The sequence below is a fragment of the Amblyraja radiata genome, chromosome 40, assembly GCF_010909765.2.
Source record: "Amblyraja radiata isolate CabotCenter1 chromosome 40, sAmbRad1.1.pri, whole genome shotgun sequence".
In the NCBI taxonomy this organism is placed as follows: Eukaryota; Metazoa; Chordata; class Chondrichthyes; order Rajiformes; family Rajidae; genus Amblyraja; species Amblyraja radiata.
In genome coordinates this window covers 5012797-5084885 of record NC_045995.1, presented here as the reverse complement: position 1 = coordinate 5084885, position 72089 = coordinate 5012797, and the positions used below count along the sequence as shown (strand labels likewise).

General features: G+C 45.0%; 1 protein-coding gene across 1 annotated transcript; it reads left to right on the top strand.

The window, feature by feature from the left end:
- The first annotated feature begins 36989 nt into the window (after positions 1-36989).
- Positions 36990-67420, top strand: LOC116967536. Its single transcript, XM_033014167.1, has 7 exons — positions 36990-37290; positions 37368-37413; positions 37734-37935; positions 40481-40612; positions 55217-55376; positions 55461-55558; positions 67057-67420. Exons 1-7 carry the CDS (start codon positions 37281-37283, stop codon positions 67219-67221), a joined length of 813 nt encoding a protein of 270 aa, XP_032870058.1. The 5' UTR covers positions 36990-37280; the 3' UTR covers positions 67222-67420.
- The last annotated feature ends 4669 nt before the right edge of the window (positions 67421-72089 follow it).

Genomic DNA, 72089 nt, shown 5'->3' with positions numbered 1-72089 from the left:
TGTGGAGACTGTCACAGTGGACAAGCAAATAAAGATGTCCCCAAACCGGAAACCCTGGATGAACAAGGAGGTTCAAAATCTGCAAAGGGCATGAATCAATGCCTTTAAATCCAGTGACACTTCTGCATACAGTGCTGCCAGGTCAAACCTGAACAAAGGTATAATAAAGGCCAAAGACATCCACAGGCAAAGGGTGGAAGACCACTTCAATACCCCGGACACCAGAAGCATGTGGCAGGCTGTCAGGGACATCACTGACTACAAGAGCAGCCCCGCCTGCCCCCACGGTGATATCACACTGGCCAACGAACTAAACACCTTCTTTGCCCGCTTCGAAACTGGCAACACCGGGACAGGCCTTATCACTGAGCACTCAGGAGGTTCAGTGCTCTCTGCGTAGGATCAATCCACGCAAGGCTGCAGGCCCGGATGGAGTCCAGGGAAGGGTACTAAAGGACTGTGCTGTACAGCTGGCGGAGGTATTCACGAAAATCTTTAATCTGTCTCTATCTCTGGCAACGGTCCCCAAGTGCCTGAAGTCAGCTACCATAGTGCCGGTGCCGAAAAAGTCTAAAGTCACCAACCTGAACGACTACTGCCCGGTTGCCCTAACTCCAATCCCAATGAAGTGCTTCAAAAGGCTGGTCCTCTCCCACATCAAATCCAGCATCCCTGCCTCACTGGACTCTCATCAATTTGCATACAGGGCAAATAGATCCACAGAGGATGCCATCTCTCTGGCTCTTCACACTGTCCTGACTCACCTGGACAGACAGGGCACGTACGTGAGGATGCTCTTCATTGACTATAGCTCTGCATTCAATACGGTCATCACCAAACTCCACCAGCTAGGCCTCAGCTCGCCGATATGCGATTGGATCCTGAACTTTCTGATGGAGCAACTGCAGGCAGTGAGACTGGGCCCGCACCTGTCCTCCACTATCACCCTGAGCACCGGCACACCACAGGGCTGTGTACTGAGCCCCATGCTCTACTCCCTCTTCACTCACAACTGTGTTCCTGCATTCGACACCAACACCATCGTCAAGTTTGCAGACGACACAACAGTGATTGGGCTGATCACCAACGGTGATTAAACAAAATACAGAGCGGAGGTGCAGAACCTGGCGGGCTGGTGCACACGTAACAACTTGTCACTAAACACCTCCAAGACCAAGGAGCCGATTATCGACTTCAGGAGGTCCCATAATGGAGAATACGCCCCAATCTCAATTTAAGGGGGAAGTGTGGAGAGAGTGTCCAGCTTTAGGTTTCTGGGCACTCACATTTCAGAGGACGTCACATGGTCCACCAACACCGCTGCGCTGGTCATGAAGGCACAGCAACGACTGTTCTTCCTGAGGACATTAAAAACAACTGGTCTTCCCCAACAGCTGCTGACAACCTTCTACCACTGCACCACAGAGATCATATTAACGTATGGCATCTCTGTGTGGTATCACAGCTGCACGGAGGCGGAGAGGAGAGCTCTTCAGCGCGTCGTCCACAGAGCGCAGATTATTACTGGGACACAGCTACCAGCCTTGGAGTGCATGTACCACACACGGTGCCTCAGGAAGGCAGTCAGCATCCATAAAGACTCCTCACACCCTTGTAATGGACTGTTCGAACTTCTTCCCTCTGGCAGATGTTACAAGGCCTTCTACGCCCGAACCTCCAGACTCAGAAACAGCTTCATTCCCAGAGCTATAGCGGCTCTGAACCGGCCCTGCTGAGTGCTCCCCACCCACCCCCCTGGACAGTCTCCCTCAGATGGTCACGGCGCACAGTTTATTTATTTATTTTATTTTTTTGACATCGGTTGGAAGCTGCATACTAAATCTCGTTGCACTGATGTGCAATGACAATAAAATATATTATTATTATTATTGTTATTATTATTATTATTATTAAACTGGTAAGTTCTCGTTTAATCTTACTATTTTACTTCGGAGTCACGTGAGTGGCCACGTGAAGATTTCAAAGCTCTGTAATTTCATGCCGTGGATTCAAATCCAGGCGTCTCACTGCATTGATTAACTGAATGAGTGAAACAATCAACAATATATAACCATAACATTGAAGCAATCAGTTAATGGTTTATTTATCATAACAAAATTTTACCCCTCTATCCCAGAGGGGAACTTAACACTGAATCCAAAACAGCACCACCAAATACCCCAGGTTCTGCAACCTCCTTGTGAATACTTGTGAAACATCCGTTCACTTGCCCATTATGCGGCCGCGAGGATATGGTCCATTGGGACGTCCAAATCCCTGGCAGCCGATGTTGATGCCGCCCTGGTGGAATGAGATTTAAATTTGTCAGTATCAATTCCTTCACCTCCCATTTTCTTATGTAAGAAATGTACTGCTTTTGGGTACTATTCCTCCAGGCAGCTGCAATAACATCCACAGTACGATCTGATCGTCCTCTTCCAAGATATGGCCTCCTTAGACCCTGCAAATCAACAAACTAATACGATCATGTAAAGGATGCGAATCACCAGTTACTGGGTGCACAAGTAGGTTGTCTTATTTAGAAAAAATCATAAGAGGCTTTGTGATAATTTTTAACACCAGTGGGTACCATGGTTGTGTAGGCCAGTCTGGTGCCACCAACACTACTGAAGCGGAATCCTGTTTGATCTTTTGTAGACACCCATTAATGAGACACAATGGAGGAAATGCATACAAAAACATTCCACCCCAATGTAGCAAGAATGCATCCACTGCTATAAACTCCTGATCTGGTTCCCTTGAAAAATATTTAGGTAATTGGTGGTTAAGTCTAGATGCAAACAAGTCCATTTCTGGTACCCCGAATTGTGCAACAATTTTATTAAAGTTGTCACGATTTAACATCCATTCTGTATTCTCATTGAATTTACATGACCTGGTGTCTGCTATTATGTTGAATCTACCTGGTAGGTAGAATGCCGAAAGCCAAATGTTTCTGTTAATACACCAGTTCCAGATAACGTTTGCCAATCTATCACAAGATTCTGACGATTCCACCCATGTAGTTAACATACAGCCATAGTGTTGTCAATCTGAACCTGCACATGCAAGTTTTGCACATTAGAGCAATAAGCTTTAAGCCCATAAAATGTACCTAACAGCTCTAGGTAATTGATCCCATGTGCTTGGAGCAAAGGTACTTCTTCCACATTCCATCTACCTCCACAGCTGGAAATAGTATCAGTGGCACCCCAACCTAGAGCACTTACATCAGTCTGCAGAATAATAGCAGGTGTTTCAACCAGAATTTCCCTGGAAGCATTTGAGACACTCCTGATCCACCATTGTATTTCAGTAATAGGTGTTACTGTTAATTGCATAGGCTTGTCAAAATACTGATAATGCAGTGGACCAAACTGCACAGCTGGAAATGAAGCGATTAGTTTGCCAAGCAAGGTTGCCACTTGCCTAATTGATGGTTGATGCTGTGTACAACCTTCAATTAACGACAGCCTTTTATCCTTGGGCAAAGTCACTATCATGTGTTCTGAATTAATAGTGAACACCAAGTAATCAATTACTGTGCTTGGTGACAATTTGGATTTATCTGGCTGTATCACAAATCCCAGCCTCTCAAATGTGAGCTTGACTATTGACACTGATGCTTCTGTTGTAGCCCGAGTGTCCCCCACAATTAAGATATCATCCAAATACGCCATTAATAAATGTCCCTGAGCATTAGCAATGCTAAGATTGTTTTTAACAGTTTTGTAAATAGTCTAGGGGCTGAGGTTAAGCCAATAGGCAATGCTTGAAACTGCCATTATTGGCTCATCCAGTTTAAGTATCTCCGATCATTACCATGCACATCCACAGAGTAATATGCATCTTGCAGATCCATGCTGGCCATATAGCATTTTCTTGAAATTAGCTGTATAGCATTGGGAAATGTCTCCATTTTTAAATGTTTATACTGTATAAAAGGGTTAAGACTTGTCAGATCGAGAATAATTCTACAGCCACCATCCTTTTTTGCCTCAGGAAAAATGCTTGACACAAATTGGTGGTGTTGGTGAACTGATTTCTCAATTACCCCTTTCCCACACAATATTTCAAGTTCTGCCTGAATGCCCATATTCTCTTCTTTTGAGAAAATACGTGTCCGACTTGAAATGTTGAGTAGAGTGATCCAAATATGGGTAGAATTGAATTCTGAACCCCATAATACTGCACAGTATAAATGCATCAGATGCTATTTTTTGCCATTCTTTTAGGAAGAATTGTAACCTTCCCCCAATTTGCAAATGTGAAACACTTAATAAATCTCTTCCAGGACCAGACCCACCTACCTCAGGGTTTGCTGGTGACAAATGTTGTCCCCTGCTCTTAGTGGGAACACTGTAACCTCCACATGCCCCAGGAGCAGTGCGCCAATAACGCGTATATGAGAATGACCGACTTGTTCCTTCACCGGCCCCAGTCACCATCCTTCAGTAGGGAAATTGCCTTCTCATTGATCTGCCAAGCACCGGTGGTTTTATCATCCCCACGGTCTTTGCTTCTTCATTCAGCTCTTTCACCCTTTTGGCTAGATTTTCTCCAAAAAGCAGATTAGGCAATTGTATAACAGATGGTTTACAGAGCCCCACATTGTTAGGATGTATGTTAGGCCTTATAGCACTTTTACGAATGCAGTTTATTTCAAAGTGCCCATTACACATGAGTGCTAAGGCATCCTGTTGTGACACAGACACGTGCTCCTCATCCTGGTCTCTGGCAAAAGCGGTAATACTTGACCCCAGCAACTTCAACACCCGCTGTAATTTCATTTCTTGTGCGCGTACTGCCATGCCCAAATAGCCCCATATTACATTATTTACTGCTGGGACTGCTAGCAGTGCGCAATTCTGCGGGGTTTTATATTTTTTGACAGTCTCGTCCATAGTCAGTTCCTGGAGCTGATGGGAGAGCAAGTAATTTATTGTCATTGCTATTTCTTCTCCCAAAGGTTCCCCTTTCAGTCTGGGAACGGAAAACATTTGGGCGAGACCTGGTATTCTGGGCTCTGTTATTGGGCTTTGATCCTCATATGATTCGTTATCTGAATCTTGTTGCCCCGGAATATATTCCTCCTCATAGTGGGGCTGATCTGGTATCCCTGCTTCAGGTGTTTCCAGCGCTAGCTCTCCCGTAGGCCTACGCATAACCATATAACCATATAACAATTACAGCACGGAAACAGGCCATCTCGACCCTTCTAGTCCGTGCCGAACACGTATTCTCCCCTAGTCCCATATACCTGCGCTCAGACCATAACCCTCCATTCCTTTCCCATCCATATAACTATCCAATTTATTTTTAAATGATAAAATCAAACCTGCCTCCACCACCTTCACTGGACGCTCATTCCACACAGTTACCACTCTCTGAGTAAAGAAGTTCCCCCTCATGTTACCCCTAAACTTCTGTCCCTTAATTCTCAAGTCATAGTAAACCCTTTTGCAGGTGCTCCCCTCACGGGCTCTCCCGTAGGCCCACGCACTGGCAGCCCATTTTTAGGTGCTGCTAGCGCTGGCTCTACTGTAGGCCAACGCATAAATTGTCTTTCCTCGGACACTGCTGGTGCTGGTTCTCCTGTTGGCCAACCCATAAATTGTCTTTCTTGAGACATGGTTGGCGCTGGCTCTCCTGTAGGCCGACGCTGAGCCGGACATTTTCCAGGCACTCCCTGCGCTGGCTCTCCTGTAGCAGGGGTTCCCCATGAGGAATTCCAGGTTAGCGACCCGAGTAGACATAATGTCTTCCTGAGGCGGGGTAACCTCCGGGTCTGACTCCTCATAGTCTACTGGCCAAACTGATGTTTTCTTGGCCTTGCACCCTAAAGGCGCTGCAATGGTACTTTGAGTTACCGTTTCTGCAGTCGCTGGCTTTACTACCACCGACTCCTGAATCAGGCATTCGCTACTCGCAGACCCGCGGTCCTCTTCAGGTTTACCTGCGGTACGCCTCCCCTTGCCTTTTCGCATTTTCTCTATTCTAAACTTGACTGGCACACAGCACAAGTCTCCTGGAAGAAAGCAACCTGAAAGCGAAAGTGAAACCACTTACCTTCAGGCTTTTTGCACTCACCGCTTGGAGGGGCTCTGCTCCTCCCAACACGATCGCTACCGCTATGCGTCTGACGATATGACGCGTGTGCGGCTGGACGGGGTCTTCTTCACGTAGTCACTCACGTGACTCCAAAGTAAAATTGATGAAGACCAGACTGATTTTATAATAGGCAGACAAACACAGGACAGTATTAGTACTCTACACATAATACACAAGATTCAAAAGGAAAGTACGCACACTGTCTTGATTAGCCTAGATGTGGAAAAGGCTTTTGAATGGGTTAATTGGGAATTGTTATATCAAACACTAGAAAGATTGGGCTTTACCGAAAATTCAATTCAAGTCATTAAAGCAATTTACCAGCAATCTACTGCAAGAGTAAAGGTGAATGGGTCCTTAACTGAGAGATTTGTGTTGGGAAGAGGAACGAGACAGGCATGTTGTCTTAGCCCTACCCTGTTTGCTATATATATTCAACCATTGGCTCAAGCGATTCATCAATAGGGAACTGAGGGGAGTAACTATAAGAGACAGAGAACATAAAACTGGCCTTTTTGCAGATAGTGTAATGAACATCTCATGGAAGTAAACACCTCATTCCCAAGGATGATGGGGTTCATAGAGAAATTTAATTTTTATGCAGGATATAAAGTGAATATTTCAAAAACTCAAACCCTCCTATTTAATTGTCCTCCACCAGAAGAAATCAAACAAAAGTATAATATTAAATGGGATTCAAAATCTTTCAAATACCTAGGGATACATATAACAAAAAATATATCAATGTTGTATGGGGCCAATTTTACTTCGGAGTCACGTGAGTGACTACGTGAAGACCCCGCCAGCACGCATGCGCGACATAGCGTCTCACGCAGTGCAACAGCGATGGGGTGGAGCGCTACCGCGGCAAAATCGAAAAACGGACCTAGAAGGTAAGGAAAAGTTATTCTAAAGTCGTATTTCTTCCCCTTGCTGTACTTTGTGTTTCAGCACTTTAGACAAGGGGAAGAAAAAACGGGTCGCATTTCAAAGGCTGCGGGTAACTGTGAAAGTTCTGACAGCCTGACAGCCGGGGGCGACCAGCGGTACCAGGACCGCAGGCTGTGGTCCAGAAGACACGTTAACTCAGCACAGCTGAGCCCAGCACCGCGAGCTGTATACCCGGATACAGCACAGCGGGCTGGAAGGGAGTCGGTCCGGCCGATAGACTCGGGGAGTCCGGCCAGGAGGACGCGCTGCCCAAGGGCAGTGGAAATGACCATTTGGAGCGGTTGCTGAGGTCCACTTACCGACTCCAACACTGCTAAGCTGAATCCAGCGCCCGGTGCTGTACAGCTCAAATCAGCGCACCAGGCTGGAGGCAAAGCCCAGCAGGCGTCAGCCCGGCCGATCATACTCATCTGAGTCCGGTCGGGAGGACGCGCTGCCCGAGAGCAGCAGAGGTCCCACCTCTCCCGCGTAAAGTGGCGTGACTTGCTCCAGGAGATGGAGCAAGCTCACTATGGGAGACTTCGCACTCCCACAACAGCACCTTATCGAGGGCTGTAAAACAATACATCTTCCTCGATAGAGGGGAGCATTGTGGACCAGGGCTGGGCTGGTCCTGTAGAAAGGGACATGGCTGAAGAAAACTGCAGGGTGCTGGGGGTGCAGGATCCTAAGGAGCTACTGGGAGTGGTCAACAAATTTGCGGATCACCAAAATCAGGAGTACCATTGCAGACCAAGCTGGTGGCCAGCATCGACTACCTGTACTTCCATCCTCTGCAGGAACAGGTGGTTAACGAAACTACGGAGAAGTATCTGCCTCCTGTGAGCTTTACTTCATCAATAGAGCCTGCAGCAAACAATGCGATCTGCGGGTACAGTGGGACAAGCATAAAAACCCAGGAGGTCAAACTACAGAAGATTCTAAAACTTCTGACAGCGGGCATATCATTGGTTGCTAAGTAATTGGTGTGAGGACAGCTATATAGCTCGGTGGAAAGAGATTGAGACATATATCCCTTACTTCCACATCCAAACACTCTTGGGAGAAAAAGCGCTTCCTGGGCACATCAGGAGTATAATCGGTCCAATAACGATATTTACTTTAGAAACCTGGTTCACTCTTACCAGACAACTTAAACTGAATAAAGGACAAAAAGTTTTAAGGTGGATAGCTGTGGATAATGAATTTAAATGTATGACTCAACATTTAAAGAGTGCGCAACATTCTTCAATGCGGCGGTGTGGAATCACAGAAAACACAGTAATTGAAATAAACATAGTAAAGATAAGGAGAACTAGGATACCAATTGACCTTTATAATTGAGGGTGGGAGCGGAGGGCACGTAATCCCTCATCGTAACTCCTCATAAAATAAAGATCAAACTTCAAACTGGTAAGTTCTCGTTTAATCTTACTATTTTACTTCGGAGTCACGTGAGTGACGACGTGAAGATTTTAAAGCTCTGTGATTTCAAACCGTATAACAGTCCATGCATCACTCACTGCCGAAGTCATCCAAGGGATGAAGTATGTTATCGTAATCAAACATGGTTCAGTTTTTTAAAAAACAATAACAATATTTATTTTAAACAAAGAAAAATAACGCTCCCTCGGGCTTAAATTTTATATTTGCAGAATTTAAAATCCTCTCTGCAAATAATACAGGTTTAACAATCGGCTTTTTATAGAACATTTGGAAAAATTTCCGTGGACCACCTCGCTATTGCCAGGATATGGTCCAATGGCACGTCCATATTCTTAGCCGCCGATGTAGCTGCTGCCCTGGTGGAGTGAGATGTAAAGATGTCAGTATCCACCCCAGCAGCTCCCAATACCTGTCTGAGCCATCTAGAGATGGTTTGTACCGACACCAGACCATGTGGCTTTTTGTAGCTGACCCATAGTGCCTTTTCTCTCCCTCGGGGTTCTTTGGTTGTGTTGAGATATTGCAGCAGATGTGTCATGACATATAAATGGGGGTCAGGTGGGTACGCCCGGAATTCCATAATTAGTCCTGAAGTTCCCGGTCAGCTCTGTTTTACCAGCTCCCAGATAGTAAATGTAACTTGGTCAGCTGATATGACCATGTTGTCCAGTCTGAAAGTAGGGACACTTTAGGCTGAGACTAAAGCCATTAGCATTACCGTTTTCAAAGTGAGCTGTTCCAGAGTGAGGGATCTGGCTGGTGACCATCCCCTTAGAGATGACAGGACAACACTGACGTCCCAGATCTGGGTGTACCTTGGTCTAGGGGGATTGGTATTAAAGATGCCTTTCATTAATTTGGCCACCAGCCGATGTGACCCTATGGACTGTTGTCCTGGTGCCTGCCACAGATAGGCTGACAGAGCACTCCTAGCACAATTAATTGTACTGTAACTCAGACCTTCATCGTAGGGAAGGCTGGACAGGAACTCCAGTACGTTCGTTATGGTTGCTGTTCTATATGTTGTCCCTGTTCTTGAACAGTACACTTCCCACTTCCTGATGCTGAAGAGGTACTGTTTCTTGATGGATTGTCGGTGAGATGCTGTCATCATGTCCATGGTCCTGTTTGACAGTCCCAGGTCCAATAATGGTCTTTTTAAATTCTGCAACCCAACAGATTTATTCTGTCATGGCACGGATGACCTTCGCCTGAAACAGGGTGGACCAACAGATCTGGTCTCCTGGGAATGGTCATGGGTGGTTCAGTGACCATGTCAAGGACCACAGGGAACCATGGCTGTGTAGGCCAGTCGGGTACTACCAAAATACCTGAAGCAGAGTCCATCTGTATTATGCGTAGTACCCGACTAATGAGGCAGAAGGGGGGAAAGGCATAGAAAAACAATTTCCCCCAGTTTAGCGAGAATGCGTCCATCGCTGCTGCCTCAGGGTCTGGTTCCCAAGCGACATATGTTGATACCTGGTGATTCAGTCGGGATGCAAAGAGGTCGATATCTGCTGTTCCATATTGCTTTGTAATTTCAGCAAATACTTTGGGGTTTAACATCCATTCGGTGTTATCATTGAATTTTCGTGACCTGGTGTCTGCCACTGTATTAAGCTTACCTGGTTGGTAAATTGCTGATAGCCAAATATGTCTGTCGACACACCATTGCCAGATTGTGTTGAGCAGATTATCACATGAAATCGATTTTATCCCGCCCATATGATTAATATAAGCCACCACTGTGGTATTGTCAATTTGTAGGCGGACATGCAAATGGTGCATAGTTGAACAGTAAGCTTTTAGCCCATAAAACGCACCTAACATTTCCAAATAGTTTATACCCAGTGTTTGTAGTAGTGATGATTCTTGTATGTTCCATCTACCACCCGTACTAGATATAGTGTTAGTTGCTCACCAGCCCTGAGCACTAGCATCCGTTTGTATCGTGAGTGTTGGGTTATTGATAACGATGGGGCTGAAACTATGCCAAATGTTTACTTTCCACCATTGTAATTCTGATATTGCTTTAGCTGGTAATTTCATGGTTCGGTCAAAATGACCTGCATGTCGTTTTAGCGCTTGCACCTTTGCTCTTTGTAAGTTTTGGTAATGCAAAGGTCCAAGCTGGGTAGCTGGAAATGCTGCTACTAATTTCCCAAATACTCTTGCCACGTCGAATAATTGGTTGATTAGTAATCATTAATTTGTTGCAGGCTTGTGCCAATTCTGCTGCTTTTTCTTTTGGCAACATTACAGACATGTGGACTGCGTTATTTGTGAATCCCAGATAGTCCATAGTTGTGGATGGCGTCAACTTAGATTTATCTGGATGTATGACAAATTCCAGAGTTTTAAATAAATGTTTGGTAGCTAATACTGCTGATTTAGCTAATTCCAGGGTTTTGCCCACTATCAAAATATCATCAAAATATGCCATGACAAAATGTTTTTGTTTTCTTAGTATTGCCAGGGCTGGTTTTACTATCTTGGTAAATAGTCTTGGGGCTGATGTTAGACCATTAGGCAACGCATTATACTACCATCGTTGCCCCATCCAGTTAAACTTTAGGTATCTACGATGATCCTTATGAATGGGTACTAAATAGTATGCATCTTTTAAATCGATGCATGCCATGAAGTATCCTCGGGAAATCAATTGTTTGGCAGTAACAAATGTTTCCATTTTGAAATGTATATACTTGACAAAAGTATTCATTTCGTTAAATCAATGATGATGCGACATCCATCATCTTTTTTAGTTTTAGTAAAGATATTTGATACAAATTCCAAAGGGTCATGTTCCGATTTCTCTATGATTCGCTTTGTATGTAGTCTCACCAGTTCTGCCTGTCCCTCGCATTTTTCTTTTTGTGAGAGGGTAAACTCCCTGTGGGGTGCATGCTGAACTGGCAGCATACTTTTTTGAACAAATTCAATTTTGTACCCCTGTATACTTTGTAGTATATAATTGTCGAGAGTGATAGCCCTCTATGCTTCCAAAAACAGGTGTAACCTCCCCCCTGTTAGTAAAGGCCCTGCACCTTTTATGTTCTGGAAGGAACCTCCATTGTTACCGGTAGAATATTCATTTCTTGGGTCTCCGGTTCTTCATCTGTCGAGGTGTTGATGTGTGCGGTTGGCGCATCTTCCATGGGGTCCGCTCTTGGCATTGTCCTAAAAAAGACTTCCGGGAATGGTATGCGGGCCCCATGTTTTCACCAGTACCATGTTGTAGACGCCTACTAGTGGATGCGTAAGGGTGCTGCCATCTGGGTTGCGTGGTCTTGCTCATTCCGGGGCCTGCCCTCATGAGTCCAAGTGCTTTAGACTCCTCTTCCAGATCTTTTACCTGCTTTGGCAGGTCTTTACCATATAGCAGGATTTGTGGTTGTGAGGTCAGCGTTTTGCACAACCCAGCAAATTTGGGGCAGGTCTTATGGCTTCTTTCCGTAGGTTGTTGATTTCGTACCGTGTATTACACAGCAGAGCCAGGGTGTCTTGATGGTTATTGGTCATTTCGACACCATCCACGGAACGAGCTTATGAAGTTATGGCTGACGTCAGGAGTTTCAGTTCTTGGGTTTGAATGCCCAGCCCAATGTACCCCCAGATTTGGCTATTGACGGCCGGTACATTGATCGATATACAATTCTCCGGTGGCGTGTATAATTCCAACGCCTCACTGACTACCTGTTCTTGGAGTGGGTTGAAGGACAGGTAGTCAATGCTAGCCACCAGTTTAGGCTGTAACGGCCGTCCCGTGCGTGGTGATACGGCGTAGCGGTTTATCACTCCCAGCAGCTCTTCCTGTTCCTGCACCCCCAGCACACTGCTGTTGTCTTCAGCCAACGACCCCTCTTCTTGACCAGCCCAGCCCTGGTCACAAATGCTGCCCTCTGCTGAGGGAGATGCGATAGCCAGTGCTGTAGGGGGCGCTGTCCTGTGCACAGCTGCCCAGCCAGCAGCTGTCTGTCTTTTCATCTTTTTATTTTTTATTTTAGTTAGTTAAGTGTTTTGTTTGGAGGTCTAGACTTTTTTATGTGGGGGGTGGGGGGTGGGGGGGGAGGGGGAAACTACCTTTCAGGGTCCCTACCTGGTCGGAGAGGCAGCTTTACTCCGGGCTGCAGCTTCGACCCGTCCTCGCGGCCTACCAGCGGGCCTGGAGCGGCGTTTCCTGTCCGGGACCGCCCAGTACCTCGGCTTCGGCGGCGGCACAGCGCTGGAGCGCTATCGCGGAGCGGGCGATGCCTTGCCCGGGTCACCGCGCTGGAGCTCCGGTGAGCTGAAGATCGTTGAGGAAAACATCGCGGAGCTGCGGGATTTGGAGCGGGCAGCTGTGGGCGGCGGCGCTGAACTTTACACCGGGAGCCTGGGATCTCTAGATGAGATCGCCAGTGGTGGAGCTCCAACCGGCGCGGCCTTGTTGGCTTTGGAAGCCACGGCCTCCAGTACGGAAGCGGCCGTTCCAGGGTTCCCAAGCCGCTGAGAGGACTCTGCCGACGCCGGAGCAACATCATCCGGCGAGAACGGCCAGGAACATCGGGCCTCCGTAGAGGCCTCAATAAGCCCGACTATGGGTGAACTGGGGTTGGGGACTGGACTTTGTGCTTTCCCTCATAATGGGAACCATTGTGGGGGGATGTTCTTTATGTTTAAAACTCTTATTAATGTTATGTATTCCTTCTTTATGTGCTGCAAAATGGCAAGAAGCATTTCACTTCACTACACCTAGGTGTATGTGAATGTGACCAATAAAATACCTATGATACCTTTGATACCTTTGAATATTGCACTGTGGCGGGTGTGCTTGCACTCCCTTGGCGGGCTTGCCCCATCTCCCGGAGCAAATCCCGCTGGAGCATTTGCTCCATTAGCCGCTCCATGCGGTCCAAACGGTCACCTTTGCCGCTCTCGGGCGGTGTGTCTTCCGTGCCGGACTCATCGGAGTAAACCGGCCGGACGACTTCTGTTTCGCCTTGCCTCCAACCCGCTGCGGTTGTTCGAGCTGAGCAGCTTGCGGCGTTGGGCTCGGCTCTACAGAAATTTTGTTGATGACTATGGACCGCAGCGAGTGCAGTCAAGGTGCCGCCGGTCACCCCCCACTGCTGGAACCCTCCTGGGCCATCACAGTCGGACGGGGTGTGACCTTCTTCGTTTGTTTGCCCTTGTTCATGTTCTCTATGAAGACAAATCACAACAAGGGTTTTTTCAAATACGACCTCAGAATAAGTTTTACCTACCTGGAGGACCCGTTTTGAACTTGTTGCGGGAGAGCTCGTTCTCCCGCCCATCGCTGTTGCACTGTGTGAGACGCTATGACGCGCATGCGTGCTGGCGGGGTCTTCACGTAGTCACTCACGTGACTCCGAAGTAAAATCAGCTCCTTGGTCTTAGAAGTGTTTAGGGACAGGTGGTTATCTGAGCACCAGTCCGCCAGGTTCTGCACCTCCGCTCTGTAGTGTGTTTCATCACTGTTGGTGATCAGCCCGATCACCGTTGTGTCGTCTGCAAAGTTGACGATGGTGTTGGTGTCGAATGCAGGAACACAGTCGTGTGTGAAGAGGGAGTAGAGCATGGGGCTCAGTACACGTTCTGATTGGTGACTTTAGACTTTTTCGGCACCAGCACTATGGTAGCTGTCTTCAGGCACTTGGGGACCATTGCCAGAGATAGAGACAGGTTAAAGATCCTGGCGAATACCTCCGCCAGCTGTAGAGCACAGTCCTTTAGTACCCTTCCTTGGACTCTGCGTGGATTGACCCTTCGCAGAGCGCACTGTACCTGCTGAGTGCTCAATGTTAAGACCTATCCCTCCGCCATGGCCAGGCTTATTCCACTCCTGGTGGTGTTGACAGTTTCAAAGCCGCCAAAGAATGTGTTTAGCTCATTGGCCAGTGTGATATAACCGTGGGGCAGGCGGGGTTGCTCTTATAGTCAGTGATGTCCCTGACACCCTGCCACATGCTTCTGGTGTCCGTGGTATTGAACTGGTCTTCCACCCTTTGCCTGTGGATGCCTTTGGGCTTTTTTATGCCTTTGTTCAGGTTTGACCTGGCAGCACTGTATGCTGAAGTGTCACTGGATTTAAAGGCATTGTTGCGTGCCCTTAGAAGATTCTGTACCTCCTTGTTCATCCACGGTTTCCGGTTTGGGGACATCTTTATTTTTCTTGTCCACTGTGACAGTCTCCACACAGCAGATGATGTAGGAGAGCACAGTGGATGTGTACTCCTCCAAGTCTACTTCTGTACCACTGGTTGCCTGTTGTGCAAACAGGTCCCAGTCAGTGCGATCAAAGCAGCAAAGCATCAAAATGAGCAGAGAAGTGGCAGATGGAATATAAGGCAGCAAAATGGAGTCGTGCATTTTGCTAGTAGGTATTAAACATAGACTATTTTTTAAATGGGGAGAGAATCCAGAAATCGGAGGAACAATGGATGAGGGAGTGTTGATGCAGCATTCTCTAAAAGTTAATCTGCAAGTTGAGCCGGTAGTAAAGAAAGCAAACTCATTGCCAGCATTTATTTCAAGGGGGCTTGGAAACAAAAACAGGGATGTATTATTGAGGCTCTCTATGGCACTGATAAGGCCGTATTTGGAATATTGTGAGCAATGTTGGCACCAGACGTGAGGAAGGATGTGGTGGCTCTGGGGAGGGTGAACAGGATGTTTGCTAGAATGATCGCAGCAATGAGTACGTTATAACCATATATAACCATATAACAATTACAGCACGGAAACAGGCCATCTCGGCCCTACAAGTCCGTGCCGAACACTTATTTTCCCCTAATCCCATCTACCTGCACTCAGACCATAGCCCTCCATTCCTTTCCCAACCTATGATGAGTATTTGTCGGCACTGGGGCCTGGAGACCTCATTGAAACATACAGAATAATGAAAGGCTTGGATAGAGTGGATGTGGAGAGGATGTTTCCATTAGTGCGAGGGCCTAGAACTATTGGTCATGGCCGAAGAATCAAAGGACTGTTTTAGGAAGGAGATGAGGAGACATTTATTTACTCAGAGGGTGGTGAATCTGTGGAATTATTTTCCACTGAAAGCTGTGGAGGCCAAGTCAGTGGATATTTTTAACACAGAAATAGATAGATTTTCAATTAGTACAGATGTCAGAGGTTATGGGGAGACGGCAGGAGTATGGGGTTAGGAGGGAGAGATAGATCAGCCATGATTGAATGGCAGAGTATTCTCGATAGGTCGAATGGCCTATTCAACTCCTATTACTTTTGACCTAACGGCAAAGAGGGGGAGAGGGGGAGGTATGTGGGGAGAGGGAAGGGGAGTGGTGTAGGAATGGGAGGAGAGGTAGAAAGAGGGTGGTGGAGTATGGGGAGAGATAAGGGGAGTGTGGGGAGAGTGAGTGGTAGGTGTGTGGGTAGAGAGGGGGGTGTGTGTGGGGAAGGAGAATGGAAGGAGTGTGGGGAGAGAGAATGGGGGGAGTGTGGGGAGGGAGAATGGGTGGAGAGGTGAGTGTGTGGGGAGAAAGAAGGAGTGTGGGGAAGGAGAGTGGGGGGAGAGTGGGGAGAGAGAGGTTGCGGCGAGAGAGGGGAGGTGTGTGGGGAGAGATTGGAAGAGTGCGGTAAGACAGAGGGGAGCGTGGGGAGAGAGTGGGGAGGAATGTGGAGAGAGGAGAGGTGCCGGGTAGTTAGAGGGTCGGAGAAGTGGGGGGAGAGAGAGGGAGTAGTACGGGGGGTTAGAATGGGGGGAGGGGGAGAGAGAGTGAGGAGAGTTTGTATTGATACATTATGTGTTATTCTTTCAATCTAATGCCGCGGGTTATTTACTCATTTTAATCACTGCCTAATAAAATGAAAATAACAAATAATTATATCTGCGCCCGCCAACGTTGGTAGAATAGCAAGATGCAGTGAGAGCTCTTCCAGATGAGATTAATTACTGATAATGTCACTGCTTATCCAGACCTATCTCTGTCTATACTGACGTCACACACGGGTAATTTCTTTGAATCATCCATTCCCAGGACATCCCACATAACAACCAGTTACCCAGTTCCGTTGCACACTGCTCAGATATATTTCACCAGTGACACCATTGACAACATTTCCCTCGTGCTGAGCCACTGTAGATGATTGGACATGTTTGCAGATTATCTATCCATGGGTAACCATTGGACAGATCTGCTGAACTCATCACGTTACACAGTGTGATTAAGCTGATTTGTCTTGATGTGAATCTGTTCACCGCTCCCAGCACAAAGATCCATGGAGAAGTGAGGAAAATATTACCACGCTAATTGTGCACTCAACTTCCAGTTATAGAGTCATAGAATCTTACAAGGTGGGAAATGTTACCGCTCAGTCACATACGGATAAAGTGCTATCCAGCTGAATCTCTTCCTCTAGATCACGACCTCCAGTCCTGGCAACATCCTCATAAATCTTCTTTATGCCCCTTCCATTTTCCAAAGTGCCCAAAACTGAACACAATACTCTAAATGCAGCCTCACCAACATCTGATATGACTGCCACATGACCTCACAACTTCTTTGCTCAATGCTCTGACCCGATGAAGGGCGACGCCAAATGCCTTTTTGACCTCCCTATCTAATAATAATAATAATAAATTTTATTTATGGGCGCCTTTCAAGAGTCTCAAGGACACCTAAGGACAATTTAGCAGGTAGAGGAAAAACATGTAAGGGGAATGAAATAAATAGTAGAGACATGACTAGTACACAAAGTAAAGACAGAATTCAATACAAATCACAGTATGAGGCAATTAATGCACAGATGAAAAGGGAGGGGGACGTGGGGCTAAGGATAGGCAGAGGTGAAGAGATGGGTCTTGAGGCGGGACTGGAAGATGGTGAGGGACACGGAATTGCGGATCAGTTGGGGGAGGGAGTTCCAGAGGCTGGGAGTTGCCCTGGAGAAGGCTCTGTCCCCAAAACTGCGGAGGTTGGACTTGTGGATGGAGAGACCAGCTGATGTGGATCTGAGGGACCGTGAGGTTTGGTAGGGGGAGAGGAGGTCAGTGAGATATGGGGGGGCCAGATGGTGGAGGGCTTTGTAGGTGAGGATCAGGATTTTGTAGGTGATCCGGTGGGAGATGGGAAGCCAGTGAAGTTGTTTGAGGACTGGAGTGATGTGATGCCAGGACTTGGTGTGGGTGATGAGTCGAGCGGCTGCGTTCTGGACCAGTTGGAGTCGGTTGATGTAGGTGGAGCTGATGCCAAGGAGAAGTGTGTTGCAATGGTCCAGTCGGGAGGAGATGAAGGCATGGATGAGTCTTTCAGCAGCGGGCGGTGTGAGAGAGGGTCTGAGTTTGGCGATGTTGCGGAGATGAAAGAAGGAGGTTTTAATGACATGGCGGATGTGAGGCTCAAGGGAGAGGGTGGAATCAAAGATCATGCCAAGGTTGCGGGCCTGGGGAGATGGGGAGACAGTGGTGCCGTCGATGGTGAGAGTGGGGTTATTGATTTTGCTGAGTGTGGCTTTGGAGCCTATGAGGAGGAATTCTGTCTTATCGCTGTTGAGTTTGAGGAAATTATGTTGCATCCAGGTTTTTACAGCTGACAAACAGGAGTTGATATGGGAGAGGGGGGAGTTGTGGGGGGATTTGGTGCTGAGGTAGATCTGGGTGTCATCAGCGTAACAGTGGAAGTCCAGGTTGAAGTGGCGGAGTATCTGACCAAGGGGGAGGATGTAGATGATGAAGAGGAGGGGGCCGAGTACGGAGCCTTGGGGAACGCCTTGAGTGACTGTGGCTATAGCAGAGGTGTGGTTGTGGAGAGAGATGAAGTGGGATCTGTTGGAAAGGTAGGAACGGAGCCAGCTGAGTGCAGAGCCTTCAATGCCGAGGTCTTTGAGTCTGGTGAGCAGGATGTTATGGTTCACTGTATCGAAGGCTGCGCTCAGGTCGAGGAGGTTGAGGATGTTGAGGGAACCAGTGTCAGCAGAGGTGAGGAGGTCGTTGAGGACTTTGAGGAGAGCAGTTTCTGTGCTATGGAGGGGGCGAAAGCCAGATTGGCGGGGTTCAAGTAGGTTATACGCAAGGAGGTGGGAATGAAGTTGCGACGTAACGATATGCTCCAGGGTTTTTGAAAGAAAGGGGAGGTTTGAGATTGGGCGGTAGTTAATGAGAGAGGAGGGATCAAGACCAGGTTTCTTTAAGATTGGTGTGACAGCAGCAGTTTTGAAAGCGGAGGGGGCAATTCGTTGGGACAATGAGGAGTTGAAGAGATTAGTGAGGTAGGGGCAGAGAATGGGGAGGCAGGACTTCAACAGGGGAATGGGGAGAGGGTCGAGGGAGCAGGTAGTGGGTTTGGAAGAGCTGATGAATTTGGAGATTTCAATAAGGGTGACCAGGTCAAACTGGGAGAGGAAGCAGTGTGGAGGAGGGGTAAGGAGGTCAGTGGAGATGTTGAAAGGAGGGGCCTTGTTAGGTGGTGGAGTAGATGCTGGGGAGTCGGGTACAGGGGATAAAGATTGATAGATGGTGCTGATTTTATCAGCGAAAAAGTGGAGGAATGAGTTGCAGAGAACCGGAGTAGAGGTAGGGAGAGTGTTGGCTCGAGGCTTGAGGAGGTTGCCCACTGTGGGGAAGAGGGTTCTGTGGTTTAGGCAGGGATCGGTGAATATGGAGGAGAGGTAGGCAGATTTTGCAGCAATGAGAGCATCTTTGTAGTCAGTGAGGTGGAGTTTGTAAGCTTCAAGGTGGACTGTGAGAGATGATTTATTTGTAAGTCGTTCAAGTCGGCGACCAGTCTGTTTCAGTTTACGAAGTGCAGGTGTGTACCAGGGTGAAGATGTGTTGAAAGTTACGGTTCTTGTTTTGAGGGGGGCCAGAGTGTTGAGGGAGGTAGACAAGGTGGAGTTGAGATGGTTTGTGAGATCATCAGGTGAGATGGGGGTTGAGTCCAGGGGGAGAGTGGTGGAGAGCAGGTCAGAGAGATGGTGGGGATCAATGGATTTTAGATTACGGAAGGTGATTTCTCGGAGGAAGTGGGGGGGAGGTGTCAGAGAAGGGATGGTGAATCGTATAAGCTTATGATCAGAGAGGGGGAAGAGGCAAGGATGGAGGTCGAGTGCCGGTTGATTTGTGGAGCAGACCAGGTCAAGGATGTGACCTTTGTCATGGGTGGGAAAGGTGACGTGCTGAGTGAGAGAGAAGTTGTCCAGTAAAAAGGCGAATCCACCTGTGGTGCTACATTCTTTTTTGTTTTTTTTTAATAATATTTTTATTAGAAGTAGACATATTATAAAGTATAGTTGCATATTATAGTAAAATAACTTTTCATATACATCAGTCATACATTATTAAAATTTTCAATTGTTGATTACTTCTACTTCTAGTGTTTTTTTTTATATAGAAAAAGAGAGAAAGAGAGAGAAAAGTTACAAATATCAAAAAAAACAAAAAAGGTGGAATGGATTACTTATAATACATCATTGGAGATAGGTTCGTAGATTATAAAGTATGACTTTTCATCTAATCCTGTGTTCAAGTTTCAGTTGGGTTTTCGTGCTGGGCCAATCTATCCCGTCAGATAATTAATGAATGGAGCCCATATTTTATCAAAACGTTCTTGTTTGTCCATTAAGACAAGTCTAATTCTTTCTAGATATAGGGTCTCCGACATTTCCACAATCCACATTTTAATTGTGGGGGTCGTAGGGCCTTTCCAAAATTTTAATATTAATTTTTTCCCGGTTATTATACTGTAGTCGAGGACATTTCTTTGGCTTGTTGTGAGTATTCCAAGTATTATTAATTTTGAATTTGGATCCAGTTTTGTATTAATAACTTCTGAAATTATTTCAAAAATATCAGTCCAGAAATGTTTAATTTTTATACAATTTGCAAACGTATGTGTTAAATTAGCATCTAGATGTAGACATGTATCACAAATAGGAGAGATTTGTGGGAAGATTCTATTTAGTTTTATTTTAGAGTAATGTAATCTATGTAAGACTTTAAATTGTATTAAAGCATGTCTGGCATTTAACGAACATTGATGTATATGTTGTAAACTTTCGTCCCACAAATCTTTCGTTATAGGATGACCTAATTCATTTTCCCATGTGTATCTATATGGTTCCGTCGGTGGTACCTCGTTGTTTAGGAGGGTGTTATAAATATAAGCTATTAATTTTTCAGTGTTAGGATGCTTGTTCAAACATTCATCAAGGATTTCTGGTTCCCTAGTCCTGTAGACTTGTGTGTTAGATTTAACATAATCTCTAATTTGTAGATATCTGAAGAAATTATTTGAGTGCAGTCCATGCTACATTCAACGCACAATGTACCATCATTCTAGATTCTGAAGATAGTCACAAAATGCGGCAGTAACTCAGCGGGACAGGCAGCATCACTGGAGAGAAGGAATGGGTGACGTTTTTGCGACAAGACCCTTCTTCAGACTGATGCTCCGTCCGCTCTAGAGTTTATTCACTTTTTGCCTCAGTTCCATTTCATAGGCACTGACGCCTTTGAGCTCACTGATGGTTTCACTTCACATCTGCGTCTGATTCTGAACACACTTGCACTACAGCGCAACATCCAAATAAAGGAAAATCAAGACTGAACTGCTCCACCAAGTGCAGCGCTCGCTCACCTCCGTTGTGCTTCAAATATCTGCGAGCCCTTTTGTATAATTCTGGTCACCATATTATAGAAATGATGTCCTATTACCAGGGTGTTATCTGGAATTGTGTATAAGATCATCTAGAGGTGTATAAGATCATGAGAGGAAAAGATCATGCAGATGCATAGAGTCTCTTGCCCAGAGTAGGCGAATTGAGATCCAGAGGACATATGTTTCAGGTGAAGGAGAAAATATTAAATGGGGCTCTGAGGTGTAACATCTTCATACAATGGGTGGTGGATGTATGGAACAATGCTGCCTTATAGAACTGCAACATGTCCTCCCAACATTTATACTCAATGCTCTGACCGATGAAGGCCAATGCGCCAAAAAGCTTTATGTCCAACTTATCTACCTGTGATGCTACTTTCAACTCAACGTGTACCTGACATCCTAGATCCCTCTGCTCTACAGTCCACAACAATTCCCAGGACATCTCACGTAACAACCAATTCCCAGTTCCATCGCACACAGCTCAGATATATTTTCACCAGTGACACCAATGGCAACATTTGCTGCATGCTGCCCACTGTCGATGAATGGACATGTTTGCTGTACCAAGAATTGAATGTTAAAAATGTGTTTCACCGGGTGTGTCTTGATATGAATCTGTTCTCTAACTCCAGGATAGAGATCCATGGACAAGTGAAGAATATCTTAACGTTCAAGTTCAAGTTCAAGTTCAAGTGAGTTTATTGTCATATGTCCCTGATATAGAAACATAGAAACATAGAAAGTAGGTGCGAGAGTAGACCACCAGGTCCGTCGAGCCCGCACCGCCATTCGCTCATGGCTGAACACTAAACAGACACACTTACCCACAAACAGTAGACACAAGACACAGAACACAAGACACTACCCTCCCCTTCATACCGCTATCACCCCTCTCCACCCCAAGAACCGCATGATCTCCTGGGGGAGGCAAAAAAACGGATAAAAACCCAGGTCCAATTCGGGAAAAAAAATCCGGGAAATTCCTCTCCGACCCCAATCCAGGCGATCGACACTTGTCCAGGAGATCACTCAGGTCTTACTATACTAACCATACCTAGGTCCATATCCCTGCCCTCTCCCCGTAGCCCCTTATCCCCTCGGCAGCTAAAAAACCATCTATTCTAGACTTAAATATATTTAACGTTTCTGCTTCCACTGCTCCCTGGGGCAGTGAATTCCATAAATTAACCACCCTCTTGGTGAAGAAGTTCTTCCTCATCTCAGTTTTAAAAGAGCCCCCCCTTATTCTGCAACTATGTCCCCTAGTTCTAGTTTCCCCGATCATTGGGAACATCCTCGGTGCATCCACCCGATCAAGGCCCCTCACGATCTTATATGTTTCAATGAGATCGCCTCTCATTCTCCTAAACTCCAAAGAGTAGAGCTCCAGCTTACTTAACCTTTCCTCATATGTCAATCCCCTCATTGCAGGAATTAATCTTGTAAACCTTCGCTGCACTGCCTCCAGGGCTAGTACATCCTTCCTTAAGTATGGACCCCAGAACTGTACACAGTATTCCAAATGTGGTCTCACTAATACTGTGTACAGCTGCAGCAAGACCTCCGTGTTTTTATACTCAATCCCCCTAGCAATAAAGGCCAAAACTCCATTGGCCTTCCTGATTGCTTGCTGCACCTGCATACTGACCTTTAGTGATTCATGTACTAATACCCCTAGATCCCTTTGCGTTGCATTACAACGCAGCTCCTCCTCATTTAGAAAATAACTTGCCCTATCATTTTTTTTCCCAAAGTGAATGACTTCACATTTATTAGTATTAAATTTCATCTGCCAAGTTGTTGCCCACTCACCTAGCTTATCTATATCCATTTGCAGACTCTTCCTATCCTCCTCATCCCCAACTTTTCCTCCCATTTTTGTATCGTCCGCAAATTTTGATATATTACACTTGGTTCCCTCCTCCAAATCATTTATATAAATTGTGAACAACTGGGGTCCCAGCACCGACCCTTGCGGAACCCCGCTAGTTACCGGTTGCCATCCCGAGTATGAACCATTTATCCCCACTCTCTGCTTCTTATTTGTCAGCCAATCCTCTACCCATGCTAATATATTACCCCCAATCCCATAATTTTTTATTTTTAGCAATAGTCTCTTATGTGGCACCTTGTCAAAAGCCTTTTGGAAGTCCAAGTATACCACATCCACCGGTTCCCCTTTATCCACCCGGGTTGTTACTTCCTCAAAGAATTCGAGCAGATTCGTTAAACAGGATTTCCCCTTCACAAAACCATGCTGGTTCTGTCCGATGAAGTCATGTTTATCCAAGTGCCCCGTTAGTGTTTCTTTAATAATTGTCTCTAACATTTTACCCACCACCGATGTTAGACTAACCGGTCTATAGTTACCCGCCTTCTGTCTACTTCCTTTTTTAAATATAGGTGTTACATTGGCCATTTTCCAATCCACTGGGACCGTTCCTGCCTCCAGGGAGTTTTGGAAAATTATCACCAATGCATCCACAATCCCCACCGCTATCTCCCTCAAGACCCTTGGATGTAATCCATCAGGCCCAGGGGATTTATCCTCCTTCAGTCTCATTAATTTCCCTAATACCACCTCCTTGGTGATCTTAATAGTATTTAGCTCCTCCATTCCTACCGCCCCCTGTTTATCCAGCGTTGGAATATTTTTTGTGTCTTCTATGGTGAAGACTGATACAAAATACTCGTTTAATGCCTTTGCCATTTCCATGTTCCCCACCAACAACTCTCCAGTCTCACCCTCCAATGGACCAACGTTCACCTTAGCCACCCTTTTTCTTTTTATATAGCTATAAAAACTCTTACTATTAGTTTTTATGTTGTTCGCTAAATTCCTTTCATAGTCTATTTTCCCCGTCTTAATTAATCTCTTAGTTATTCTTTGCTGACCTTTAAATGCTTCCCAATCCTCTACCCTCCCACTATCTCTGGCTACCTTATATGCCCTTGCCTTCAGCCGAATACTATCCTTTATAGTTTTACTGAACCATGGCTGACTGTTCTTACCCTTACCCCTTTTTTTCTTCATAGGAATAAATTTTTCTTGAAGGTTATACAGTAGATCCTTAAACGTACACCACTGCTCATGTACCGTCTTATTCTTGAGTCTGCTATCCCAGTCAACTTTGATCAGCTCAGTCCTCATACCTTCATAATCCCCCGTATTTAGACTAAGCACCCTAGCCTGAGTTTCAACCTGCTCCCCTTCTATTTGAATATGGAATAATAGGACAATTAAATTCTTGCTTTGCTTCAGCACACAGAACAAAGTAGGCATTTACTACAAAAACAGATCAGTGTGTCCATATACTATAATATAAATATATACACGCATGAATAAATAAAATGATAAAGTGCAAATAACAGATAATTAGTTATTAATAATTAAAGTTTTGTCCGAGCCAGGTTTAATAGCCTGATGGCTGGGGGGAAGTAGCTATTGCTGAACCTGGTTGTTGCAGTCCTCAGGCTTCTGTACCTTCTACCTGAAGGTAGCAGGGAGATGAGTGTGTGGGCAGGATGTTGTGGGTCCTTGATGATACTGCCAGCCTTTTTGAGGCAGCGACTGCGATAGATCCCCTCGATGGAAGGAAGGTCAGAGCCGATGATGGACTGGGCAGTGTTTACTACTTTTTGTAGTCTTTTCCTTTCCAGGGCGCTCAAGTTGCCGAACTAAGCCACGATGCAACCGGTCAGCATGCTCTCAACTGTGCACCTGTAGAAGTTAGAGAGAGTCCTCCTTGACAAACCGACTCTCCATAGTCTTCTCTGGAAGTAGAGGCGCTGATGAGCTTTCTTGATAATTGCATTATTGTTCTCAGACCAGGAAAGATCTTCAGATATGTGCACGCCCAGGAATTTGAAGCACTTGAACCTTTCAACCATCGACCTGTTGATATAAACGGGGCTGTGGGTCCCCATCCTACTCCTTCCAAAGTCCACAATCAGTTCCTTCCTTGGTTTTGCTGGTGTTGAGGGCCAGGTTATTGTGCCGCCACCATATGGAAGGTTAACATTTTCACACAAAGGGTGGTGGATGTGTGGAACGAGCTGCCAAAGGAGTAAGTTGTGGCCTGAACTATCACAACACCCAACGCAGGTGTGGGCAAGTTGGGCATTGTAAGACTATGACTCTATAACTGGAAGTTGTTTGCACAATAAGAACATAAAAACCTGTGCGGACCAACTGGCTGGAGTTTTTACGAACATTTTCAACCTCTCACTTCTGAGGTCTGAGGTCCCCACCTGCATTAAAAGGGCATCAATTATACCAGTGCCCAAGAAGAGTAAGGTGACGTGCCTCAATGACTATCAACCAGTGGCACTAACGGCGGTGGTGATGAAGTGCTTTGAGAGGTTGACCATGGAGCAAATCAACTCCTACGTCGACAAAAACCTGGACCCACTGCAGTTCGCTACCGCCACAACAGATCAACGGTGGATGCAATCTCGCTCGCCCTGCACTCCGCTCTGGACCACTTGGACAAGAAAAACTCATATGTCAGGCTGTTATTCATCGATTACAGCTCGGCATTTAACACAATCATCCCCTCCAAGCTGGTTACCAAACTAGCAGAACTGGGGCTCGGCGCATCCCTCTGCAACTGGATCATCGACTTCCTCATTCACAGACCACAGTCTGTTCGTATTGGTGGAAATGTGTCAGCCTCGATAACACTCAGCACAGGAGCACCTCAAGGCTGCGTGCTCAGCCCCCTGCTGTACTCACTCTATACTCATGACTGCGTAGCCGGTCACAGTGCGAACTCCATCATCATATTCGCTGACGACACCTCTGTTGTGGGAGTATCACTGATGGGGATGAGTCAAAGTATAGAAGAGAGATCGAGCAACTGTCCATATGGTGCCAGCGCAATAACCTGGCCCTCTACACCAGCAAAACCAAGGAACTGATTTTGGACTTTGGAAGGAGTAGGATGGGGACCCACAGCTCCGTTTATATCAACGGGTCGAAGGTTGAAAGGGTCAAAAGCTTCAAATTTCTGGGAGTGCACATCTCTGAAGATCTTTCCGAGAAAACTAATGCAATTATCAAGAAAGCTCATCAGCGCCTCTACTTCCTGAGAAGACTACGGAGAGCCGGTTTGTCAAGGAGGACTCTCTCTAACTTCTACAGGTGCACAGTTGAGGGCATGCTGACCGGTTGCATCATGGCTTGGTTCGGCAACTTGAGCGCCCTGGAAAGGAAAAGACCACAAAAAGTAGTAAACACTGCCCAGTCCATCATCGGCTCTGACCTTCCTTCCATCAAGGGGATTTATCGCAGTCGCTGCCTCAAAAAGGCTGGCAGTATCATCAAAGAGCCACAACATCCTGGCCACATCCTCATCTCCCTGCTACCTTCAGGTAGAAGGAACAGGAGCCTGAAGACTGCAACAACCAGATTCAGGATTAGCTACTTCCCCACAGCCATCAGGCTATTAAACCTGGCTCGGACAAAACTTTGATTATTAATAACCAATGATCTGTTATTTGCACTTTATCATTTTATATATTCATGTGTGTATATATTTATATTATAGTTTATGGACACACTGATCTGTTTTGTAGTAAATGCCTATCATGTTCTGTGTGCTGAAGCAAAGCAAGAATTTAATTGTCCTATCAGGGACACATGACAATAAACTCACTTGAACTTGAACGTTAAGATATTCTTCACTTGTCCATGGATCTCTATCCTGGAGTTAGAGAACAGATTCATATCAAGACACACCCGGTGAAACACATTTTTAACATTCGACGAGACTAAGTGGGCCCAGCATCACACGGGAGGGACTACACTTCTGGGTTTTATAGTCCCTCAACCCTGCTGCCAGCGGGGGCAAGCAGAGAGAATAGCGATTTAAAAAAAAACATTAACATCTCTCTGATTTTTCATCGACGGGAAAAATCCTCCGGTCACGGAAGGTGGAGAGGGGCTCTGAGCGAGGTGGCCAAAAATGACGGCCGTAGGTGGCGGCGTTCTCTCGGAAATCGCAGCACAGTGGGCCAAAAGCGGTCAAGATCAGACTTTTAGTAATATAGATTCTTGGTACAGCAAACATGTCCATTCATCGACAGTGGGCAGCATGCAGCAAATGTTGCCATTGGTGTCACAGGTGAAAATATATCTGAGCAGTGTGCGACGGAACTGGGAACTGGTTGTTACGTGAGATGTCCTGGGAATTATTGTGGACCAAAGGTGAATTAACTGTAGAGCAGAGGGATCTAGGATGTCAGGTACAAGTAGCATCACAGGTTGATAAGTTGGACATAAAGCCTTTTGGCGCATTGGCCTTTATCAGTCAGAGCATTGAGTATAGATGTTGGGAGGACATGTTGCAGTTGTATAAGACGTTGGTGAGGCAGCATTGTTTCATACATCCACCACCCATTGTATGAAGATGTTATGCCTCAGAGCCCTATTTAATATTTTCTCCTTCACCTGAAACATATAGTATGTCCTCTGGATCTCAATTCGCCTACTGACGGCAAGAGACTATGCATCTGCATGATCTTTTCCTCTCATGATCTTATACATCTCTAGATGATCTTTTACACCATTCCAGATAATATCCTGGTGAATCTGTTCCGCACTCCCTCTGGGAATAGGACATAATTTCTATAATATGGTGACCAGAATTATACAAAAGGGGCTCGCAGATATTTGAAGTACAACGGACGAGAGCGAGCGTTGCACTTGGTGGAGCAGTTCAGTTGATTTTCCTTTACTTGGATGTTCAGCTGTGGTGCAAGTGTGTTCAGAATCAGACGCAGATGGGAAGTGACACTATCAGTGAGCTCAGAGGTGTCAGTATCTATGAAATGGAACCGAGGCAAAAAAGTGAATAAACTCTAGAGAGGAGGGAGCATCAGCCTGAAGAAGGGTCTTGTCACAATACGTCACCCATTCCTTCTCTCCAGTGATGCTGCCTGTCCCGCTGAGTTACAGCCACATTTTATGACTATCTTCGGCATCTCGGATGACCGTACATTGTGCGTTGAATGTAGCACCACAGGTATTTGGCATCAGCCTTCATCGGTCAGAGCATTGAACAAAGAAGTTGTGAGGTCATGTGGCTGTCGTACCAGATGTTGGTGAGGCTGCATTTAGAGTATTGTGTTCAGTTTTCGGCACTTTGGAAAATGGAAGGGGCATAATGAAGATTTATGAGGATGGGCCAGGACTGGAGGTCGTGATCTAGAGGGAGAGATTCAGCTGGATAGCACTTTATCCGTTGGTGCCCAGGAGGATGAGGGATGATATTTGAGGTGACCAAAATCCTGAGAGTAATAGATCGGGTTGACACACAGAGTTGGGAATTAAGAACCAGGGGACATTGGTTCAAGATGAGGGGGAAAGATTGAATATGAGACTGAGCGGTAACATTTTCCACCTTGTAAGATTCTATGACTATAACTGGAGGTTGAGTGCACAATTAGCGTGGTAATATTTTCCTCACTCCTCTATGGATCTTTGTGCTGGGAGCGGTGAACAAATTCACATCAAGACAAATCGGCTTAATCACACTGTGTAACGCGATGAGTTCAGCAGATCTGTCCAATGGTTACCCATGGATAGATAATCTGCAAACATGTCCAATCATCTACAGTGGCTCAGCACGAGGGAAATGTTGTCAATGGTGTCACTGGTGAAATATATCTGAGCAGTGTGCAACAGAACTGGGTAACTGGTTGTTATGTGGGATGTCCTGGGAATGGATGATTCAAAGAAATTACCCGTGTGTGACGTCAGTATAGACAGAGATGGGTCTGGATAAGCAGTGACATTATCAGTAATTAATCTCATCTGGAAGAGCTCTCACTGCATCTTGCTATTCTACCAATGTTGGCGGGTGCAGATATAATTATTTGTTATTTTCATTTTATTAGGCAGTGATCAAAATGAGTAAATAACCTTCTGCGGCATTAGATTGAAAGAATAACACATAATGTGTCAATACAAACTCTCCTCACTCTCTCTCTCCCCCTCCCCCCATTCTAACCCCCCGTACTCCTCCCTCTCTCTCCCCCCACTTCTCCGACCCTCTAACTACCCGCCTCCTCTCCTCTCTCCACATTCCTCCCCACTCTCCCCACACTCACCTCTGTCTTGCCGCACTCTTCCAATCTCTCCCCACACACCTCCCCTCTCTCGCTGCAACCTCTCTCCCCACTCTCCTTCCCCACACTCCTCCCCCTCTCTGCTCACACATTCACCTCTCCACCCATTCTCCCTCCCCACACTCCTCCCATTCTCCCTCCCAACACACGTCCCCCTCTCTGCCCACACATCTACCACTCACTCTCCCCACACTCCCCTTATCTCTCCCCATACTCCACGGCCCTCTTTCTACTCCTCCTCCCATTCCTACACCACTCCCCTTTCCTCTTCCCACACACCTCCCCCTCTCCCCCTCTTTGCCATTAGATCAAAAGTAATAGGAGTTGAATAGGCCATTCGGCCTATCGAGAATACTCTGCCATTCAATTATGGCTGATCTATCTCTCCCTCCTAACCCCATTCTCTTGCTGTCTCCCCATAACCTCTGACACGTGTACTAATTGAAAATCTATCTATCTCTGTGTTAAAAATATCCACTCACTCCATTGCTCCAATAGAGTGAGATTGCTTCACCTTTGGGATGAAATATCTGCTTGTCAGAATCCCCTTAAATCTTTCCCCTTTCGATTAAACTTAAATTCTCTAGGTTTAGATTTACCGAACCTGGGAAATAACTGTGACAATCCACTCAATCCTGCTGTAGTTGACATACATTTACAAGCCTCAGTAATGTCACCCATCTGCATTCTCGCTCCAATGAGACCAATCCCACCCGATTGAATCTGTCTTCTAACTAACGCCAGACATCCCAGATAACATCCTGGTGAATCTGTTCCGCACTGTCCCTGGCAATAGGACATAATTTCTATAATATAGTGAGCACAACTACACAAAACGGCCTCGCAGATATTTGAAGCACAACTGAGGAGAGCGCTGCACTTGGAGGAGTAGTTGAGTCTTGATTTTAATTTTTTTGGATGTTCAGCTGTAGTGCAAGTGCGTTTAGAATCAGACGCCGATGGGAAGTGAAATGATCAATGGGTTCGGAGGTGTCAGTGCCAATGAGCTGGGTCCGAGGCAAAAAGGTGAATTAACTGTAGAGGCATATAGGACACCAGGTACATAGTGTGTTGAAAGAAGCATCACATGTAGATAGGTTGGTCAAAAAGGATTTTGGCACATTGGCCTTCATCTGTGAGACCACATCTGGAGTATTGTGTACAGTTTTGGTCTCCTAATTTGAGGAAGGACATCCTTGTGATTGAGGCAGTGCAGCGTAGGTTCACAAGATTGATCCCTGAGATGGCAGGACTGTCATATGTGGAAAGATTGAAAAGACTAGGTTTGTATTCACTGGAGTTTAGAAGCATGAGGGGGGAATCTTATAGCAGCATATAAAAGGACTGGACAATCTAGATGCAGGAAAAAGGTTCCCAATGTTGGGTGAGTCTAGAACCAGGGGCCACCGTCTTAGAATAAAGTGGAGGTCATTTAAGACTGAGGCGAAAAAAAACGTTTTCACCCAGAGAGTTGTGAATTTATGGAATTCCCTGCCACAGAGGGCAGTGGAGGCCAAATCACTGGATGGATTTAAGAGAGAGTTAGATAGAGTTCTAGGGGCTGGTGGAATCAAGGGATATGGGGAGAAGGCAGGGATGGGTTATTGATAGGGGATGATCAGCCATGATCACAATGAATGGCAGTGCTGGCTCGAAGGGCCGAAGGGCCTCCTCCTGCACCTATTTTCTATGTTTCTATCTATGTTTCTAATATGTACCGAGGGCAAATTTTTGTTCCAATGCTCCCCATTCCCAATTACTTTTACATTGAAGTGATTGAAATCCAAGTGAAGCTTAAATGGCATCAGGAAAATAAAACCTCTGGAATGGATGGTTGGGGGGGAGAGATTCAAATATAGAAAGCTAGTAGACAGTGTGTGAGGCACGAGGCAGAGAAGGGAAGCACTCAGACCCAACATGTAGGGGGGAAAGAAGAAAAAGATAATAAACAGAGAATAAGAGGTGGTGGGTTAATTAAATGTGTGAGCAGACAGACAGAGGGCTGTAAAATGAGGGTAGAAGCATTAGGTAGCAAGGTGAAAAGTAAAAGTGGCAGGCAGACAAATCCAGGGCTAAAATCAAAAAGGGCCACTTTTCAACATAATTGTATAGGGGGTAAGAAGGCTTTGTGTCTCAGTGCAAGGAGCATTCATAGAATCATAGAAACATAGAAAATAGGTGCAGTAGGCCATTCGGCCCTTCGAGCCTGCACCGTCATTCAATATGATCATGGCTGATCATCGAAATCAATATCCCATACCTGCCTTCTCTCCATGCACCCTGATCCCTTTAGCCACAAGGACCACATCTATCTCCCTCTTAAATCCAGCCAATGAAATGGCCTCAACTACCTTCTGTGGCTTAGAATTCCACAGATTCACCACTCTGTGTGAAAAAATGTTTTTCTCATCTCTGTCTTAAAAAATTTCCCCTTTATCCTTAAACTGTGACCCCTTGTCCTGGACTTCCCCAACATTGGGAACAATCTTCCTGCATCTAGCCTGTCCAACCCCTTAAGAATTTTGTAAGTTTCTATAAGATCCCCCCTCAATCTTCTAAATTCTAGCGAGTATAAGCCGAGTCTATCCAGTCTTTCTTTATATGAAAGTCCTGACATCCCAGAAATCAGTCTGGTGAACCTTCTCTGCACTCCCTCTATGGCAATAATGTCCTTCCTCAGATTTGGAGACCAAAACTGTATGCAATACTCCAGGTGCGGTCTCACCAAGACCCTGTACAACTGCAGTAGAACCTCGCTGCTCCTATACCCAAATCCTTTTGCTATGAAAGCAAACATACCATTCGCTTTCTTCACTGCCTGCTGCACCTGCATGCCTACTTTCAATGACTGGTGTACCATGACACCCAGGTCTCGTTGTATCTCCCCTTTTCCTCATCGGCCACCATTTAGATAATAGTCTGCTTTCCTGTTTTTGCCACCAAAGTGGATAACCTCACATTTATCCACATTATACTGCATCTGCCAAACATTTGCCCACTCACCCAGCCTATCCAAGTCACCTTGCAGTCCCCTAGCATCCTCCTCACAGTTAACACTGCCCCCCAGCTTAGTGTCATCTGCAAACTTAGAGATGTTGCCTTCAATTCCCTCATCCAGATCATTAATATATATTGTAAATAGCTGGGGTCCCAGCACTGAGCCTTGCGGTTCCCCACTAGTCACTGCCTGCCATTATGAAAAGGAACCGTTTACTCCTACTCTTTGCTTCCTGTTTGCCAGCCAGTTCTCTATCCACATCAATACTGAACCCCCAATACCGTGTGCTTTAAGTTTGTATACTAATCTCTTATGTGGGACCTTGTTGAAAGCTTTCTGAAAGTCCAGATACAACACATCCACTGGTTCTCCCCTATCCACTTTACTAGTTACATCCTCGAAAAATTCTATAAGATTCGTCAGACATGATTTACCTTTCGTAAATCCATGCTGACTTTGTCCAATGATTTCACCACTTTCCAAATGTGCTGCTATCCCATCTTTAATAACTGACTCTAGCAGTTTCCCCGCTACCGATGTTAGACTAACTGGTCTGTAATTCCCCGTTTTCTCTCTCCCTCCCTTCTTAAAAAGTGGGGTTACGTTAGCTACCCTCCAATCCTCAGGAACTACTCCAGAATCTAAAGAGTTTTGAAAAGTTATCACTAATGCATCCACTATTTCTGGAGCTACTTCCTTGAGTACTCTGGGATGCAGCCTATCTGGCCCTGGGGATTTATCGGCCTTTAATCCATTCAATTTACCCAACACCACTTCCCGACTAACCTGGATTTCACTCAGTTCCTGCATCTCCTTTGACCCCCGGTCCCCTGCTATTTCCGGCAGATTATTTATGTCTTCCTTAGTGAAGACGGAACCAAAGTAGTTATTCAATTGGTCCGCCAAATCCTTGTTCCCCATGATCAATTCACCTGTTTCTGACTGCAAGGGACCTACATTTGTTTTAACTAATCTCTTTCTCTTCACATATCTAATAGAAACTTTTGCAGTCAGTTTTTATGTTCTCTGACAGTTTTCTTTCACAATCTATTTTCCCTTTCCTAATTGAGCCCTTTGCCCTCCTCTGCTGGTCTCTGAATTTCTCCCAGTCCTCTGGTAGGCTGCTTTTTCTGGCTAATTTGTACGCTTCATCTTTTGCTTTGATACTATCCCTGATTTCCCTTGTTATCCATGGATGCACTACCTTCCCTGATTTATTCTTTTGCCAAACTGGGATGAACAATTTTTGTAGTTCATCCATGCAGTCTTTAAATGCCTTCCATTGCATATCCACCGTCAACCCTTTTAGAATTAATTGCCAGTCAATCTTGGCCAATTCACGTCTCATACCCTCAAAGTTACCTTTCTTTAAGTTCAGAACCATTGTTTCTGAATTAACAATGTCACTCTCCATCCTAATGAAGAAGTCAACCATATTATGGTCACTCTTGCCCAAGGAGGCACGCACAACAAGACTGCTAACTAACCCTTCCTCATTACTCAATATCCAGTCTAGAATAGCCTGCTCTCTCGTTGGTTCCTCTACATGTTGGTTTAGGAAACTATCCCGCATACATTTCAAGAAATCTTCTTCCTCAGCACCCCTGCCAATTTGATTCACCCAATCTATATGTAGATTGAAGTCACCCATTATAGCTGTTTTACCTTTGTTGCACGCATTCCTTATTTCCTGTTTGATGCCATCCCAACTTCACTACTACTGTTAGGTGGCCTGTACACAACACCCACTAGCGTTTTCTGCCCCTTAGTGTTTCGCAGCTCTACCCATACTGATTCCACATCCTCCTGGCTAATGTCCTTCCTTTCCATTGCGTTAATCTCCTCTCTAACCAGCAATGCTACCCCACCTCCTTTTCCTTTCTGTCTATCCCTCCTGAATATTGGATATCCCTGGATGTTCAGCTCCCAGCCTTGGTCACCCTGGAGCCATGTCTCCGTGATCCCAACTATATCATAATCATTAATAGCTATCTGCACGTTCAACTCATCGACCTTATTATGAATGCTCCTTGCATTGAGACACAAAGCCTTCAGACTTGTTTTTACAATGCTCTTACCCCTTTTACAATTATGTTGAAAAGTGGCCCTTTTTGATTTTTGCCCTGGATTTGTCTGCCTGCCACTTTTACTTTTCACCTTGCTACCTATTGCTTCTGCCCGCATTTTACACCCCTCTGTTTCTCTGCTCACCCATTTAAGAACCCCACCACCTCTTATTCTGTTTATTATTGTTTTCTTCTTTCCCCCTACATGTTGGGTCTGAGTGCTTTCCTTCTCTGCCTCCTGCCTCACACACTGTCTACTAGCTTTCTCTATTTGAGTCCCCTGGGGGTATTTTTCCATGTGCTTTTCTGTAGCGTGATTTGGTTCTCCTCCTCTCAGAGGAAGCGGTTTGGGCTGCCAACCCGCCCCGCCCCGGTTGCCGTCTTTCCGAGCTGTCTACTGTCTTGCCAGTCATCACACCCTATTCTTGGTTGTCAACCAGTCCATTCCTGGTCGCCACTGTTTCACCAGCACAGTGATTGATACAAATACATCGATAGATGCTCCTGAACACATCATCAGTGATGTAACCTAGGGTCATTGGGTGTTTCTGGTCTTTCAACATCAGACACCCTCCTAATTAAGCCCTTTGTCCTCCTTTGTTGGATGCTGAATTTCTCCCAGTCCCCTGGTAAGCTGCTTTTTCTGACTAATTTGTATGCTTCATCATTTATTTTGATACTATCCCTTATTTCCCTTGTTATCCACGGATGCACTACCTTCCCTGATTTATTCTTTTGCCAAACTGGGATGAACAAATGTTGTAATTCATTCATGCAGTCTTTAAATGCCTTCCATTGCATTTCCACCATCAACCCTTTAAGAATCAATTGCCAGTCTATCTTGGCCAATTCACATCTCATACCCTCATGTTTGTTATGTTATCTAGTGAGTACTGTGTTTAAATACCTGTTGTGCAGCCTCAAGTAAGAATTTATTTTTTCCATTTTGGCACATATGACAATTAATTATGCTTGACTCCTGATGCTTATTGTGGTCCTGTGTACTGTGGTACAATGAAGAGCTTTGTTCTGCATGCTATCCAAACAGATAATATACGATACATCAATGCAATCAAGTCCTTACAAAAGTAAGAGCGAAGGGGCAGGTACAGGGTACAGAATATAGTTCTCAGCATTGAAGCGCATCAATTCCAAAGACAAAGTCCAATATCCACAATGGGGTTGAGGTGAATCAGACAGTACCCTAGCTTATGGAAGGACCATTCAGAAGCCTGATAACAGAGGGGAAGAAGCTGTTCCTGAATCCGGTGGGGCGCGCTTTCAAGCTTCTGTACCTTCTGCTGGACCGCAGTGGGGAAAAGAAGAAATTACTGGAAATAGACAAAGTGCTGGAGTAACTCAGCAGGTCAGGCAGCATCTATGGAGAAAAGGAATGGATGACGTTTCAGGTCAAGACCAGACTCATGGTGAGATCAAGAAATGGGAGGAAGGAGTCAGAGCTATCCAAGTGAATTTGAGTGCAGGATCGAAATTGGTTGTGGCCAATGAAGTCCATGAGTTCTACAAAGAATGACCAGGGTGGAACATGTTGGCTGCTTTCCCTAGGCAGCATGAAGTTTAGATGGAGTCGATGGTGGGGAATGTGGTCTGTGTGATGGACTGGGCTACATCTACAATGGTGGGGAATGTGGTCTGTGTGATGGACTGGGCTACATCTACAATGGTGGGGAATGTGGTCTGTGTGATGGACTGGGCTACATCTACAATGGTGGGGAGTGTGGAGTGTGTGATGGACTGGGACTGGGTTACATCTACAATGGTGGGGAGTGTGGTGTGTGTGATGGACTGGGCTACATCTACAATGGTGGGGAATGTGGTCTGTGTGATGGACTGGGCTACATCTACAATGGTGGGGAATGTGGTCTGTGTGATGGACTGGGCTACATCTACAATGGTGGGGAGTGTGGAGTGTGTGATGGACTGGGCTACATCTACAACTCTCTGCAATCTTGCGATCTTGGGGACAGTTGTTCCTAAACCAAACTGTGATGCAACCTGTAAATAAATGATACAGTAAGGTGGGGTTAGTAATGGTAACCTATATATGATTGGTTGCATGCATAAACCAATCTACACAACCAACACACTTTTCTTGGTGCATTCTACGATGTTTATATCAGTAACTTCTATCCCAAAGAATCCACATTCCCTGGTGAACACATCTGGCTCACTACAGGAAAGACTTCCTGTCCTGGGCAAGGCATGGGTGGTTGAGCAAGGAGCTGCCTGCAAGCTGGAGCATCAGCTCGGTGGAGGGATTGGAGGAGTTGGGCAAAGATGCTGAAGAGAAGTGCTGATCCAGGGGTTCACAGTGGTGGCACATTTGGATGGAGAACCTCTTCCATGTGACTAATGAGCCATTACCAGGGCGTAATTGGCAGACTCATAAGAGGCAGTGATGAGGATACAAGTTTTCATCCGGACCAAGGACCTGACAGGACAGTGCAATGAACCTCCCAAAGGTCCTGGTTGTGCACTCAGTGGAGGCTTGATGAGGTTGGGGATAAAGGTCAAGTGTGGTGCTGAACAGGAGCTGCACCAGGACAACGGGCTGAATGGCCTCTGATGGCTCTGCGATTCTCATTACTAGCGTGAAGTGTCCACTCACAGCTGCCTGTGAGCAGACAAGGAACCCACACCCCATCCAGTCTTCTCCCTCCTTCACCCACTCAACTCCCAATCCTAGCGGTTTACTTGCTGAAGGTGTCGGGTCATGGAATTGGAAAGGGGAATGGAGTAGTTTGACGGGTTAACGTGGGTAGAGACACGGGATGGGCCCGGGCAGAATGAAGGTGGTGTAAAAGTAACATCACGTTCGCTCAACCACCAATGACAAAGCCCGCACAAAGTGGAAGTGAAACATAGACTTGGATTTCTAGTCGCGACGCAGTCAGCTCATCGCCATTTGTCGGCTCATCGCCACTTATTCTTGTTACACACTGTACCAGGATGGGAAGCGGTCAGTTCACGTTAGTAATGAGATCTCCCTCTCGAGATTAAAAACATACATATTAATTATTTTAACTTCTATTTCAGATTATTCAAAGGACAACTGCGTTCACAAACCACCAATGGACGAGCGGTAAGTTGCCTCAATCGCAGAGTGTGTTCAGGACCGACACAGTGAGATGTGATGCAAAAACACAATGTGCCAGAGAAACAGCGGCTCAGGCAGCATCTGTGGAGGGAATGAACAGGCGACGTGTTGGTTCAGGTCCCTTCTTCAAACTGATCCGAAATATCGCTTGTCCTTTCGCTCCACTGATGCTGCCTGACCCGCTGAGTTCCTCCAGCACTTTGTAGATGCTGGAACGGTGAGCAAAACACAACGAGATGTGATGATCTGATCCATGTGTTTCACCCAGACACCTGGTAAACGTTCTCCTCCTTGTTCTCTGGCAGGAATCTGCAGGGCCTGAAGGATTACCTGATCAACTACAACCTTCCCGATGGGCATGAGGGTTACATCAACATCCTGCTGTACGGTATGGTAGCGGCTGGGAAAACTTCCATCATCAACACCTTCTTCTCCGCTCTGGATCCAGATGGAAGGACCGTGACATGTGTCCCGACCGGGATGGATCCCAATTCTCTCACATTGGAGGTACCCACTTTATAAAGTCGTTTAACTTCATACAAAGTTCTTTAATATCCATTGTCAGAGACGAAATCAAAGCTTCCATGCAGTTTACGTCGCCTATACCTTCTCTCCAGAGTCTGAAGAAGTCTCGACCTGAAACGTCGCCTATTCCTTCTCTCCATAGATGCTGCCTCGCCCGCTGAGTTTCTCCAGCATTTTTTGTCTACCGTTGATTGTTCTAGAATCTGCAGTTCTTTCTTAAACATGTAGTTTTGCATTCCTTATTAAACTGAGTAACTGACCCAGCTCAGCTGCCTTCCACAAGATGACATTGTGAAAACCCGGCCAGGATCATGGATCGGGTCAGCAATATAGTGAAACCGGGCATGGATCAGATTAATAATATAGTGATGGATCTACACCCACTCTCTTGTTATTTAATACACACATAGATTGCTTTGCTGGAGAGGCGACATCACCGCCCATTCTTTATCCCCCTGGTTTACCCGACAACTGGACTCTTGGGATGTTTATAGGGAATAACAGCCACGCACTCACTGAGAACAAATGTCTGCTGATCGATTGTAAAACCCAATTCCAGTTCTCATCCGGGAATTCTCCCCATGTCCCTGGGACCCATCGTCACTGGGAACAGGGCAGGTAACAAGGTTTGTGTCCCAGTGTTAAGGTTTAGTCATCAGCCCACAACACAGAAGCACTTAGACAGAGTGCTAGAGTAACTCAGTGGGACAGGCAGTATCTGTGGAGAACATGGGTAGATGTCGTTTGACAGAGTGCTGGAGTAACTCAGCGGGTCAGGCAGCATCTCTGGAGAGAAGGAATAGGTGAAGTTTCGGGTCGAGGCCCTTTTGGTCTGAAGAAGGGTCTCGACCCGAAACATCATCGATTCCTTCTCTTTAGGAATACTGCCTGTCCCACTGAGTTAACCCAGCTTTTTGTGTCTATCTTTGTTTTAAACAGCATCTGCAGTTCCTTCCTACACAAAAGCAGACATTCTGTTGATCATTATTTTGCTGTTGATGGGATCCTGCTGTGAAGGGATTGCACATAGAAACATAGAAAATAGGTGCAGGAATAGGCCATTCGGCCCTTCGAGCCAGCACCACCATCAATATGATCATGGCTGATCATCCAACTCAATATCCTGTACCTGTCTTCTCTCCATACCCCTTGATCCCTTTAACCACACGGGCCACATCTAACTCCCTCTTAAATATAGCCAATGAACTGGCCTCAACTACCTTCTGTGGCAGAGAGATCGAGATTCACCACTCTCTGTGTGAAAAATGTTTTTCTCATCTCGGTCCTAAAAGATTTCCCCTTTAACCTTAAACTGTGTCCCCTTGCCCTGTACTTCCCCAACATCGGGAACAATCTTCCTGCATCTAGCTTGTCCAACCCCTTAAGAATTTTGTAAATTTCTATAAGATCCTCCCTCAATCTTCTAAATTCTAGCGAGTACAAGCCGAGTCTATCCAGTCTTTCTTCATATTAAAGTCATGACATCCCAGGAATCAGTCTGGTGAACCTTCTCTGTACTCCCTCTATGGCAAGAATGTCTTTCCTCAGATTTGGAGACCAAAACTGTACGCAATACTCCAGTTGTGGTCTCACCAAAACCCTGTACAACTGCAGTAGAACCTCCCTGCTCCTATACTCAAATCATTTTGCTATGAATGCTAACATACCATTCGCTTTCTTCACTGCCTGCTGCACCTGCATGCCTACTTTCAATGACTGGTGTACCATGACACCCAGGTCTCGTTGCATCTCCCCTTTTCCTAACGGCACTTAATTCTCCACAAATAGTGCTGGACAGATCAAGTTCAAGTGAGTTTATTGTCATGTGTCCCTGTATAGGACAATGAAATTCTTGCTTTGCTTAAGCACACAGAACATAGTAGGCATTTACTACAAAACAGATAAGTGTGTCCATATACCATGATATAAATATATACACACATGAATAAATAAACTGATAAAGTGCAAATAACAGAAAGTGGTTATTAATAATCAGAGTTTTGTCCGAGCCAGGTTTAATAGCCTGATGGCTGTGGGGAAGTAGCTATTCCTGAACCTGGTTGTTGCAGTCTTCAGGCTCCTGTACCTTCTACCTGAAGGTAGCAGGGAGATGAGTGTGTGGCCAGGATGGTCTGGGTCTTTGATGATACTACCAGCCTTATTGAGGCAGCGACTGCGATAAATCACCTCGATGGAAGGAAGGTCAGAGCCGATGATGGACTGGGCATTGCTTACTACTTTTTGTAGTCTTTTCCTCTCCAGGGCGTTCAACTTGCCGAACCAAGCCACGATGCAACCGGTCAGCATGCTCTCTACTGTGCACCTGTAGAAGATAGAGAGAGTCTTTCTTGACAAACCGACTCTCCGTAATCTTCTCAGGAAGTAGAGGCGCTGATGGGCTTTCTTGATAATTGCATTAGTGTTCTCGGACCAGGAAAAATCTTCAGAGATGTGCACGCCCAGGAATTTGAAGCTCTTGACCCTTTCAACCATCGACAAAGATGTATGTCTTTTTGAACATTCACAGCTGAAAACCTACAAGTTGGCGAAGTTAAAGTTTTGGGATACAGCCGGATGGAATGCAATGTTGAAGTCACATGTGAAACCAAAAGAGCTTCTTCGCATGATACTGGAGGGAAGAATTCCCATAGGAACAAACGTGAGTTTCCTCATTTATTTGCCAGTCTGCCCGGGAAACATCTTTCTACATGTCAGATATGGTTCAGATGTAGATTCAAGCCATATAACCATATAACCATATAACAATTACAGCACGGAAACAGGCCATCTCGACCCCTCTAGTCTGTGCCGAACACATAATCTCTCCTAGTCCCATATACCTGCGCTCAGACCATAACCCTCCATTCCTTTCCCATCCATATAACTATCCAATTTATTTTTAAATTATAAAAACGAACCTGCCTCCACCACCTTCACTGGAAGCTCATTCCACACAGCTACCACTCTCTGAGTAAAGAAGTTCCCCCTCATGTTACCCCTAAACTTCAGTCCCTTAATTCTCAAGTCATGTCCCCTTGTTTGAATCTTCCCTACTCTCAGTGGGAAAAGCTTTTCCACGTCAACTCTGTCTATCCCTCTCATCATTTTAAAAACCTCTATCAAGTCCCCCCTTAAACTTCTGCGCTCCAAAGAATAAAGTCCTAACTTGTTCAACCTTTCTCTGTAACTTAGTTGCTGAAACCCAGGCAACATTCTAGTAAATCTCCTCTGTACTCTCTCTATTTTGTTGACATCCTTCCTATAATTAGGCGACCAAAATTGTACACCATACTCCAGAATTGGCCTCACCAATGCCTTGTACAATTTTAACATTACATCCCAACTTCTATACTCAATGCTCTGATTTATAAAGGCCAGCACACCAAAAGCTTTCTTTACCACCCTATCTACATGAGATTCCACTTTCATGGAACTGTGCACAGTTATTCCCAGATCCCTCTGTTCACCTACATTCTTCAATTCCCTACCATTTACCATGTACGTCCTATTTTGATTTGTCCTGCCAAGATGTAGCACCTCACACTTATCAGCATTAAACTCCATCTGCCATCTTTCAGCCCACTCTTCCAACTGGCATAAATCTCTCTGTAGACTTTGAAACTCTACTTCATTACCCGCAACCCCACCTATCTTAGTATCATCTGCATACTTACTAATCCAATTTACCACACCATCGTCCAGATCATTGATGTACATGACAAACAACAGTGGACCCAACACAGATCCCTGTGGCACCCCACTCGTCACTGGCCTCCAACCTGACAAACAACCATCCACCATTACTCTCTGGCATCTCCCATTCAGCCACTGTTGAATCCATCTTGCTACTCCACCATTAATACCCAACCATTGAACCTTCTTAACCAACCTTCCATGAGGAACCTTGTCAAAGGCCTTACTGAAGTCCATATACACAACATCCACTGCTTTACCCTCATCAATTTCCCGAGTAACATCTTCAAAAAATTCAAGAAGATTAGTTAAACATGACCTTCCAGGCACAAATCCATGTTGACTGTTCCTAATCAGACCCTGTTTATCCAGATGCTTATATATATTATCTCTAAGTATTCTTTCCATTAATTTGCCCACCACTGACGTCAAACTAACAGGTCTATAATTGCTAGGTTTACTCTTAGACCCCTTTTTAAACAATGGAACAACATGCGCAGTACGCCAATCCTCCGGCACTATTCCCGTTTCTAATGACATTTGAAATATTTCTGCCATAGCCCCTGCTATTTCTACACTAACTTCCCTCAATGTCCTAGGGAATATCCTGTCCGGACCTGGAGACTTATCCACTTTTATATTTCTCAAAAGTGTCAGTACTTCCTCTTCTTTGATCCTCATAGTTTCCATAGCTACTCTACTTGTTTCCCTTACCTCACATAATTCAATATCCTTCTCCTTGGTGAATACCGAAGAAAAGAAACGTTCAATATCTCCCCCATCTCTTTTGGCTCTGCAGATAGTTGGCCACACTGACTCTCTAATGGACCAATTTTATCCCTCGTTATCCTTTTGCTATTAATATAGCGGTAGAAACCCTTCGGATTTACTTTTACCTTACTTGCCAAAGCAACCTCATATCTTCTTTTAGCTTTTCTAATTTCTTTCTTAAGATTCTTTTTACATTCTTTATACTCCTCGAGCACCTCATTTACTCCATGCTGCCTATAACTATTGTAGATCTCCCTCTTTTTCCGAACCAAGTGTCCAATTTCCCTTGAAAACCATGGCTCTTTACAATTTTTACGATTTCCTTTCAACCGAACAGGGACATAAAGATTCTGTACTCTTAAAATTTCACCTTTAAATGTCCTCCATTTCTCTTCCACATCTTTCCCATAAAACAAACTGTCCCAATTTACTCCTTTTAAATCCTTTCGCATCTCCTCAAAGTTAGCCTTTCTCCAATCAAAAATCTCAACCCTAGGTCCAGTTTTGTCCCTCTCCATAATTATATTGAAACTAATGGTATTGTGATCACTGGACCCGAACTGTTCCCCAACGCATACCTCTGCCACCTGACCCATCTCATTTCCTAACAGGAGGTCCAGTACCGCCCCTTCTCTAGTAGGTACTTCTATGTATTGTTGCAAAAAACTATCCTGCACACATTTTACAAACTCCAACCCATCCAGCCTATTTACAGAATGTGTTTCCCAGTCTATGTGTGGAAAATTGAAATCTCCCACAATCACTACCTTGTGCTTAATACTAATATCTGCAATCTCCTTACATATTTGCTCTTTCAATTCTCGCTCCCCATTTGGCGGTCTATAATACACCCCTATAAGTGTTGCTACCCCTTTCCCATTTCTCAGTTCCACCCAAATAGCCTCCCTAGACGAGCCCTCTAATCTATCCTGCCAAAGCACTGCTGTAATATCTTCAAAGCCCCGTGAGAGACGAACCTGTGATCTGAAGTGATGCACCCGGTGACTGTTTGAAGGAAGTGCTGCTCGGTCACATGGACTGTTGTCAAGAACTGGACGATGCTCATGTTGTTGTCAAATACTCTTGAGTACAATCCACTGATCTGTGCTCTCCCATATTGTAAGATATTACGGCTTCAGCATGTAGATAGAAACATGCACAGGTTTTCAGTCCACGCTGTTGCCAGTGTGGGTCTTCTTTATTTTATAAAAGTACACTGCGCATACTCACATATTCACGAGACTGATATAGAATATATCACATGTTACAAATCATACCATTCTAGTAACAGTTACACTTATCATACACTATTATATACACTAATCATATGATACTTGCGATGTTACTGGTTGAATGGTTTTAATTAAGCGGCATCATTCTAGATTACAATGTTTAGTTTAGTTTAGAGAGAGCATGGAATTAGGCCCTTCGGCCCACTGAATAGTAACCACCCTGTGCATTAGTTCTATCCTGCACACACTAGGGACAATTTACAGAAGCCAATTAACCTACAAACCCGCATGTCAGTGTAATGTGTGAAGAAACCGGAGCGCCCGGAGAAAACCCACACAATCAGGGGGAGAACGTACAAACTCCATACAGACAGCACCCGTGGTCAGGATCGAACCCGAGTTCCTGGCATAGTAAGGCAGCAACTCTATCGCTGCACCATGGTTTAATGGTTTTAGTTAAGTAGTATCATTCTACGTTACATTGTGATAGATGTGAATCATCGGGGGGAAAGGGCGTGAAATAAGCCAAGTTTAACCACAGACAGCAACAAGTAAAATTAATCCTGAAATAACATAAAGGATGCAGTGACAGAGATTGGTCCTGGAGTAACACACAGAGATGGTGACAGAGATTGGTCCTGGAGTAACACACAGAGATGGTGACAGAGATTGGTCCTGGAGTAACACACAGAGACGGTGACAGAGATTGGTCCTGGAGTAACACACAGAGACGGTGACCGAGATTGATCCTGGTGTAACCATATACTATAACCATATAACAATTTCAGCATGGAAACAGGCCATCTCGGCCCTACAAGTCTGTGCCGAACACTTATTCTCCCCTAGTCCCATCTACCCGCACTCAGACCATAACCCTCCATTCCTTTCCCATCCATATACCTATCCAATTTATTTTTAAATGATAAAATCGAACCTGCCTCCACCACTTCCACTGGAAGCTCATTCCACACAGCTACCACTCTCTGAGTAAAGACGTTCCCCCTCATGTTACCCCCAAACTTCTGTCCCTTAATTCTGAAGTCATGTCCTCTTGTTTGAATCTTCCCTATTCTCAATGGGTAAAGCTTATCGACGTCTACTCTGTCTATCCCTCTCATCATTTTAAAGACCTCTATCAAGTCCCCCCTTAACCTTAAGCGCTCCAAAGAATAAAGATCTAACTTGTTCAACCTTTCTCTGTAACTTAGTTGCTGAAACCCAGGCAACATTTTAGTAAATCTCCTTTGTACTCTCTCTATTTTGTTGACATCCTTCCTATAATTGGGCGACCAAAATTGTACCCCATACTCCAGAATTGGTCTCACCAATGCCTTGTACAATTTTAACATTACATCCCAACTTCTGTACTCAATGCTCTGATTTATAAAGGCTAGCACACCAAAAGCTTTCTTTACCACCCTATCTACATGAGATTCCACCTTCAGGGAACTATGCACAGTTATTCCTAGATCACTCTGTTCAAATGCATTCCTCAATTCGCTACCATTTACCATGTGCGTCCTATTTTGGTTTGCCAAGATGTAGCACCTCACACTTATCAGCATTAAACTCCATTTGCCATCTTTCAGCCCATTCTTCCAAATGGTCTAAATCTCTCTGTAGACTTTGGAAATCTACTTCATTATCCACAACACCACCTATCTTAGTATCATCTGCATACTTACTAATCCAATTTACCACTCCATCATCCAGATCATTGATGTACATGACAAACAACAGTGGACCTAACACAGATCCATGAGGCACCCCACTAGTCACCTGCCTCCAACCTGACAAACAGCCATCCACCATTACTCTCTGGCATCTCCCATTCAGCCACTGTTCCCAGCATCCCAGAAAACTTTCCCTGCGTCCTTTCCAAAGCTACAAATCCTTCCTACATTGAGATGACCAGAACTGCACGCAATACTCCAAATGTAGTGTGACCAAAGTCCTATAAAGCTGCATTGTGACTTCCTGACTCTTACACTCAATACCCTGTCCGATGAAAGAAAGCACACCATATGCATCCTTTACAACTCTATATACATGTTATGGAAAGATGTTGTCAAGCTCAGGAGTTATACACTTGGATCCCGATCCTTCTGTGCAACAAGCTCTGATTAAGAAGAGAAATAAAGGGAAGTATAGGTTGTTCACCCCCAAATCAGTGAATTTAAAATCGATTCACTGATTTGAAGCTATTGGAGAGGAAGTTTCCAGATACAGTAGAAGTGTATAAAATGATGAGAGACATAGATAGGATGGTCAGAACCTTTTCCCTCCAAGGTGGAAATGTCAAAGTCTAGAGGTCACATCTTAAGATGAAAGGAGCAACGTTGAAAGGAGATGTGTCATAGAACCACAGTGTGGAAACAGGCCCTTCAGCCCATATTCCCCACACCGGCCAACAAGTCCCCTCTACACTAGTCCCACCTGCCCACGTTTTGCCCATATCCCTCCAAACCTGTCCTATCCATGTACCTGTCTAACAGTTTCTTAAATGTTGGGATAGTCCAAGCCTCAACTATCTCCTCTGGCAGCTCGTTCCATACACCCACCACCCTTTGTGTGACAAATTTATCCCTCAGATTCCTATTAAATCTTTCCCCCCTTCACCATAAACCTATGTCCTCTGGTCCTTGATACATCTATTCTAAGCATGAGAATCTGTGCATCTGCCAGATATATTCCTCTCATGATTTTATACTCCTCTATAAGATCTATAGTGTATAGGAGCAGGGAGGTTCTACTGCAGTTGTACAGGGTCTTGGTGAGATACACCTGGAGTATTGCGTACAGTTTTGGTGTCCTAATCTGAGGAAATACATTCTTGCCATAGAGGGAGTACAGAGAAGGTTCACCAGACTGATTCCTGGGATGTCAGGACTTTCATATGAAGAAGGACTGGATAGACTTGGCTTGTACTTGCTAAAATTTAGAAGATTGAGGGGGGATCTTATAGAAACGTACAACATTCTTAAGGGGTTGGACAGGCTAGATGCAGGAAGATTGTTCCCGATGTTGGGGAAGTCCAGAACAAGGGATTACAGTTTAAGGATAAGGGGGAAATCTTTTAGGGCCGAGATGAGAAAAACATTTTTCACAAAGAGAGTTGTGAATCTGTGGAATTCTCTGCCACAGAAGGTAGTTGAGGCCAGTTCATTGGCTATATTTAAGAGGGAGTTAGATGTGGCCCTTGTGGCTAAAGGGATCAGGGGGTATGGAGAGAAGGCAGGTACAGGATACTGAGTTGGATGATCAGCCATGATCATATTGAATGGCCGAAGGGCCTACTCCTGCACCTGTTTTCTATGTTTCTATCTCCCCACATTCTGTGCTCCATGGAATAGTGTCCCAGCCTACTCAACCTCTCCCTATATATCAGAAACTCTAGTTCTGGAAAGATAGCCTAGTTGGGATGACAGTGGAACAACAATGGCAGGTATTTCTGGGAATAATACAAAAGGTGCAGGATCAGTTCATTCCTAAGATCAGTTCATTCCATATAACCATCTAACCATATAACAATTACATGTTACTTTTTAAGAAAGGCGGGAGAGAGAAAACAGGAAATTATAGACCAGTTAGCCTGACATTGGTGGTGGGGAAGATAATGGAGTCAATCATAAAAGATGAAATAGCGGCACCAAAGGGGCTCTTTAAAAAAAAATCTGAGGGGAATCTCAGTGAAAGGCACTTTTTCTGGACTTTCCTGGCCTGGTACGGGCCTTTTGGGCCAAATTGCTCCTGGGCTAATAGGGGCATTTTGGGCAAAGACGACTGGTTTCTCAGCTAATAAGGGCCTTGTGGGCCAAAATTAGTGGCTTCAGGCAGGCCGAACAACTCATTTCATTTCATTTCCAATTGCATTGCACTTTCTAGCATAGGGCAGGCCGAATAGCTCATTGCATTTGCATTTCACTTCCATTGTCATTGCAGTTTCAAGCACAGGGCAGGCCAAGCCAAACAGCGGATTGCATTTTCATTTAATTTCCATTGCCTTTGCACTTTCAAACACAGGGCAGGCTAAAGTCAAACAGCTGATTGCATTTTCACATCATTTCCATTGGCATTGCACTTTCAAGCACAGGACAGGCTCAAGTCAAACAGCTCATTGTATTTTCACTTCATTTCCATTACCATTGTACTTTCAAGCACAGGCCAGGCTCTAGCCAAACAGCTCATTGCATTTTCACTTCATTTCCATTGCCATTGCAGTTTCAAGCACACGGCAGGCTCAAGCCAAACAGCACATTGCATTTTCACTTTATTTCCATTGCCATTGCAGTTTTAAGCACAGAGCAGGCTCAAGCCAAACTGATTGCATTTTCACTTCATTTCCATTGTCATTGCAGTTTCAAGCACAGGGCAGGCCATAGTAAGTATGCAATGATACTAAGATAGGTGGTGTTGTGGATAATGAAGTAGATTTCCAAAGTCTACAGAGAGATTTAGACCATTTGGAAGAATGGGCTGAAAGATGGCAGATGGAGTTTAATGCTGATAAGTGTGAAGTGCTACATCTTGGCAGGACAAATCAAAATAGGACACACATGGTAAATGGTAGCTAATTGAGGAATGCAGTTGAACAGAGGGATCTAGGAATAACTGTGCATAGTTCCCTGAAGGAAGAATCTCATGTAGATAGGGTGGTAAAGAAAGCTTTTGGAGTGCTTGCCTTTATAAATCAGTGCATTGGGTATAGAATTGGGTATAGAATTGAGTCTGAAGAAGGGTTTCGGCCCGAAACGTCGCCTATTTCCTTCGCTCCATAGATGCTGCTGCACCCGCTGAGTTTCCCCAGCCATTTTGTGTACATTGGGTATAGAAGTTGGGTTGTAATGTTAAAATTGTACAAGGCATTGGTGAGACCAATTCTGGAGTATGGTGTACAATTTTGGTCGTCAAATTATAGGAAGAATGTCAACAAAATAGAGAGAGTACAGAGGAGATTTACTAGAATGTTGCCTGGGTTTCAGCAACTAAGTTACAGAGAAAGGTTGAACAAGTTAGGTCTTTATTCTTTGGAGCGCAGAAGGTTAAGGGGGGGACTTGATAGAGGTCTTTAAAATTATACACAATACAATACCTTTTATTATCATTTGAACCTCACATGAGGTTCAAACGAAATTTGGTTTCTGCAGCCATACAAAAAAAGAACCAAGACACACACCAACACAATTCAATTCACATAAACATCCATCACAGTGAGTCCTCCTCACTGTCATGGAAGGCAAAACTTAAACATATCTCTCCCCTGCACTCCCCTCTCCCCCCCATGTCAGAGTCAAAGACAGAGTCAAAGCCCCCGGCGGGCGATGTTAAATATCCCGCAGCCATTAAAGCCACGCCGAGCGATGCAAGGCCACGCACCGGGTCTTGGTGTTGGAGCCCCGGCGGGCTCTTGGTGTTGGAGCCCCGGCGGGCGCTCACAAAGTCCCGCGGCCATTCCAAGCCGCGCGGGGCGGTGATGTAGGCCCCGCTCCAGGTAAGCTTCAACCCCGCAACTCGGGCGGGAGAAGTCGCCGTTGCGGAAGCCCCGAAAAGCGGTCTCCCACCAGGGACCCGCGGGCTCCCGGTATTACTGTCCACAGACCTGCAGTAGGAGCTTCCGAAACTCTGGGGGTCGGGTCACAGCAGCGCTCCACCACAGCTACACCCGCTCCGGACTCGGTCAGCTCCGTGATGGTGAGTAAATCCGCAGCTCCGCGACTGGAGCCCCAGGTCATTCCTGTTGGAGGCCGCTCCACGTTGCAGCCCCAACGACAACGGAGACCCGACAAAGAAAACGTCGGGTCTCCCGTGCAGGGGAAAGACCTTAAAGTTCCCCCACGCCACCCCACCCCCATACACATACCCCGACAAAAAAAACAATAAAAACTACATAGAACAAGACAGAAAACAATAAAAAGACAGACGGACTGCAGAGGCCGCTGCTGACAAGAGTCGCGCCGCCCACTATGGGAGGGATAGACAGAGTTGACGTGGATAAACTTTTCCCATTGAGAGTAGGGAAGATTCAAACAAGAGGACATGACTTCAGAATTAAGGGACAGAAGTTTAGGGGTAACATGAGGGGGAACTTCTTTACGCAGAGAGTGGTAGCTGTGTGGAATGAGCTTCCAGTGGAAGTGATGGAGGCAGGTTCGATTTTATAATTTAAAAATAAATTGGATAGGTATATGGACGGGAAAGGAATGGAGGGTTATGGTCTGAGTGCAGGTAGATGGGACTAGGTGAGTGTAAGTGTTCGGCACGGACTAGAAGGGCCGAGATGGCCTGTTTCTGTGCTGTAATTGTTATATGATTATATAAACAACTCATTTCATTTTCATTAAGGGCTAACAAATCATTTATTCAAGTATATTGCATACTCACAGTGTTCTGTAGTTTCCCAGGTTAGAAAGAGAGTCATGACCTCTCCCTCTCCATCTTGCAGACAGACTGAGTCACGCCCACCCTTCCGGGTTTATATTCCCACCCCCCTCCCACCGGAAGGAACGTGGCCTTTATGATGGTGATTGACAGGAGAGAGAATCTGAAGTTTTTAAAAACATTGATAAGTCTTTTATTTTTCATCGATGGGAAAAATCCTAGGGGCCTGCGCAGCGGAGGAGGACTCTGAGAAAGATGGCCAAAAAATCACATCCATATGTCATAGCGTTTTTTGTAAAATGAAAGCACAGTGCAAACAGGAAGTGGTCAAGATGAGACTTTTAATTTAATAGATTAAGGGTTTGGACACACTCGAGGCAGGAAACATGTTCCCGATCTTGGGGGAGTCCAGAACCAGGGGCCACAGTTTAAGAAAAAGGGCTAAGCCATTTAGAACGGAAATGAGGAAACATTTTTTCTCACAGAGAGTTGTGAGTCTGTGGAATTCTCCGCCTCAGAGGGCGGTGAAAGCCGGTCCTCTGGATACTTTCAAGAGAGAGCTAGATAGGGCTCTTACAGATAGCAGAGTCAGGGGATATGAGGAGAAGGCAGGAACGGGGTACTGATTGTGGATGATCAGCCATGATCACATTGAATGGCGGTGCTGGATTGAAGGGCCGAATGGCCTACTCCTGCACCGATTATCTACTGTCTATCCTTGTAAATCTCTGTACCCCTTCCAGCTTGACAACATCTCTCCTATAACATGGTGCCCAGAACTGAATACAATACTCTAAATGCAGTCTCTCCAAAGTTGTATACAAATGCTGACTGGAAAAGGATCCTGGAAAGGGATCCTAGCTGGAATTACGGTGGAACAGCAACGGCAGGAATTTCTAGACATAATCCGGAAGACGCAGGATCATTTCATTCCGAAAAGAAAGAAAGATTCTAAGGGGAGTAGGAGGCAATCGTGGCTGACAAGAGAAGTTAGGGATAGAATAAAACTAAAAGAAAAGATGTATAACACAGCAAAGAGTAGCCAGAAGCCAGAGGATTGGGAAACTTTCATAGGACATCAGAAGGAAACAAAACGGGCAATACGGGCTGAAAAGATGAAGTACGAAGGGAAGCTGGCCAGGAATATAAAGAAGGGCAGTATAAGCTTCTTTCGATATATTAAGGGAAAAAGAGTAACAAAGTCAAATGTGAGTCCCTTGAAGGCAGACACGGGTGAAATTATTATGGGCAACAAGGAAATGGCAGAAGAGTTGAATAGGTACTTCGGATCTGTCTTCACTAAGGAAGACACAAACAATCTCCCAGATGTACTGAAGGACAGAGGATCTAAGGGGGTAGAGGAACTGAAAGAAATTTTCATTAGGCGAGAAATAGTATTGGGTAGGCTAATGGGACTGAAGGATGAAAAATCCCGTAGGCCTGATGGCCTGCATCCCAGGGTCCTCAGGGAAGTGGCTCTAGAAATAGTGGACGCATTTGTGATAATTTTCCAATGTTCTGTAGATTCAGGATCAGTTCTTGTGGATTGGTGGATAGCTAATGTTATCCCACTTTTCAAGAAAATGGGGAATTACAGACCAGTTAGCCTGACTTCGGTGGTGGGAAAGATGCTGGAGTCAATTATTAAAGCAGTAATAATGGGGCATTTGGATAGCAGTAAAAGGATTAGTCCAAGTCAACATGGATTTATGAAAGGGAAATCATGCTTGACTAATCTTCTGGAATTTTTTGAAGATGTGACAAGTAAAATAGATGAAGGGGTGCCAGTGGATGTAGTGTATCTAGACTTTCAGAAAGCCTATGATAAGGTCCCGCACGGGAGACTGGTGACTAAAATGAGAGCACATGGTATTGGGGGTTGGGTGTTGACATGGATAGAAAATTGGTTGGCAGACCGGAAGCAAGGAGTAGGAGTGAACGGGTCCTTTTCAGAATGGCAGGCAGTGGCGAGTGGAGTGCCACAAGGCTCGGTGTTGGGGCCGCAACTGTTTACCATATACTGAATATTAATGATTTGGAAGAGGGAATTAGGAGTAACAGTAGCAAGTTTGCGGTTGACACAAAGCTGGGAGGCAGTGTGAACTGTGCAGAGGATGTTAGGAGGTTGCAGTGTGACCTGGACAGGTTGAGTGAGTGGGCAGATGCGTGGCAGATGCAGTATAATATAGATAAATGTGAGGTTATCCACTTTGGCGGCAAAAACAAGGGGGCAGATTATTATCTCAATGGGGTTAGGTTAGGTAAGGGGGAGGTGCAGTGAGACCTGGGTGTCCTTGTACACCGGTCACTGAAAGTTGGCTTGCAGGTACAGCAGGCAGTGAAGAAAGCTAATGGAATGTTGGCCTTCATAACAAGAGGATTTCAGTATAGGAGTAAAGAGGTTCTTCTGCAGTTGTATAGGGCTCTGGTGAGACCACATCTGGAGTATTGTGTACAGTTTTGGTCTCCTAATTTGAGGAAGGACATCCTTGTGATTGAGGCAGTGCAGCGTAGGTTCACGAGATTGATCCCTGGGATGGCGGGACTGTCATATGAGGAAAGATTGAAAAGACTAGGCTTGTATTCACTGGAGTTTAGAAGGATGAGGGGTAGTCTTATAGAAACATATATACTTATAAAACGACTGGACAAGCTAGATGCAGGAAAAATGTTCCCAATGTTGGGCGAGTCCAGAACCAGGGGCCACAGTCTTAGATTAAAGGGGAGACCATTTAAGACTGAGGTGAGAAAAAACTTTTTCACCCAGAGAGTTGTGAATTTATGGAATTCCCTGCCACAGAGGGCAGTGGAGGCCAAATCACTGGATGGATTTAAGAGAGGGTTAGATAGAGCTCTAGGGGCTAGTGGAGTCAAGGGATATGGGGAGAAGGCAGGCATGGGTTACTGATAGGGGATGATCAGCCATGATCACGGGGCCAAGGAAAGAGTGTTCACGTCGCGGCCCTGTTTCAACCAATCTTTCCACCACCACGCACAAGAAGCACAAGAAGCGCAAGACAGACACCATTGTGCAGATGCCGAGAAGTGTGTTCAGCTCTGGGTGAACAACTTCTAATCTTGTGTGTGGACTCGATAAGAAGAAGAAGCAGAAGAAGCCATGATCACAATGAATGCTGGCTTCTGCACCTATTTTCTATGTTTCTATGTAACATGGCCTTCCAACGTCTATACTCAGTACTCTGACCAATGAATGCCAATGTGCCAAAAGCCTTTTTGACCACCTGATCTACCTGCGACTCAACATTCACGGAACCATGCACCTGACTACAGATGTTAAGCTCACTGGCCTATGGTTCCCATCATTTTCCCTGGAGCTCTTCTTGAATAGAGGCACATTTGCTTCCCTCCAGTCTTCCGGCATCTCCCCTGTATTTAAAGACGACATGAATTTCAACCAGGGCTCCTGCAATTTCCTCTCTAGTTCCCCACAATGCCCTCGGATATATCTGACCAGGCCCTGGACATTTGTCCACCTTCATATCATATAACCATACAAACATATAACAATTACATGTTACTTTTTAAGAAAGGCGGGAGAGAGAAAACAGGGAACCAGTTAGCCTGACGGTGGTGGGGAAGCTAATGGAGTAATGGATAAAAGTAAAAAGTAAAAAACAATTACACCTTCAGGATTTCATTGACGGTATCACTGACTGCTCTCCAGACACTTCCACTGACCGCCCCAAGTTTCTCTGTCTTCCTGTCTTTCTCCTCGGTAAATACAGAGGAGAAATACTCATTGATGATCTTGCCCATCTCCTGTGGCTCCACACATAGGCAACCGCTTTGATTCCTGAGAGGTCCCACTCTCTGGTTACCCTTTTCCCCGTTATGTATTTATAAATCCACTTGGGATTTTCCTTAATGCTATCTGGCAGATCTATCTCCTGGCCGTTTTTTGCCCTTCTGATTTCCTTTTTCAGTTTACTCCTTAGTTTCTGAAACTCCTCCAGGGATAAACCTTATCTAAGATGCCTATACCTGTCCCATGTGTTCTTATTCTTGACCAATGCTTCAAATTCTCTCGTCAGCCAAGCAACCTTACATTTGTCTGCCTTGCCCTTCATTCTAACAGGGACGTACATAAACTGAACTTTTGTCTGCACACTTACACAATCCTACTGGGCTGATGTTCCTTTCCCCTCAAATAACCTGCTCCAGTCAACTTGAACAAGACCTCCTCTCATACCCTCAAAGATGGCCTTGCCCCATTTGAGCATTTTAACACTTTTCTTACACTGAGGGGCGTTTTTTATACACCGGGTGTTGTGGGTGCCTGGAATGTTTTACCATTCTGATACGATAGTGGCATTTAAGAGGCTTTTAGATGGGCACGCCAATATGCAGGGAATAGAGGGATATGGATCTTTGTATCATGCCCATCACAGACATTGTGGGATTAAGGGTCCTCTCCTGTTCAATACTGAACTGTTCCATGTTTATGTAAACCTGGAAAAGCTGATCTCACCGTTTACTCAGCCTTGCTATTTGTGCCGTAAAGTCCTCACATTTTCCCACCTTGTATTCCATCTGCCATGTTCTTGCCCGTTCACTTACTCCATGCAGCTGATGCCTCCTGAATCCCCTCACCTGGCTTTATATCAGCCACAAGCATAGACATTGTACCTACACTTTCTCACCAGATTACTGAGCCACACAACCAACTGCTCACACTGGCACAAATTCAATGTTACATTTTTTTGCTGACTGACCAATTATCTATATCATCCTGTGTCTGAAACTTTCATCCACACAGGGACAATTAATGAATAGTCTGCAAACTTTGTTACCAGGCCCCCAATATTTACACAGGTGTAAGTTACAGAGTAATGGACTGAATACTGAGAAGCTCAGAGCAAACTCAAAATCTGCTCTTCGGGCCAGAGGTAACTCACAAGGGAAGGAAATGGATAATGACCACTAGGGAGAGCAACATTTGCAGGTGGAGTTTGTCTGAGACAGAGAGACCCCACTGATGACAAACCAAGAGTGAGCAATGTGTCGCCGTGGATGTCAGTAGATGATTGAAGGGGATGAATGGGTTGTGTCTGACAGGACAGTTACATCCAGTCAGCATCAACCTCAGTGTTATTTAACGGTGAGGATCAGTGTTCTTGCAGCTCTCATTGTAACCACTTCTTCTTTGTCTAATTCCTTGTCTAATTCAGCTGCAGAATTTCAAACCGACCTTTCCTGAAGAGTATCCAGTCATTCCGGGAAATGCCATTCACGGAGTTGCTTTCATATTTGACATGACCACTATGGACAACATCAGTGGGAATATAATGTTGCGGTTTCAGGAATTACAGACCATCGCAGCACAGATATGTAGGTGCTTTCTTTTGATCAGTGTAATATTTCTCGTTGTTCTGTGGTAGCGATATACTGATATCAATCAAATGTTTCTTCCAGGTGGTCACAGGGTTGTGATTGGGACCAAGTTTGAAAAGTTAGGGATAAACGAGAAGAACCATGCGTGGATTTATGAATACAAGCCCCTGCAGCAGAAGGTAATAATCTGTTGTGTCGGGAGTAAAGATATTATGACAGCAAAGGTCTAATAATCCACTATTCCTGGGACTTGCAAATGTTCTGGTTTCTTGGATGTTCCTCCTATTAATACCCAGACAAACTGTGATTGAATACATAACAGTGAACAACGAAGAATACAGCACAGGAACAGGCCCTTCGGCCCACCATATGTGTGATGATTAACATGATGTCAGTCTAACTAATCCCATCTGCCTGCACATGGTCTATATCCCTCTGATCCCTGCGTTTGTTAAATGCCTTTTGAACATTGCTGCCATATCTGCTTCCACCACCACCCCTGGCAGCATGTTCCAGATAGTCACAATGCTATGGATAAAAAACATGCCCCACACAACTTCTTTCAACTTTGTCCCACTCAGCTTAAAGCTCTGCCTCGAGACCTTGACATTTCCACTTTGGGAAAAAGGTTCGGACTGTCTACCCTGACTATGCGGCTTATTGTTTTATACACTTTTATCAGGTTGCCTCACTTTCCAGAGAAAACAATCCAAGTTTGTCTAACCTCTCCTTATATCTAATACTCGCCAACCCAAGCAACATCCTGGTAAACCTCTTGTGCATCCTCTCACAAGACTCCACAGCTTTCTGTTAATCGGGTGGCTGGAACCTCACACAATATTACAAAAGCAGCATAACCAAAGTTGTATGTAACTGCAACATGACTTGGGCAACGTTCACACTCAGCACTCTGACTGTTGAAGGCAAGTATGCTGTACACCTTTACTGCCCTATCTATGTGTGTTCACACTGTCAGGGAACTATGGACATGGATCCCAAGATCACTCTGTACATCAATGCTCTTCATGTTGCTGACATTTCATGTCTACTCTTCTCTTACATTTCATCTCCCAAATGTAACATATGTCTGGATTGAACTCCGGCTGCCATTTCTCTGCCCATTTTTCCAACTGCTCTACATTCTGCTGTATCGTTTAACAACTTTCCTCCCCATCCACAATTCCACAATAACATCCCTCCACCACTACTGTCTGCCTTATATGGCCAAGCCAAATTTGAATTCCATCTACCAAGTGTCCAGGCATGCCATATACCTAGTTCCCTAATTAGTTATTGCTTTCTTTATATTCCCCAAAGGTCTTGTCCTAAACCTTACTTATGCTTCTTCCTCTTGCCATTGTCTTTTCACTGAGCCTGATCATTCAAATTGACAAGATTCACTTCTATTGACACAAGCAATGATGCTTGATTAAAAAATGTAACATACAGCACAAATCCTGATGATGCACTATGATACAAATCCTGATGATGCACTACTAGTCAGATTTCCACCACCCTCTGTCTTTTATCACAAAGTCAATTTGGCATCAGATTAGCCATCTTGCCTTGGCTTCCATTGGCCTTAACCTCTGGACCAGCCTAGAATACGGGATCTTGTCAACTGTCTGAGTGAAGTCCAAGTAGATGATGTCTCCAGCATCTGCTCCAGCATATTTTGTCTACATTCCAAGTACAGAAAGGATGGGTTGCACTTGAACCCGAGGGGGACCAATATCCTGGCGGGGAAATTTGCAAAGGCTACTGGGGAGACTTTAAACTAGAATGGTTGGGACGAGGGACTCAAATAGAGAAAGCTAGTAGACAGAATGGGAGGTAGGAAGCAGAAAAGGGAAGCACTCGGACACAAAAGGAGAAAGAAGAAAAAGGAAATAAACAGAGAATAAGAGGCGGGGGGTTTCTTAAATGTGCATATTTTAATGCTAGGAGCATTGTAAGAAAGGTGGATGAGCTTAGAGCCTGGATTGACACCTGGAAGTATGATGTTGTGGCGATCAGTGAAACATGGTTGCAGGAGGGCTGTGATTGGAAACTAAATATTCCAGGATTTCGTTGCTTCAGGTGTGATAGAATTGGAGGGGCAAGAGGTGGAGGTGTTGCATTGCTTGTCAGGGAAGATATTACAGCAGTGCTTTGGCAGGATAGATTGGAGGGCTCATCTAGGCAGGCTATTTGGGTGGAACTGAGAAGTGGGAAAGGTGTAGCAACACTTATAGGGGTGTATTATAGACCGCCAAATGGGGATCGAGAATTGGAAGAGCAAATATGTAAGGAGATAGCAGATATTAGTAGTAAGCACAAGGTAGTGATTGTGGGGGATTTCAACTTTTCACACATAGACTGGGAAACACATTCTGTAAATGGGCTGGATGATTTGGAGTTTGTAAAATGTGTGCAGGATAGTTTTTTGCAGCAATACATAGAGGTACCTACTAGAGGAAGGGCAGTGCTGGACCTCCTGTTAGGAAATGAGATGGGACAGGTGGCGGAGGTATGCGTTGGGGAACAGTCCGGGTCCAGTGATCACAATACCATTAGTTTCAATATAATTATGGAGAGGGTCAGAACTGGACCTAGGGTTGAGATTTTTGATTGGAGAAAGGCTAACTTTGATGAGATGCGAAATGATTTAAAAGGAGTGAACTGGGACATTTTGTTTTATGGGAAGGATGTAGAAGAGAAATGGAGGACATTTAAAGGGGAAATTGTAAGAGTACAGAATCTTTATGTTCCTGTTCGGTTGAAAGGAAACAGTAAAAATTGGAAAGAGCCCTGGTTTTCAAGGGAAATTGGACATCTTGTTCGGAAAAAGAGGGAGATCAACAATAATTATAGGCAGCATGAAGTAAATGAGGTGCTTGAGTATAAGGAATGTAAAAAGAAACTTAAGAAAGAAATTAGAAAAGCTAAAAGAAGATATGAGGTTGCTTTGGCAAGTAAGGTGAAAGTAAATCCAAAGGGTTTCTACAGCTATATTGAAAAATATAAAAGTGGATAAGTCTCCAGGTCCTGACAGGATATTCCCTAGGACATTGAGGGAAGTTAGTGTAGAAATAGCCGGGGCTATGACAGAAATATTTCAAATGTCATTAGAAACGGGAATAGTCCCCGAGGATTGGCGTACTGCGCATGTTGTTCCATTGTTTTAAAAGGGTTCTAAGAGTAAACCTAGCAATTATAGACCTGTTAGTTTGACTTCAGTGGTGGGCAAATTAATGGAAAAGATACTTAGAGATAATATATATAAGCATCTGGATAAATCGGGTCTGATTAGGAACAGTCAACATGGATTTGTGCCTGGAAGGTCATGTTTGACTAATCTTCTTGAATTTTTTGAAGCGGTTACTAGGGAAATTGACGAGGGTAAAGCAGTGGATGTTGTCTATATGGACTTTAGTAAGGCCTTTGACAAGGTTCCTCATGGAAGGTTGGTTAAGAAGGTTCAACTGTTGGGTATAAATGCAGGAGTAGCAAGATGGATTCAACAGTGGCTGAATGAGAGACGCCAGAGGTTAATGGTGGATGGCTGTTTATCAGGTTGGAGGCTGGTGACTAGTGGGGTGCCTCAGGGATCTGTGTTGGGTCCTTTGTTGTTTGTCATGTACATCAATGATCTGGACGAAGGTGTGGTAAATTGGATTAGTAAGTATGCAGATGATACCAAGATAGGGGGTGTTGTGGATAATGAAGAGGATTTCCAAAGTCTACACAGTGATTTAGGCCATTTGGAAGAATGGGCTGAAAGATGGCAGATGGAGTTTAATGCCGATAAATGTGAGGTGCTACACCTCGGCAGGACAAATCAAAATAGGACGTATATGGTAAATGGTAGGGAATTGAACAATACAGTGGAACAGAGGAATCTAGGAATAACCGTGCATAGTTCCTTGAAGGTGGAATCTCATATAGATAGGGTGGTAAAACAAGCTTTTGGTATGCTAGCCTTTATAAATCAGAGCATTGAGTATAGAAGCTGGGATGTAATGTTAAAATTGTACAAGGCATTGGTGAGACCAAATCTGGAGTATGGTGTACAATTTTGGTGGCCCAATTATAGGAAGGATGTCAACAAAATAGAGAGAGTACAGAGGAAATTTACTAGAATGTTGCCTGGGTTTCAGCAACTAAGTTACAGAGATAGGTTGAACAAGTTAGGTCTTTATTCTCTGGAGCGCAGAAGGTTAAGGGGGGACTCGATAGAGGTCTTTAAAATGATGAGAGGGATAGACAGAGTTGATGTGGACAAGCTTTTCCCTTTGAGAATAGGGAAGATTCAAACAAGAGGACATGACTTCAGAATTAAGGGACAGAAGTTTAGGGGTAACATGAGGGGGAACTTCTTTACTCAGAGTGGTAGCTGTGTGGAATGAGCTTCCAGTGGAAGTGGTGGAGGCAGGTTCGATGGTATCATTTAGAAATAAATTGGATAGGCATATGGATGAGAAGGGAATGGAGGGTCATGGTATGAGTGCAGGCAGGTGGGACTAAGGGAAAATAATTGTTCAGCACGGACTAGTAGGGCCGAGATGGCCTGTTTCCGTGCTGTAATTGTTATATGGTTATATGGTTATATGATGTCTACCACTCTGCCTTGATCAACCTTCTTACTTGCTTCATCGAAAAACTCAGTCAAATTAGTGAGACAGATTTCCCCCCACTTACACTCAAGCTGACTATCCCTGATCAGTTTCAAATCCAAATAAATCCTGTTGTGTAGAATTATCTCCAATCATTTCCCTACTACTTATGTAAGACTCATGGTGTATGTAAGAATCTTATGTAAGACTCATGGTGTATAGTTACCTGTCTTATCTCTGCTGCTCTATTTGACTAACAATGTTCGCCAGTTTCCCGGTATGTCACCTGCAACTAACAATGTTGCTAAATCTCAGCCACGGCCTCAGCCATCTAATTCCACAGCAACCTGCGATCAATCTCATCTGGCCCTGGGGAATTATCCACCCTTATGTGTTCCAAGACATCAACAGCTGCACCTTCTTAATACTGACCTGGTCCACACTATCAAAGTATCTCAGTCTGTCCCGCTGAGTTACTCCAGCATTTTGTGTCTACCTCTCCCTGACCTCACTGTCAGTGACATCATCTTCTTGCTGAATATGAAAGATTCATTTAACATAGAAACGCAGAAAATAGGTGCAGGGATTGGCCATTCAGCCCTTCGAGCCAGCACTGCAATTCAATATGATCATGGCTGATCATCCAAAATCAGTCCCCCGTTCCAGCTTTAACCCCCATATTCCTTCATTCCCTTAGCCCTAAGAGCTAAATCTACCTCTCTCTTGAAAATATCCAGTGAAATGGCCATTGCCTTCTGTGGCAGAGAATTGCACAGATTCACAACTCTCTGTGTGAAAAGTATTTCCTCATCTCTGTTCTAAATAGCCGACCCCTTATTCTTAAACTGTGGCCCCTGGTTCTGGACTCCCCCAACATCGGGAACATGTTTCCTGCATCTAGCCTGGCCAATCCTCTAAGAATTTTGTATCTTTCTGTAAGATCCCCTCGCATACTTCTAAATTCCAGCTAATACAAGCCCAGTCGATCCATTCTTTCATCATATGTCAGTCCCGCCATCCTGGGAATTAACCCAGTGAACCTACGCTGCACTCCCTCAATAGCAATAATATATTCTTCAAATTAGGAGACGAAAATTGCAAACAGTATTCCAGGTGTGGTCTCACCAGGGCCCTGTACAACTGCAGTGGGACCTCCTTGCTCCTAAACTCAAATCATATAACCATATAACAATTACAGCACGGAAACATGCCATCTCGGCCCTTCCAGTCCATGCCGAACACTTACTCTCACCTAGTCCCATCTACCTGCACTCAGACCATAACCCTCCATTCCTTTACCGTCCAAAAACCTAACCAATTTATTTTTAAATTAAAAAATCGAACCTGCCTCCACCACTTCGACTGGAAGCTCATTCCTCACAGCTACCAATCTCTGAGTAAAGAAGTTCCCCCTCATGTTACCCCTAAACTTAATTCACCCTCATGTTACCCCTAAACTGTACCTTAATTCTCAAATCATGTCCTCGTTTGAATCTTCCCTACTCTCATTGGAAAATGCGTATCCACGTCAACTCTGTCTATCCCTCTCATAATTATAAAGACCTCTATCTTCCCCCCTTAACCATCTGCGCTCCAAAGAATAAAGGCCTAACTTGTTCAACCTTTTTCTGTTACTTAGTTGCTGAAACCCAGGCAACATTCTAGTAAATCTCCTCTGTACTCTCTCTATTTTGTTGACATCTTTCCTATAATATGGCGACCAAAATTGTACACCATACTCCAGAATTGGCCTCACCAATGCCTTGTACAATTTTCACATTACATCCCAACTTCTGTACTCAATGCTCTGATTTATAAAGGCCAGCACAACAAAAACATTCTTTACCACCCTATCTACATGAGATTCCACCTTCAGGGAACTATGCGCAGTTATTCCTAGATCCCTCTGTTCAACTGCATTCCTCAATTTGCTACCATTTACCATGTACGTCCTATTTTGATTTGTCCTGCCAAGATGTAGCACCTCACACTTATCAGCATTAAACTCCATCTGCCATCTTTCAGCCCACTCTTCCAAATGACCTAAATCTCTCTGTAGACTTTGTAAATCTACTTCATTATCCACAACACCACCTATCTTAGTATCATATGCATACTTACTAATCCAATTTACCACACCATCATCCAGATCATTGATGTATATGACCAACAACAGTGGACCCAACACAGAGCCCTGAGGCACCCCACTGGTCACTGGCTCCAACCTGACAAACAGCCATCCACCATTACTCTCTGGCATCTCCCATTCAGCAATTGTTGAATCCATCTTGCTACTCCACCATTAATACCCAACGATTGAACCTTCTTAACCAACCTTCCACGTGGAATCTTGTAAAAGGCCTTACTCACGTCCATATAGACAACATCCACCGCTTTACCCTCATCAATTTCCCTGGTAACCTCTTCAATAAATTCAAGAAGATTAGTCAAACATGACCTTTCAGGCACAAATCCATGTTGACTGTTCCTAATCAGACCCTGTTTATCCAGATGCTTATATATATTATCTCTAAGTATCCTTTCCATTAATTTGCCCACCACTGAAGTCAAACTAACAGGTCTATAGTTGCTAGGTTTACCCTTACAACCCTTTTTCAACAATGGAACAACATGCGCAGTACGCCAATCCTCCGGCAGCATTCCCGTTTCTAATGATATATTAAATATTTCTGTCATAGCCCCTGCTATTTCTACACTAACTGTCCTCAATGTCCTATGGAATATCCTGTCAGGGCCTGGAGACTTATCCTCTTTTATATTTTTCAAAAGTGTCAGTACTTCCTCTTCTTTGAATCTTATAGTTTCCATAGCTACTCTACTTCTTTCCCTCACCTCACATAATGCAATATCCTTCTCCTTGATGAATACCGAAGAAAAGAAATTGTTCAATATCTCCCCCATCTCTTTTGGCTCTGCAGATAGCTGTCCACTCTGACTCTCTAATGGACCAATTTTATATCTCGTTATCCTTTTGCTATTAATATAGCTGCAGAAACCCTTTGGATTCTCGCAAATCCTCTCGCATGCTTACTTTCAGTGACTGATGTACAAGCACACCCAGGTCTCGTTGCATATCCCCTTCTAATCTGACACCACTTATCTAATAATCTGCCTTCCTGTTCTTGCCAGTAAAGTGGATAACCTCGCATTAATTCACATTACACTGCGTCTGTCATGCTTCTTGGTTCTTGGTACTTAGGTCCAAAATATTCCAACTGGAATTTAAACTGGAGGTGGTAAAGGGAGGGTTTAAGCCTGAAAGGGTAGGCATCGCCCGCTCCGCGGTGACTCCAGCGCTGCGCCGCCACTGTAGCAGCCCTGGTCCGGTTCCCGGTCCCCGGCATGAAAGGCCGCTCCGATCCAGCTGGTAGGCCGCGAGGTGGGAGCGAGGACGCGACTCGGAGAAATAGTCGGGTCCCCGCCAGGAAGAGACTGGGAAACGGTTTCCCCCTTACCCTGCTCCCTTTCCCCCACATAGAAAAGTTAAAGTTTCCCCCTCACACAACCTATCCATGTCACCCTGCAGCCCCATAGCAACCTCCTCACAGCTCACACTGCCACCCAACTTTGTGTCATCTGCAAACTTAGAGATGTTACATTTAATTCCCTCATATACATCTTTAGTATATATTGTAAACAACTGGAGTCCCAGCACCGAGCCTTGCGGCACCCTACTAGTCACTGCCTGTCATTCTGAAATTATTTAGCATCCTGACACATAGCCTGGCAGTAAACATAGAACCTTTAACTCCCAGTGGACCCACACTTTCCTTGGCTACTCTTTTGCTCTTGATAACTTTATCTCCTTAATTCATGCCCTCTTTGTGTCCATCTAAATTGCTGAAGTTCTCTGCTACATCTCTCATCCTCCTCGAGGGACGAGGGAGTTGCCAAGAGACTCATTCAGTTGATTTCACTTGCCATTAACTGCCATTTGCCTCCTGCTTTCTTCTGGATCAAACCCTCAGTATCCTTTGTCATCCCTAATCTTGCCATAAAAGATAGAAGAATACAGGACAGGAACAGGTCCTTCTGCCCACAGTGTCTGTACTGATGGCCCAATCTCCTCTGCCTGCTTGTGACCAATACCACTCCATTACTTGCATATCCATGTCCCTGTCTAAAAGCCTCTTAAACACAACCAGGTATCTTCCTCCACAACTATCCCTGGCACCCACCATTATTGGAGTCTGATGGAGTTGCTCACTCACTTGACTTCTTTACTTATACTCAATGCCCCAACAGATGTCAGAAAGCATAATGTACACCTTCTTTACCAATCTTGTGCTTGTGTTATCACTTTTAGGGAGCTATGGAGTTGGACCCAAGATTCATCTTCACATAATAATAATAATAATAATAATAATAATAATAATAATTTGTTTATAGGGACAGTGCATATTAATGAACATTTGCATGTAAATATGCGAGATTGTAGCCAATCAGTAGCTAATTTCCGTCTCTAGTAGTTAAGGGATTGAAGATGTTAATGAATGAATGAATGAATAAGATTATTGGCCAAGAATTCACATACAAATAATTTGCCTTGGTGCTCCGCCCACAAGTGACAACATGACATGCAGTGACAGTTACGAATTACACATAAAACATTAAACATTAATAATAAAACACCATTGATCAAACATGAGAACCAAACAAAATACCAGAGCAAAAGGAAGCTACAGATTTTTTGTTATTGAGTAGAGCTACTACTCGTGGAAAAGAGCTGTTTTTATGTCTGGCTGTGGCAGTTTTGACAGTCCGGAGGGAAGTGATTCAAAGAGTTTGTGGCCAGGGTGGGAGTGGTCAGAGATGATCTTGCCCGCTCACTTCCTGGCCCTTGCAGTGTACAGTTCGTCAATGGAGGAAAGGTTGCAGCCAATAACCTTCTCAGCTGATCGTACTATTCGCTGCAGCCTCCAGGTGTCGTGCTTGGTGGCTGAACCAAACCAGACCATGATGGAGAAGGTGAGAACAGACTCTACGATGGCCGTGTAGAATTAGACCATCATTGCCTGTGGCAGATTGTGCTTCCTCAGCTGTCGTAGGCAGTACATCCTCTGTTGTACTCGGAACAAGTTAGGGCTTTATTCTTTGGAGCGCAGAAGGTTAAGGGGGGACTTGATAGAGGTTTTTAAAATGATGAGAGGGATAGACAGAGTTGACGTGGAAAAGCTTTTCCCACTGAGAGTAGGGAAGATTCAAACAAGGGGACATGACTTGAGAATTAGGGGACTGAAGTTTAGGGGTAACATGAGGGGGAACTTCTTTACTCAGAGAGTGGTAGCTGTGTGGAATGAGCTTCCAGTGAAGGTGGTGGAGGCAGGTTCGTTTTTATCATTTAAAAATAAATTGGATAGTTATATGGATGGGAAAGGAATGGAGGGTTATGGTCTGAGCGCAGGTATATGGGACTAGGGGAGATTATGTGTTCGGCACGGACTAGAAGGGTCGAGATGGCCTGTTTCCGTGCTGTAATTGTTATATGGTTATATGGTTATATGGTTGTGCCTTTTTGACTGTGGCCACCCACTTAAGGTCCTTGGAGATGATGGTTCCCAGGAACTTAAAAGACTCCACAGATGTGACTGTGATGTTGTTGGTGAGTGGAGTGAGAGGAGGGGAAGCTCTCCTAATGTCTACAATCAATTCCACTGTCTTAAGAGCATTCAGCTCCAGGTTGTTGCGATGGCACCAGGACGCCAGCTGTGTCACTTCCTGTCTGTAGGCAGATTCCTCCGCATTCTGGATCAGTCCAATCAGGGTTGTGTCGTCTGCAAACTTGAGAAGCTTGTCAGAGGAGTCAGTGGAGGTGCAGTCATTGCTGTGGAGAGAGTAGAGGAGAGGGGAGAGCACTCAGCCTTGCGGTGCTCCTTTGCTGAGGGTTTGCGGGTCCGAGATGTGCTTTCCCAGCCTCACATGCTGCTCCCTGTGTGTCAGGAAGCTTGTGATCCACCGACAGAGGGGTTCAGGCACAGTCAACTCGAAAAGTTTGGAGAGTAGTAGCTCTGGCACAATAGTGTTGAACGCAGAGCTAAAATCAACAAACAAAATCCTCGCATAAACCCTGGCGGTCTAGGTGCTGGAAGATGAAGTGCAGGCCCAGGTTGACTGCGTCATCCACAGATCTATTGGCCCGATATGCAAACTGTAGAGGGTCCAGCAGGGTTTGTGAGATTTTTTGAGCTTGGCCAGCACAAGCCTTTCAAGGGTCTTCAATACTTCAGAGGTCAGTGCGACAGGTCTCTAGTCATTAAGACAGGTCTGTAGTCATCCTGGCCTTTTGGGGTACAGGGACAATGGTGGAGACTTTCAAGCAGGCAGGGACAGCACAGGTTTGCAGGGACTGGTTAAAAATGTCTGTGTAGACCGGTGCCAGTTGTACGGCACAGAGCTTGAGAGTAGAGGGGGAAACATTGTCCGATCCTGGAGATTTCCGGCATTTCTGTTTTCCGACAAGCTTCTCCACCTCCTCTATTTTTATTGTTGATGATGGAGAAGTGATGTTGTTCAAGTCGTCAAGTTTACACATACGAGATGTGCAGTGAAATGAAAAGTGGCAATGCTCACGGACTTTGTGCAAAAAGACAAACACACAACCAAACAAACTATAAACACAATCATAAACACACACATATTCAAACGTTCAGCACGGAGGGTGTGGGTAACTGGGTGTGAAGTGGTTATTGGAGGGGGGTGGGTGGGAAAGGGTCCAGTCTCTTCAGACATGAGCCTTGCATTAAGTAGGTGAGAAGTTGTGAATGGCGAGGAGTGGGTGCAGAAGGGCCCTGTCTTTGCAGACTGAGGTCAGGCTGTGAGTGGGTGTGAAATGTTGGTTGGGGTGGGAAAGAGACCAGTCTCTTCAGACTGGAGTCTTGCTTTAAGTAGGTGTGAAGTGGTGAATGGGGAGGAGTGGGTGTAGAAGGGCCCAGTCTTTGCAGACTGGGGTCTGGCTGTGTTTGTTGGGGAGGGGGAGGGGGTACCAGGGTTACATTTCTGCTTGTCAAACCTGAAGTAGAACTCATTCAGTAATACTTGTTTCTCTCCCTTCTTCCCCTCAGTTTGAGCAGTTGTCAGCATCTACTGGATTGAATAAGCAATGCATGTTTGTGGTTTCCAATCAATGGAATGGTGAACATATCACAATGATAAAACGTATTCTTGCCCTGTATGCTCTGGAGAACATGATCAGAAACATCGACCGCTCTCTGAAAATGACAGCGTAATGTACAGAGCCAAGCGTGTACACAACTGTAGAACTGGAACTCATACCAACTCCGGACCACAGTGGGTGAACTAGCTCACTTTACAAACTCCAATGTGTCAACCTGCTGTCTGATGAATGTTGAGAATTTATCAATGATATGGATATAAAGTTTCAACTCACACATTGCTGTTAATTAAAAAGACAGTTATTGCTTGTAACTTGGCGTCTAAACATGTCCTTTCGAAGTACACATCCAAAAGCCTCTTAAACATTATAATTGTATCTGCCGCCACTTCTTCCTCTGGCAGCTTGCTCCAGATACCCAATGTCCTCTGTGTGAAAATCCTATCCCTCTGTCCTCCTTTAAATTTCTCCCGCTGACCTGAAACAAATGCCCTCTCGTTCTAGACTTCCCTACCATGGGAAAAAGATCAACTTTCCATCCTATCCATGGCCCTCTTAATGTTCTCAACTGATATAAATCACCCAGCCTCCTACATTCTGGTGAGCATAAACACAGCTTAACCCATCTCTCCCCGTAACTACAGCTCTCCATTCCAGACAACATGCTCTCTTACTGCCACCACATCCTTCCTGTGTGACAACCAGACCTGCACATAGTACCCTTCAGTGTGGTCCAACCCAATGTTTGTACAATTACAACATGACGTCCGAACTCTCACACTCAGTGCCCCGGCTGGTGAAGGTAAGGTGCCAAATGCCAGATTCGCCATCCTATCCAGCTAAGGATTTGCACCTCAAGGTATTTCTACATCAACACGAAGGCCACTTACTCTACATGTTCTTCTTGATCTTGATTTCCCAAAGCATATCACCTCACTCTTGTCTGGTTAATAGACAATAGGTGCAAGAATAGGCCATTCTGCCCTTCGAGCTAGCACCGCCATTCACTGTGATCATGGCTGATCATCCATAATCAGTACCCCGTTCCTGCCTTATCTCCATATCCCCTGACTCCGCTATCTTTAAGAGCTCTATCTAACTCTCTCTTAAAAGCATCCAGAGAATGGGCCTCCACTGCCTTCTGTGGCAGAGAATTTCACAGATTCACAACTCTCTGTGTGAAAAGTATTTCCTCATCTCTGTTCTAAATGGCCTACCCATTATTCTTACTATGGTTCTGGACTCCCCCAACATCGGGAACATGTTTCCTGCCTCTAGCGTGTCCAAATTTCATTTGCCACTGCTCCGTCCAATTTTCCAGCTGATCCAGCTATGCCCCATTTATTCTGACACAACCTTCTTCACCAACAACACAATTTTGTGTCATCTGCAAACTTACTAATATAGATCACATCTTTTTTCATTCAAGTCAGGAAAGGTACCTGCTCTGATCTTGTGGTACACCACTTGTTACAGACTTCCAGTCTGAAAATCAACCCTCCACACTCCCCTTTGTATTCTGTCACCAAGCTAATATTGGATCTATTAGCTAACACACCTGTACCTTAAATATGTGCCCTAGCCTACCTTGTGGGACCATGTCAAAGCCTTTCTGAACTCTATGCAAACTGCCTCTACCTCCCTGCCTTTGTCAATTGTCTTAGGTACTCCTCCTCAAAAATCTCAGATTTGTGAGACCTCATCTCCCTGCATAAAACCACACCGATCCCCAACCACTCCCTACATTCCCAAGTGAACATCAATTGCTCCTTCAGATTCTTAACCAACGTCTCCCCTCTGATCTAAGATCATCGGCCTATAGTTCCCAGGGTTATCCATGCTGCTGTTTGTGAACAAGGGACATCTTAGTGACCTTCCAGTCATCTGATACTTAACCCATGGCTAAAGAAGCAAAACTTTCTGTCACAGTCCCAATCCCTTCCCTTACTTGTCGAAAATTGTCAAGCACACGTTGAGCAACTTGTGAAGATATAGCATAAAAATGCTAGTGGAGTGTAGGGTTAACAAACTCAAAGATCAGAAACATTTCTTAATGAACAATACAATTTTCCCTATTTGAGATGTGTTTATCTTACTGACTAATGTATATCTTGTCTTCTAACTTCACACCCAGAAAATTCAGATCTCTGATGACCTCCAGATACTATATTCTTTAATATATGATTTACTGCAAGTTGCAATTGGTAATGCTATGAACTATCCATCCCAGAAATCAAACATGACAGTTCAAATTGTGATTGTAATTTTATAAAATTAAAGATACTGTGGGTGTCAGGAATCAATGTCTCTGTAATATTCTTTATGGTGATGTGAACACTCCAGATCCACGTTTGCTCCTGGTTCCGGGTGATGTGAACACTCCAGATCCACGTTTGCTCCTGGTTCCGGGTGATGTGAACACCCCAGATCCACTCCTTCTCCTGGTTCCGGGTGATGTGAACACCCCAGATCCACTCCTGCTCCTGGTTCCGGGTGATGTGAACACCCCAGATCCACTCCAGCTCCTGGTTCCAGGTGATGTGAACACTCCAGATCCAATCCAGCTCCTGGTTCCGGGTGATGTGAACACCCCAGATCCACTCCTGCTCCTGGTTCCGGGTGATGTGAACACCCCAGATCCACTCCTGCTCCTGGTTCCGGGTGATGTGAACACCCCAGATCCAATCCAGCTCCTGGTTCCGGGTGATGTGAACACCCCAGATCCACTCCAGCTCCTGGTTCCGGGTGATGTGAACACCCCAGATCCACTCCTGCTCCTGGTTCCGGGTGATGTGAACACCCCAGATCCACACCCGCTCCAGGTTCCGGGTGATGTGAATACTCTTTGTAGCCCATTAATGGGAAAGATAAATACTGCACATGCTGGAATGTGAAAGAAATGTTGAAGACATGGGAAGAAAAGTGGTAAAAAGTTGTGGTCAACATGATTAGAAGGATTTCATCCCACTGGAGAGGATGCAAAGACCATTCCCCAGAGATATTACCTGGAATGAAAGGTTCAGTTATGAGCGAGCAGAGACTGCAGAGACATGGGTCTGTTCTAGTGAAGGAGGCTGAGGGGGGAACCTGATGGAGGGGTATACAATTCTGAGGGGCTTTGACCGGGTAGATTGTACAACAGTTTTCTCCCTCTAAGAGGTAGATAAAACTAGAGGATATAGATTTAGGGTGAGGGGGAAGAGTCAATAGTCAATTTTATTCATCACATACCCATGTAAGTGCAGTGAAATGAATTTGCCAGCAGCGGTACAATAAAAAAAAAAGAACACACAATACACAATAAGGTTTAACACAAACATCCACCATAGCATTCTTCACTGTGGTGGGAGGCACAAAGTTCAGTCAGTCCTCCTCCATTGTTCACCCATGGTCGGGGCCATAAACCTCCGTAGTCGCTGCTACAGACGGCCCGATGTACAGGCCCTTTTATTGGGACATTCGAACACACTCCGCGGCTTTCAGGTCCCGAATCGGCACTTTCTTACTGGAGACCGCGGCTTCAGGATGTTGTTGGCCGCAGGCCGGCGGTCGGAGACTTAGAGACTTAGTGGGGATCTGAACCGGGAAAGTGGTGAGTACCTGAAACACACTGCTGGAGAGAGTGACAGTACCAGAGTCACTGAGACCTTTTAACAAACGTCTGAACAAGCTCGAACCATCCAGGCATCCGTTGGTCAAGTGCTGGACTTGGTGGGTTAAATATCCTGCAATGAGTGACTATAAGTGCTGAAAGATTAAAGGTTCAGGTATTAAGAGACGCTGGGAGAGAGAAGTGTGTAGAGAGACAGAGCTACATTAAGTCCGACATCATGCAGGACCTCAGGTGTCAGGTGACATAGAAACATTGTAAATAGGTGCAGGAGTAGGCCGTTCGGCCCTTTGAGCCAGCACTGTCATTCAATATAATCACGGCTGATCATCCACAACCAGTACCCCGTTCCTGCTTTCTCCCCATTGTGATGTAAATGTAATGTAAATGCCAGCGCCACTTGAGGCCAGGAGTCCAAGCTGTCGAGTTGGCCTGTGCCTCGTGACTGAGGTCAAGTGACCTTCTAGAAGCTTCTGTTTGCAATTTGAAAATAAACTCTTCTTACAAGATGTTGTCGGTATCAGACATGTATTTATTGATCTAGCCACAACAAGATCCCAGTTCAGAAGTTCAAGCATGAATGGGAATTTGCCCATGTCACCTCAAGTCCCATCTACCCACGGAGCAATGGGCAGGTGGAGAGCTGTGTGTAAACCATGAAAAATATCATGAAGAAAGCCAAGCGCAGCAACCGTGACCCCATGTATGCCATCCTCGAATACTGCAACACTGGAGAGAAGGCAGGTACAGGATACTGAGTTGGATGATCAGCCATGATCATATTGAATGGCCGAAGGGCCTACTCCTGCACCTGTTTTCTATGTTTCTATCTCCCCACATTCTGTGCTCCATGGAATAGTGTCCCAGCCTACTCAACCTCTCCCTATAGCTCAGAAACTCTAGTTCTGAAAAGATACCCTGGTTGGGATGACAGTGGAACAACAATGGCAGGTATTTCTGGGAATAATACAAAAGGTGCAGGATCAGTTCATTCCTAAGATCAGTTCATTTGATATAACCATCTAACCATATAACAATTACATGTTACTTTATAAGAAAGGCGGGAGAGAGAAAACAGGAAATTATAGACCAGTTAGCCTGACATTGGTGGTGGGGAAGATAATGGAGTCAATCATAAAAGATGAAATAGCGGCACCAAAGGGGCTCTTTAAAAAAAATTCGAGTGCAATCTCAGTGAAAGGCACTTTTTCTGGACTTTCCTGGCCTGGTACGGGCCTTTTGGGCCAAAATGCTCCTCCTGGGCTAATAGGGGCATTTTGGGCAAAAGGGATTGGTTGCTCAGCTAAGAAGGGCCTTGTGGGCCAAAATTAGTGGCTTCAGGCAGGCCGAACAACTCATTTCATTTCATTTCC

Coding starts and splice junctions, on each gene's coding strand:
- LOC116967536 (XM_033014167.1), top strand. Junction 37,414..37,733: donor AAACCACCAATGGACGAGCG/GTAAGTTGCCTC, acceptor GTTCTCTGGCAG/GAATCTGCAGGGCCTGAAGG. Junction 55,377..55,460: donor GACCATCGCAGCACAGATAT/GTAGGTGCTTTC, acceptor TGTTTCTTCCAG/GTGGTCACAGGGTTGTGATT.